We start from the raw sequence: 72,089 nt of genomic DNA, 5'->3' as shown, positions 1-72,089 counted from the left end.
TGCTTAAACCATCCAATAAATTCCAAATGAATCCTCAACTGTCGCAGAAGGGCAGGATTTATTGATGTAGAACAGGGGGTTTTAACAGGTGGTCCGTGGACCACTGGTGATCTATGAAGATATTGCATGATATGGTCCCTGACCATGCATTTAGTAATGTAAGAAAGTGAAGATTTATTTGTCATTTCCTTCCACAAAATGGTACACTAAATGACCTATGATGGCGCATCAATGTTGTCAGTTACTGGTAAGTCGGAGATGAAGAAATTCCACAGTTAGAAGGGGAAGTGTACAGCAGGGGTTTTCAAAGTGGGTGACGGGGCACCCTGGGGTGCTGTGACGGCAGTCCAGGGGTGCCGCGAGATAATTTGATAATATTTGGAATTTATTTGGACAGTTGAAAAAATATTTAATATAATTTTAAACTTGAAGTACAAAGTTATTTTCAGTCAGTTCTAACCAAAATGGCTATTATCTCAACGTTTTCCTCGCAACATCCCAACAGCAACATCACAACAGCCGATCTACAAGCACACAACAGCGTTGTTTGATGTAGATCGGCTGTTTTCACTAGTTTAGTACATTTTATAGATGATCAGGCATTGACACTAAGGCTTGCCCACCTGCCCCCGGCAGGTAAATAAAACGTCAGGGCAGGTGAAGTTGGCTTTCAGGTTGCCCGACAGGGCAAGTGCTCATTTGAGAGGGGACACAAATGTCTATAAACACAACACGAGATATCTGTCTAAACACCTGAACGTGGCGCTGGTCTGTGGAATGTAAAATAAGAGCACTATTTACCTATAATGTGCTGTTTTTACTGTTGCTACATTAAAAAAATATAAAATAACAAGTGTGAAGCCATAGACATATAATCATAGCTAAAGTATTTGGTATTTGGATTCGGAGGTATTGAGGTATGACATTTTATCGCACAGCCCCAGAAAGTAAAGAAATAAGTGTTAAATTGCGGTAATTATTATTATTATTTTGGACATACAAGGTTTCCACACGACAACGATCATATGCTATAAATATAAGGTGCTGGGAGTGAAAATTATAATGTAGGGGTGCCTTGGATTCAAAAAATATTTTTGGGGTGCCCTGAGACAAAAAAGTTTGGGAACCCCTGGTGTACAGAATTTCCTGGTTGTGTCATCATTATTATATGTGCCTATATAAATCTGTATATCAGCTAACATGAGTTTAATGGAAGGTTGGATAAAGTAAGAGAATGGAATAAGGGTGACTGTGGGATAGGAATTAGATCAGTGCATATTAAATTAAGCCTGGGCTTGATATCATTTGTTGCATGCATTATCATGTAACAAATTAAATCAAGCCCTTAACAGTCATTATTTAATCTGCTTTATCCGCTTAGTGCCTCTTGGCGCATACAGCTTAGAATAAACCATAACCATAAAAATGTTCGGGATAAAAAACACTAAACAATATGCTTTAATTTGTACACAAGTTACACAACTCCCCAGATCCTTGAAATACATTTAAAATTACAGCTCAGATCTCTTATTGTCTTCACAGTTTCTGCTCGGACATTTAAATGAATGAGTCTGCGTGAACGCAGTAGAAGTGATCATAGAACGATGTTGCGCCGCTCTCACAGCGCTGCGGTGCCAGTGACGAACGCCGCCAGCAGTGTGGTCCACAGCGTGGCGGTGGCGGTGAGCACTGCACCAGACTGAGGAGTGAAGTTCTTGTCATGCACGTGGTGGATGATGTGCAGGACTCCGGCGTACGCCTCCTCACACGCAGGCTTGATCTGGTCCTCTGGCAGCTTGAAGCCATACTGGCCCTTGTCCCGGAGCTCGAAACAGAATGAGAAAGGGATCCCCACTTGGCAAGCCCAGTCTTGTGAAGAACCAGAATTCGGGTCTGCAGGGAAAGATGAGGAACTTGTCATGCAGTGTTCTGCCGCGACGGCACCCCAAAATGGCTATTATCTCAACGTTTTCCTAGGAACATAATCACTAAAATATCGTCACTGTCGGGCAGAAAGCTTGCATCTCCAAGTTTCAAATAGGTACGTCTTTTGGTAAAGCAAAGCCCTGCTTCATCATACAAGACTGTCACACAAAACTAGTGAAAACAGCCGAGCACAAGAGCTATAGCCAGCAAGCCTTGTTCAACTTGCAACACACTTATAAAACTTTTTAATAATCATATAACCTTGTTAATATAACACCATTTAGATCAATGCTATAACATTATGTAGTGATATATATAAATAGCAGCCAGTCATTGACTATAAGTCAACTTCTGTGTGCGATTGTTGCGCGGCTACTGTGGCCTCATCAATAGCTCTTGAAACGGGCCTCCAGATTACTAAGGCCGCCCCTGAATGCCTCGGATTCAAAAAATATTTATGGGGTGCCCTGAGACAAAAAGGTTTGGGAACCCCTGTGCTAGAGGTCTGCTCCTATACTTACACAGTATGTCTGGAGACCTTCCCACAGTGTAGTTCATCCCATGAACCTCCTTTATGGCATCTGTTGCAGCCAGACCCACCTCCATCTGAGAAACCAAACAATAGTAATAACGTGTACAGGGATGCTGACAGAACCATCGCTAAAAGCCCCAGGACAAAAATCCACTCGTCCAAGACAGTTGGCCCTCCTGGCCCCCAAGATGTGGAATAAACTCCCTGTCGCACTGAAGACTCACCTTTTCAGACTCCACCTAAACCCATAGCACTACTGAGAAACACTCAATGACCATACAGGAAGCTAGTTAGCATTTATTTTTAGGTTTTTTAGAATCCTTTTTTTGATTGATATTCATATGCATTTGTTATATTGTTGTTGACGTTCTGACATGTTATCTTGTTTATTATAGTGATGTATTATCTGCTTATTGTAAGTCGCTTTGGATTAAAAGCGTTTGCTAAATGCCTAAACTGTAAACTGTGTACACACAGGCAAGTTTGAACAATGGAAGTGGTAATATATGTTGTCTTTATTTATGAACAGTATGGTTATCCTCTGTGTAGACTTTGGTACCAGCTCATTGTAGTTGGGGGCAGTGACATTGGGAAGCCCGTAGGGGACCAGAATCATCTGTCCATTGGTGTGGATGGTCAGGAAACACAGGACGTCGTCCATCATTCTCCCTACGAAGTCTGCGAATGCCCGAGCCTCGGGTTCAGACAGGGCCTTGGGGCCGCAGTAATTCCATGAACAGCAGTTATATGATGCGATGGCTGGGGAGTAGTGGTGCAACAGTCAATCAAACTAATGTAATATATAACAAAATAAATAATTAAATGTTGGGGGGAATATAAAAGCATTTGATGCAGTCTGTTTCTGGCAACATTTTAACTAATTTGGCGGCAGTAACATTAGGTCTTTTCTCGCCGTCAGTTAATACTTCATATCCATAGTCAAACTGCAGAGCTAATTTGTTTATTGTTGGAATACAGTTATTATTATAACTGTATTTGACGCAACTTTAAAGTCTGGGAATTCTGAATGTTGAAAAAAAAAAAAAAAGAATTAACCAGGTCCTATGCGTAAATTACGACTTATGACTTTGGTGTATTATAGTAGTATAAGTTATAGTAACACCAGTAAGACTCCCTAATCGGGAGTTAAGCAACCGTCAGGTCGCATACACAAACTTTAGAAGGCAATTGTAGCCAATCAGGAGGGAATATGGGAAATGAGACAGATCCATGTTGATGACATGACTTTAGAGATACTGTGTACTGCTTTGCGTGATTTTAGGCCACAATCTGTAGGAGCATGAGGTGATCTGTGGGGAAGAGCATAGTAGCAATACTGTATGGTAAATGATATGACTGTGATGTTGCCAAAGCAACGGTTTTAAAAAGGTCAAACCCAAGTTTATATTCACTTACCTCTAGCATTGGATGGTATTTGTAGTAGTCATATTCACTCTGTTAGACCCATAACTCAAATAAACACAGCACACTGAGCACAGTATGTCATACAGACACAAAGTGTTACAGTATTTACTACAGGTAGAAAGAAAACAGTGGTAAAAAGCAGTAATCAGGCCTTCTGAACAAACGAAGTCACTGAGTATGTTTGTTCATTAGGAAACTGGCATCTGTTTGTCATTTCCGGTCATGGTAATATATTTTTCTTTACATTTATTTTTAAATTTCCATTTCTTCTAAGCAGCAAGTTATATGCTTCGATTTTTTTCATTTATAATAAGAAACATTTGCTAAACAGTAAAGATGAAACAGAAATGGCGAGGAGGCTTCACATCTGCTTTATCATTTGTTAATCTTCATTTTTTAGATAGGTCCCTTTATGAAAGGCCAGATGTGACCTGGTAGGAGGTGGCTGGTGGACTAAGGAAGAAGCCTTTTCCTACTGATGATGTTAGAATAGTTGGAGGAGTTGGCAGCAGAAAGGGTTTACTTGTACCGTTATTAAACAATTATTAACATAAACTTAAAGGGGAAGACCACCCATTTTCAATATTGAACTATGTCATTAATATACCTTAGAGGTTCCCCCTCTTCTGTGTTGCCTAGAACTGGAGGATTGATTTGGGGGTTTGTATTGTAAAGTACAACAGTGTGATGTCATCACATTGTGATTTTGCATTTTTGTATTTCCACACAACTCCTCTAAGGTATATTAATGACATAGTTCAATATTGAAAATGTGTGGTCTTCCCCTTTAAGAGGCACCATGTCACTTTTCTTTTTAAGAATAAAATGTGATTTTGTGTAATCTAATGCAAAATAACTTATACAATTGGGATTGTTGTATTTTGTCTCCCTGCTCGTCTATTGAGACGTTTAGATTGGATCACAGGATCAGACATGAATATTGACCTGATGGTCGAGATGTAATTTATCCCCTGAGCAAGCAGCTCAATGGTAAAAATGCCAGCACTTGTGCAGGAAACCGGGTTCAAATCCAAGGTAGAAGAGGAAAGTTACATAGTTGCAGATTTAACAAACAGCTAATAAGTAGTTTACTAATAGTTTTATAATCTAAATTGTTACCCTCCATGTTATCTCCACTCCAGACTCACCGGTCCTCTGTTGTCACACCCTGAATGTGTGTCTGAATGGGTGAATGTAATGCACAATCTCTGTAAAACGTTTCGTGTTTTTACCTGTAACTCCACCGATCAGTGTAAAACTTTGTATGCCACTCTCTAGAGGTCAAGGAAAAACCTTTGCCCTGCATTTTTCACATTTGCCTTTTTTAGCGCCACCAGTAGGCCGACTTATGTAAAACAATCTTTTTGATATTACTCCTTCAGATTTTATCCAAAAAGCATGCAAACCCTTTTCACATTGGCCTGTTATAGCGCCACCAGCAGGTCGACTTTTGCAAAACAGAAGAAGACATGGCACCCTTTTCACATTGGCTTATTATAGCACCACCAGGAGGCCACAATAACATACTTGACCTGGCGGAGACCTTTGCTTGGAAGAGTTTATATCTAGTTTATGTATTTATTTAGACGGGACACTGCATATCAATGAACAATACATATAAGTATGTAGTTACATCTGTATTTAAAGTGTTCTATATGATGAGAGATTTACATAGCGAACAGGATAAGGAAAGCAACCATCAAACAGAATAGACTGGATTTAGCAAAGGTGCTAATTTAGTCCACACAAAAAACACACACCCCTAAGGGTGAAAAGTGACCTCGCCCTAAATTCGCACAGGACGGAATTCATTTGCAATTTCGAGTTGCGGTTGTTGTTTAAGTTGGACAGAATGTAGACAAAGTATTTTCCCAAATATGGATATGACTGACATCTGATATCATAGATGTCTTATGTTATAGAGAATATAGACCACATGAGACTAACACAATATGTCCATATATATGGGCATTTCAAGCGTGGAAGGAGAGGAATGCCCGCACACTGTTTATATGCTCCAAAAACGTGACCCATGCCGCCAGCAGTGTGGTCCACAGCGTGGCGGTGGCGGTGAGGACTGCACCAGACTGAGGAGTGAAGTTCTTGTCGTGCACGTACTGGATGATGTGCAGGACTCCCACATATGCCTCCTCACACGCAGGCTTGATCTGTTCCTCTGGCAGCTCGAAGCCATGCTGGCCCCAGAGCTGCTCCCGGAGCTCAAACCCAAAGGTGAAGGGGATCCCCACTTGGCGAGCCCAGTCCATTGAAGAGCCAGAGTTCGGGTCTGCAGAGAAAGATGAGGAACTTGTCATGTGTGTGTTATAAGAAGAAGAACACTGAACTTGCTAGCCTGATCCCCTCAGGTCATTTCAAAGCCAAGGTAACCCTAGCTGGTGGCAAAGGCTAAATCCAACTTTAGGTGATTTTTGTGTGGGTCTGCTGCTGCTAGTGGTCTGCTCCTACTTACATAACACGTCTTGAGAACTTCCCACAGTGTAGTTCATCCCATGGACCTCCTTTATGGCATCTGCTGCAGCCAGACCCACCTCCATCTGAGAAACCAAACAATAGTGGGTCATGTACTCACAGACAAGGTTGAAAATGGAAGTGTCTGTTTTCGTATAAGCTCAGTTTTCATGATAATATTTTTAATTTTGTCTTTATTTATGAACAGTATGGTTATCCTCTGTGTAGACTTTGGTACCAGCTCATTGTAGTTGGGGGCAGTGACATTGGGAAGCCCGTAGGGGACCAGAATCAGCTGTCCGAAGGCGTGCATGGTCAGGAAACACAGGACGTCGTCCTTCATTCTCCCAACAAAGTCGGTGACGGCCCGAGCCTCGGGTTCAGACATGGCCTTGGGGCCGCAGTAAAACCCTGAACAGCAGTTGTGTGACACCCCGACAGCTGTGGAGTAGGGGTGCAACAGTTCATCAAACTGTAAAAATCCATTTGATGATCTAGCCCAGCCGATTTGGACGTTATCATCCGATATCCTCTGCAATTATCACTTCTTATCAGCAGATTGAAATGCGCCAGTAGGGCCATGCTCTCCCGACTGAGTCGGTCAGAGTGTTAGTGCGCATGCGCCGACGCATGTTGACTCGAATAGTTATCTCCCTTGATAGGCGAACCCGGACCATAGTGATAGTGGCCACCTTGCTCTACTCACTGAGCTACCTAGCAGCTGTCCTTTGACAACGTGGATACTGGGGGACTAATATTTACTATACTGTCCATAACGGCACATAACTCGGTAACGGCGCTGAGTTGGCTCATGCGACATTCGCACCGCTCGACCCAGCGACTCGCTCGCTCGGCGGTGTCTCGCAGGGCTCATCATCGCCTGAGACGGCGCACCTCCGTCGTGGATCCTCTGGTGTGAGCAGTAGCGTCGGGTGGCTGGGAAACATAAGGAATTGGTTTCAAATCCTACCCGGGATTCCCTTTCTTTCTTTGACCACTTGAAGGTGCAATTGCATTACTTGTGACGCCCAGCGCTTCAGTCTGCAGATCATGTAGATACAATCGGCTGATGACAGCCTACTGACAGACTCAGTTGGCACAGCATGGCCCTACTGGCCGATTACAATAGGCTGATAATATGTGATAATCTGCCATTGTATGGCATAATAACATCCAAAACGTGTGGCTAGCCATGTGGTACAGTGTTGCCATGGGAGCACACATTTACAATTGTGTTGCATCTCAGACAGTAAAACAAGTTCTGTTTGAGTGTGGATAGTCTGAGTGTTTCGTGCACAAATCGTGCACTTTATGATAGAAGCATTTGGCACACAGTTAGAAAATGCCATATGGAACATGTTTGGCTATAGGGACATCGCAGATTTGTCTTGGGAAACTTGTGGGAGCCAATCAAAGTCGGGCTCTCATAGACTTTACTATACAGTAAAATAATACAAAAAATAAATAATTATGCTTTAAGTAGCATGTGAGGGGTCAAACTAGGGGTTTCCAATGCAAGCATTTGTTTTGCACGAAAAACATTCCTTTCCGAAAACATAAGTAGTATATCAATAATCTAGTCTAGAGACTGGGATCAGCGTTTCCTGATCCAGAGAAAAATCTACTAGTGTTAGCTGGTTTAATAGCTGTCTGAATAGTCAGTCCAAAGTCAGACAGTTTTATTATTCATGTTAACAGCAGCACATAAGTACTACAAAATAATGTAATTAAATGTATTTTGAACATGTTGCATACATTAATGTACAAAGTAACGGCATTAAGGTGTGTATGTATGTGTGTGTGTGTGTGTGTGTGCGTGCGTGCGTGCGTGCATGTACGCGTGTGTGGTACACCATACGGACGTGTAATCTGTTCTATAATACAGTAGCCTATATCGTCATGAACAAAGCAGGTGTCACAACGCAGGTCAACTCCCCAAAACACTGACTGAATTAATTCTCCCTCTCTCTCAGAGAGAGATTAGATTTGTTTGAACCAGACAAGATCCAGCACATCACAAATTTGGACCGCTGCATATTATGTCAGACCCACCGCTATATTCCATAGATTTCTAGAAGAACACTCACACCCCCAGTTGGCATCAAAGTTGCGGTTGAGGTCAGTGCCACCATCACCGAAACAGACACAGTCCTCAGGTCCCGGTGATCTGGTGTTCCTCCACATTCGAGTCTGCAGAAATCAAATGGTTTAATCAATTCGTCCCAGTCATTCCATCAGTCAATTAATTTATAAATTAAATCTGAGCAATTTCTGTCAAAATATGGTTTTCCCACGTATAAATTCTATTATAATTTAGGCTTATATTAAGGTGTCAATGTAATCCCACTGCTGGCCCAGAAAAGGCATTTCTTCAATTCATCAACTGATTTTATTGTGAGCAAATATGGAACAGTTTCTTAAATTTTCTAGGCTAAAAGTAAAACATAAACTAGAGATAAAACACTGGGAACAGTGATGGAATTCATAAAGGTAACGTCATTTTAAAGCATTAAGTAGTACATCTCTAAACCAGGGGTTTCAACAGGTGGTCTGTGTAACACTGGTGGTCCGTGAAGATATGGCATGTGGTGCCTGACCATGCATTTAGTAACGTAGGAAAGTGAAGATGTATTTAATGGCAAGCTTTTTCTCCCACACTACACCTAAAATGGATGGAATTGGATGGAATAATTATTTGAACATATTTTAATACATTTAGCAAAATATATAGATATAGACATGGGACGCATACTGAAGCAATCTCAACCCATATGCCCTCCCCCCAACACAACAATGGTCCCCAGGTTAATTCTTAGGGTGGTGGTCCCTGGTTCACAATCAGTTGAAACCCCCTGCTCTAAACCATTCACCAATGTCATACATGATCACTGAATGATTCATTCTGGGCAACAAGACTAAGGGCCGATGCATAGGCTTTCCACTTTTAGAGCCGAGTTTAATGCGGTTCGGAGTCACATCTCGGCGGTATCCGCCCCCGAACCTCTGAATGACGTCATATTGTAGTTTGGACAGAATGTTGCTTGGACTAAAAGTGAACTGAAAGTGGAGTAGGCCTATGCATCGGCCCCAACGTTTCCATAACATGAGACATTGGTACTCACTGTGTTATCCTTCCAGGAGTAGATGTATCCATCCACATTCAGCACAGGGGTCACGTAGAAGTCCACGTTCTTCATCATCTCACTCATCTTTGGGTCTGTTTTGTATGCCTGGAGGATCTGATGGTGGGCGAGTTGAACACACTCTTGAACACAAATTAAATGCACACATTCTGCCCCATTCACAGTTTATTCACACACACACACACACACACACACACACACACACACACACACACACACACACACACACACACACACACACACACACCGTACCTCTCTGACAAAGTACTGACAGAATGCTGGGGCGAGCCATTCTCTAGAGTGGATTCCACAGTCCATCCAGATAGCTTTCTTTCTTTCTTTTGTCTCTCCAGTTCTCTTGCCAACCTAGAGAACAGATTTGGGGATCTCATTGCTAAGCTACATGCACTCACATAACTGCATCATGCAAATTGGGAACTAAATGTTCTCTTATTTCATGTTGTTGTGTGCAATACATAATGTGGTATGTTAATTACCTTGAGAAGGCTAATTGTTCTGTTTTCATAAGTCTTGCCGTAAGCCACTATGGACACAAGTGAAGGGTATTCCATGACAGTCTGCTCCATCCAAGCGGTGATCTGTGGGGAAGAGCATAGTACTGTATGGTAAAAGCTTAGGCCAAACTCAATTGCTACACACATAAACTATAGGGAGTACAACATCTCCGTTAGTTGACTCTGTGACTACTTAATCGAAACTCTCCCACTTCAGTAAATGTTTTTATTGCACAATTAAGGACTGGCTCACATGTGTGAAATGCTGGGTTGTTTTGGCTGGGTTGAGGCTGTTGTGTCATTTAATTGGGTTGTTTTCATGCAAATGAGTATTCTGAGAATGTTGGGTATTGGGTTGTTAGCTGTTGGGTTGTAATTTCCATATCATTTGTCGGGTTATTTTGGACTACCCAACACGTTGGGTTAATAAGTTGGTCACCTGTGCTGCAAGGGACAGCATGCTGGGTAAAGCATTTCCAGGGGCATTTTAAGCTTTCGGGAGCTAAAAATGCTAAATGTGTCATATCCACGTGTCTGCCTAGGCAAGCTGACTGACATATGTCAGAATTTGATTTGTCAGTATTTGAGCTTCAACCGTAAGTTAGGGCGCTAGGTTAGGATTGAGCTCCCTCGCCATGGTTACGAAATAAAAGCAGAACCCTTGAGGACTCTCATACTTTTCAAAATATATATTTTATATAAATATTGTTCCATAATACGGTTCTCTACAGGTTTTAGCCTATACAACCACTCGGATATTTAAATTTCATGTTCTGTCTGTCTCTAATTCCAAGCCATTTCAGATGCAATACCAAAATGCCCTTTGTTGGCAATGGGGTGCTGTCTTTGGGCTAAAATTGGAACGACACAGAGAAGATACCATGGCACCATACTAATCTTCTCTATATTGTTCCAATTTAAGCATGACACCATGCTAACTTTATCTGTATCATTCCAATTTTTGCTTGGTACCATGATGAGAACCATATAGAGTCAATCCATTCCCTAACCCAATAAACAACCCAACGTTGGATTAATTGACCGGCGTTGGGTTGGGAAACGACCCAATTTGGGTTGTTCAATCTTAACCCATGTGCATCCCTGGTGCCTTCAGGTACACAGTGAGTTTGTAATCACTTACCTCTATCATTGGATGGTATTTGTAGTAGTCATATTTCACTCTGTTAGACAAACACATACACACAAACCAAATTAACACAGTACAGTATGTCATACAGACACAAAGTGCTACAGTATTTACTACCTAAACAAGTAGAAAGAAAACAAACAAAGGTAAATAGCAGTGCTCAGGCCTTCTGAACAAACAAACTCACTGTGTATGTTCATTAGTGAATGAGGAATACTTATTTGCAACTTTAGGAATTAGAGTAAGAGTTCCAATAGCGTCTATAAACTATTAAGGCCCTTTTCCACCGGCAGCGATAACGATGACGATAGCCATAAAATATCACAGCGATAATTATGCCTTCACATTGATGTCCGATAAAGTTATCGGACATCAATGTGAAGAGGCGCTAATTAACAGCCGCTCGCTCAGAGCGCACCTCGAGCTGTTTGTCAGAGACCCAGTTCCATATCGCTGTGATCTTAACCACATCGTTGTTGATCCTAACGATGTAGTTGTCGGCTATCGTTGTCTTTATCGGTGTTTGGTGGATGCTGCCGATCCACTTCAATTGAAAACCCACTTTTTTAAATTGTTATCGTCATCGTTATCGCTGCCGGTGGAAAAGAGCCTTTAGTCTTGCATATCCAGACAACTATTCCACAATCTCCTGATGCTATATTTAGCCTGGAACTACACCTCCCAAAAGTTTTTTGTCAAAAACTGGCACATCTTGTCCTCGTGTCTCTGTCTGTATGTAGGTCACGCCTGACACTGTGGTTCCCCTGACACATCACTGTGACATCACAGGTGACATCACCATTGTCAAAGTCCATGGGTATTCCCCAGAATCCCTATGAAGATCCCTGATGTCATCGATATACATCACTGGCCAGATGGCCAAGACATGGCCCATATCTGTCTGGTTCAGATAGGGATCTCCATGTATGGGCATAAAAGGGATTGTATGTTGTGATGTCTTGGGAACCACTCCAACAGAATCCCTTTTATGCCCATACAGTATATGAGATCCCTGATGTCATCAATATTACGCCCATATCTAACAGGACTTAATATGGGAATGCCCATATATGGAGGAAGACAGCCCATATCGGTGTGGCTGGTTCAGATAGGGATCTTTATGTATGGGCGTAAAAGGGATGTACCGTTAGCCTCATAGCTAAGTCATTTTTTGGCGAAATTGAGATTTCTGCCTACAGGTGCTCTCCTGGGGCTGCTGCATCGCCCTGGATTAGCGCCTATGTCCTCAGCCAATCACAAAGCTCACTATCTTCAAAAATGATGATCTGCCTAAGTCACTTGTGTGATTTGAGCATTTTTACGTTGCCGCCTAAGTCACTTTGTGTGACTTGAGCATTTTTACGTTGCCGCCTAAGTCACTTTGTGTGACTTGAGCATTTTTACGTTGCCGCCTAAGTCACTTTGTGTGACTTGAGCATTTTTACGTTGCCGCCTAAGTCACTTTGTGTGACTTGAGCATTTTTACGTTGCCGCCTAAGTCACTTTGTGTGACTTGAGCATTTTTACGTTGCCGCCTAAGTCACTTTGTGTGACTTGAGCATTTTTACGTTGCCGCCTAAGTCACTTTGTGTGACTTGAGCATTTTTACGTTGCCGCCTAAGTCACTTTGTGTGACTTGAGCATTTTTACGTTGCCGCCTAAGTCACTTTGTGTGACTTGAGCATTTTTACGTTGCCGCCTAAGTCACTTTGTGTGACTTGAGCATTTTTACATTGCATACACAGCAAAGCTCCCACAGTCAGTTCAACACAAGTGCACAGTTTTAGCTCTTTCCTTTGATTAATCTGGTAAGAAAATTTATATTGCTTTGATTTAGTGTAGGCCTAGCTTCAAAGAAAATGGCACAGAAATTGCTAGCTCACATTACTTATTGCATTACTTATTGCATTACTTATTGCATTACTTATTGCTAGCTAGCCATTTTAACTTAGGCAATTATAAACCTTATTTAGGCCAAATTATTTCTGCAGTAAGTGACTTAGGCAAAATGTTTTTGTCTGTGAGGGCCCCTAGTAGTCTGTGAGGGCCCACTAGAAGTCTCTGAGGGCCCCTAGTAGTCTGTGAGGGCCCACTAGAAGTATGTGAGGGCCCCTAGTAGTCTGTGAGGGCCCACTAGAAGTCTGTGAGGGCCCCTAGTAGTCTTTTAGGGCAACTAGTAGTCTATGAGGGCCCACTAGAAGTCTCTGAGGGCCCCTAGTAGTCTGTTAGGGCCCACTAGAAGTATGTGAGTGCCCCTAGTAGTCTGTGAGGGCCCACTAGAAGTCTATGAGGGCCCACTAGAAGTCTGTGAGGGCCCCTAGTAGTCTGTGAGGGCCCGATAGAAGTCTGTGAGGGCCCACTAGAAGTCTGTGAGGGCCCACTAGAAGTCTGTGAGGGCCCCTAGTAGTCTTTTAGGACAACTAGTAGTCTATGAGGGCACACTAGAAGTCTGTGAGGGCCCCTAGTAGTCTGTGAGGGCCCCTAGTAGTCTGTGAGGGCCCCTAGTAGTCTTTTAGGGCAACTAGTAGTCTATGAGGGCCCACTAGAAGTCTGTGAGGGCAACTAGTAGTCTGTGAGGGGCCACTAGAAGTCTGTGAGGGCCCCTAGTAGTCTGTGAGGGCCCCTAGTAGTCTGTGAGGGCCCACTAGAAGTCTGTGAGGGCCAACTATAAGTCTGTGAGGGCCCCTAGTAGTCTGTGATGGCAACTAGTAGTCTGTGAGGGGCCACTAGAAGTCTGTGAGGGCCCCTAGTAGTCTGTGAGGGCCCCTAGTAGTATGTGAGAGCCCACTAGAAGTCTGTGAGGGCCCCTAGTAGTCTGTGAGGGCAACTAGTAGTCTGTGAGGGCCCACTAGAAGTCTGTGAGGGCCCCTAGTAGTCTGTGAGGGCCCCTAGTAGTCTGTGAGGGCCTACTAGAAGTCTGTGAGGGCCCCTAGTAGTCTGTGAGGGCCAACTAGAAGTCTGTGAGGGCCCCTAGTAGTCTGTGAGGGCAACTAGTAGTCTGTGAGGGCCCACTAGAAGTCTGTGAGGGCAACTAGTAGTCTGTGAGGGGCCACTAGAAGTCTGTGAGGGCCCCTAGTAGTCTGTGAGGGCCCCTAGTAGTATGTGAGAGCCCACTAGAAGTCTGTGAGGGCCCCTAGTAGTCTGTGATGGCCCACTAGAAGTCTGTGAGGGCCCCTAGTAGTCTGTGAGGGCAACTAGTAGTCTGTGAGGGCCCACTAGAAGTCTGTGAGGGCCCCTAGTAGTCTGTGAGGGCCCCTAGTAGTCTGTGAGGGCCTACTAGAAGTCTGTGAGGGCCCCTAGTAGTCTGTGAGGGCCAACTAGAAGTCTGTGAGGGCCCCTAGTAGTCTGTGAGGGCAACTAGTAGTCTGTGAGGGCCCACTAGAAGTCTGTGGGTGCCCCTAGTAGTCTGTGAGGGCCAACTAGAAGTCTGTGAGGGCCCCTAGTAGTCTTTGAGGGCCACTAGTAGTCTGTGAGGGCCCACTAGAAGTCTGTGAGGGCCCCTAGTAGTCTGTGAGGGAACCTAGTAGTCTTTGAGGGCAACTAGTAGTCTGTGAGGGCCCACTAAAAGTCTGTGAGGGCCCCTAGTAGTCTGTGAGGGCCCCTAGTAGTCGGTGAGGGCCCAATAGAAGTCTGTGAGGGCCAACTAGATGTCTGTGAGGGCCCCTAGTAGTCTGTGAGAACAACTAGTAGTCTGTGAGGGCCCACTAGAAGTCTGTGAGGGCCCCTAGTAGTCTGTGAGGGCCTATTAGAAGTCTGTAAGGGCCCCTAGTAGTCTGTGAGGGCCAACTAGAAGTCTGTGAGGGCCCCTAGAAGTCTGTGAGGGCCAACTAGAAGTCTGTGAGGGCCCCTAGTAGTCTGTGAGAGCCCACTAGAAGTCTGTGAGGGCCCCTAGTAGTCTGTGAGGGCAACTATTAGTCTGTGAGGGCCCACTAGAAGTCTGTGAGGGCCCCTAGTAGTCTGTGAGGGCCCACTAGAAGTCGTTGAGGGCCCCTAGTAGTCTGTGAGGGCCCACTAGAAGTCTGTGAGGGCCCCCAGTAGTCTGTGAGGGCCCACTAGAAGTCTGTGAGGGCCCCTAGTAGTCTGTGAGGGCCCCTAGTAGTCTGTGAGGGCCCCTAGTAGTCTGTGAGGGCAACTATAGTAGTCTGTGAGGGCCCACTAGAAGTCTGTGAGGGTCCCTAGTAGTCTGTGAGGGCAACTATAGTAGTCAATGAGGGCCCACTAGAAGTCTCTGAGGGCCCCTTGTAGTCTGTGAGGGCCCACTAGAAGTCTGTTAGGGCCCTTTAGTAGTCTGTGAGAGCCCACTAGAAGTCTGTGAGGGAACCTAGTAGTCTTTGAGGGCCCCTAGTAGTCTTTGAGGGCCCCTAGTAGTCTGTGAGGGCCCCTAGTAGTCTGTGAGGGCAACTAGAAGTCTGTGAGGGCCCCTAAGATGTTCAGGATGTTATCTTGATGTTGTGTTCTTGTTTTCTCCACAACTTTTCTATTTTTGTCATGTTTAGGCAAACAAAACGATGCCTAGTGTTTGTAAGACATGTATTAAAAAATGCCTAAGTCACAACATTATTTTCTTGAAAATGGCCTAAGTCACTTTTTTTTGTTATGGAATCACTGTCATGTTTATCTTTTTGTAAAAACATTGTGTTTTAAAAATTAAAAATCTGCATTAAAAACTCTTACATACTTGCTAGAAAATGTGTTTTTTCTTATTATCCGAAAATCATAAAAAATGACTTATGCATTTATCCTATGAGTACATGGATCTCCATATGGGTACCAGGGGCAGGGGTGTCGCACCGAATTCTGGGCCCTGGGTACAAGGATTCACTCACATTTTCTGCTTTAACTATCGAAAAATAACAGATTTACAAGCTCACAGCGTGGCATCAAGTGGCGCGCTGTGAGCTTGTAGATCTGCTATTTTTTTTAAATCGTAACAATTTGTGCAAGTCTTTGAATATTTCAAATCCTTCTAAGGTTTTTTGAAAAACCTGTTTCTATGTCAGTGGTGCTCAAACCTTTTCATTTAAAGGACACCCAAAATGATATGTATTAGGCCATGGACCCCCAACTCAAAATATTTAGTTCCAGGGACCCCCAGAAGCAAAATTTGAGTCACAAATGTTGGCTTAAAAAATACATATATATTCAAAGATTTTGCACACATTTTCACCGAGTGCTCATAGCGCTGTAAAATTGTAGATCTGCTATTTTTCAATATCTAAAGTATAAAATAATTAAGGCCCCTCCACCTTGGGCTCTAGTAACTCAGTCCCACTTTCCCCCTTGTGACGCCCCTGACCAGGGGTCTCCATATATGGGTAACTGGTCCGATATATCACTGGGCAGATGGCCAAGAATTGGCGCGACCTGAGGTCGCATGTCGCCCTGAGGTGTCTTACTAGTTATTTATGAGTTATTTTAAAATATCTTGATCGTTTTCAGAGCTGTCGTGTTCCAGACAGTATGAAGCCTTTGAAAATTGTAGGCGGCAACAGACTGTCAACGCGAGACTATTAAACTATTCACATGATCTCAACAAATACATTTATTAATGTTTAAATAATCATTTGTTACACCCTTCTTAAACGTGTATTCATTGTGTTTAGATAGGTCCCTTTATGAAATGCCAGATGTGGCCAGCTATAGGTGCAGGGAGGGTGCTGGTGGGTGTAGGAGGTGGCTGGTAGTCTAAAGAAGAAGCCTTTTCCAATACTGATGATGTTGGAATAGTAGGCAGCAGAAAGGGTTTTCTTTTACTGTAAGTTATTAATCAACTACTAACATAAGCTTAGAGGCACTATGTCACTTTTCTGTTTAAGAATACATGTAATCTGTAGTTTGTTAAAGATGAAGTGCCATGATCCCCCCCCCCCCCCCCCCCCCCCCACACACACACTTCTTCTTCTTTCGTGTATCATCATCCTTGATGATTGGTTGACAACATTTTATTTCACAAGATTTCACACCCACCCAAAACATGATTATCAGGTATTATGATTACACTAGAAGGATTTATTTTTCTCCAAAAAAGTGTACAGAAAGAGTTAAAATTAGGTTTTTATGTGGCCACACCCACCAGTTCATTAAGTATGCCTGGTTGTCATGGTGGGTGGTGACCCCGCTGAAGTTAGCCACACCCACAGTGTTGGGTGAATGATAAAAGGGGAGGGGATGATTATATGATGTCATTTTATCTGTGTTTTTGGATCGGCACTTTTGACCCACAAGGTGGCAGCCTCCAGGAAGAAACCCCAAATAAAAAGGCAGTGATGTCATTACGTGCGCATCCCACATCAAAAACTCATTCAAGTCACCCAGGGACTCATTCATGTCATGGTCCTGGGGTCCCGGGGATGCGCCTCCATTGGAGTCCATGTTAAAATAATTTACCACTCAATATAAAGTTTACGCGCGCAAAATGGCGTCGGACGTCGGTGGAATCAAAACATTGACGTTTCTATCGCCTGTTTAAGACTTTCTACGTTGATTTTATTTGTGTTAACGTAGGGTAAAGTAGGATGCTTTCACCCATGAACAATGGTGGTGTCTGTGGATTTTTTCTTTTTTTTCTTTTACCGCGACGCGACCCATTTGAATGACCACCTGTGGGTCCCGGGACCCATTACATTGAAAACCTAGTAACATCACTGAAAAGGGAATACATAATTGCTCATAACAACCACACCAGGGGGTCTAATGAAATAACCTCCTAGACACATGAAAACCAGAAAAAGTACAAAACTATGGCACCACCTCTTTAATGCAATATGACTTATACAACTGGGATTGTTGTATTTTGTCTCCCTGCTTTTCTATTGATACATTTAGATTATGTCCAGGGGCGTCAATTGGGTATGGCAGGGGTATGCAGCTGCCATACACTGGGTCCAGAAAAAATATATATACAAGGATAAATCCATGTGCTACAAATCCACTACAAATGCAAAATCTAACAAAAATGGTCACTTTAACGTGGTATTATAATTAGCCTACTGTATATTCTCCCCATCTTGACAAAATGGTATATTCCCACCCAGGTTCCACAGGTCAGCTGCACAGGTGCAATGCATTATTGTTAATTGTGGCACGTTTACTAACATGCCAAGTTTAGCTGCACTTGAACAACCATTCCAGGCTGCCAAATGGGGGAAAAGAATAGAATGTACTTCTAAAAATAAATGTATCATGCCTGTTGCCAAGGTATGGCAACATACAAGACACCAGTCATGTTGCCATACCTTAGCTTTTTTCTGAACTGACGCCACTGATTGTGTCAAAGGTCATGTCACAGGATCAGACATGAATAATCTGCACTTGTGCAGGAAACCGGGTTCAAATCCAAGGTAGAAGAGGAAAGTTACGTAGTGCAGCTTTAACAAATAAGTAGTTTACAAATAGTTCATGAGTTAGTAACTATTCATTAGTAGTATATTCTAAAGTCTAAATTGTTACCCTCCTTGTTATCTCCACTCCAGACTCACCGGTCCTCTGTTGTCGTACCAGTCCAACATAGCAGCATCAGAAAAGAAAGTCCCACGTATGGCACCATGGCATCCAGTTGAGAAATCCCTGACTTCTCTTTTTTATATATATATTTGTAGTCTCTAAGCCCACCTCTCCTCCGTAGCAGTCTAGATTTGACCAATGGTATTACTATTGCAATACATTATAATCTGGTTCTGTCAGGAACAAGAGGTGTTGTTGTAGGACCCATGTGCAGGAACTCAGAACAGACACAGGAGATGAGAATCATAAACATGTTTACTTAGAAAGCAATGATATCACTTACAAACATTATAACCACAATAACTGAACTCACACAGAAACAGTCTTTATACTCTCAGCAGCTTGTCACAACTTATGACCCGGGTCATAAGTTGTACAGTATTCATTGCTGGCCAGCATTGAATACACACAGAAACACAGTCTTTATACTCTCAGCAGCTCGTCACCAAACCAGGCTCAGCTGGTCCTCATATGTGACGGCACCAGTGTTGGGAAAGTTCACTTTCAAAATGAACTTTAGTTCAAGTTCATTTTTTTTAAATGAACTAGTTCATTTATAGTTCATAATACCACATTTTGAACTAAAGTTCATGGTTCCCCAAAATGAACTAACAGTTCTTTTTAGTACTTTTTTTTAACCATATTTTTTAATACTTTTGGCTATTCAAATTTTAGACATTACTGCAAGCTATTATTTGTCAAATCTATTGACACAGTCCATATAGAACCTCACACAGCAATTATTTCCATTTTAACACCCTGAAACTATGTGTTAGATTCATCTTCGCAAAGCCCATTCAGTCCACACTAGCAGCTGCAGCTTTCATCTCTAGTACAGTATATTTACATAAACATGAGTAAAAACGTGCTGCTTGAATGGTCTTTAGACTCTTTATTATGAATAGAAAGTCCAGAACATGTGCCAGCATGACAATAATAACACAACACAATCTGAGGTAGGATTAGGAACCAGGCTGAGGTAGCAAATTTAACTGCAGTGTGCTGTGTTTGATTCCCACTTAAATGTCACCCCTCCTCTCTGCTGTCAGACTGCCCCATCATTCCTCCCTGTCTGTTATTTAGTACAATTGAAGGCACTAAATATGAGCTATGCATTTGGAAAACACATTGACGTACAGTAACAAAGTGTCAAAAAGTGCAACATCCAGTATCCACAAATGAATGAGGTAAAAGAAAAGGTTAACATAATACTAATAATACTAATAATAACTAAAAAAAAAAGAGTGAGTTCCAGTGTGAGTAAAAATACTGAGTTAATATCTGTCACCACTGGTTACACAAAAAAGAATATTAATTTGTAAAGTCCAAAAGAGTGCAGGGCCAAGCACAATGTTATACTTTCTGTCCAGCCTGAAAATGCCTTATCTAAATGAAGATCCTCTGTGGTCTCTCCCTGCTGGATCCTGGTGGAGCACTGGTTTCTAGCTTCCTGTAAAAACTAAAAAACAAGATATGCTGTTATTTTTATGCAGCTCAAATAACGTTATACTTGACGTTTAACCACTTGAGCCCCAGCATCCCTATTCTGGGGGGAAGGTTTCCCCAAAATAGCCGATCTACGAGCTCACAACGTCACGCGCTGTGAGCTTGTAGATCAGCTATTTTTGGTGAAGAGAGTTGGATAAGATGGAATCATGAAGTACAGTGCAAATCACGTCTGTTTTACTACGCGATGCGACACGTTGTGAGCTTGTAGATCGGCTATTTCCACTATTAATGTTCTTTTATAAGTATAAAGTTGTCAAATATGTCAGTAATTTCATATTTAGGTTATGTGTCACATCTGCTATGTGCAACTTCAAAGCCTAAAAGCCAAACAGAAATGTAATTGTCAATGAAATGAAACACAATTAAATCGTTAATCACAATTATTTCAGTGACAATTAATGGTCATGTAAAATGTAAATCGTGACAACCCTATTCTAAATTGTTACCCTCCTTGTTATCTCGACTCCAGACCAGGGGCGTCAATTGGGTATGGCAGGGGTATGCAACTGCCATACCCTGGATCCAGGGGGGGAAATAAAACTTTTTAAATATAAATCCATGAATGTCTCTTTGTCTATCTGTTCTGGTTATTATGTTGTTAAATTACAGTAAAATAACTACAAATGCAAAATTTAACAAAATGGTCACTTTAAGAAGGTATTATAATTATATTCTCCACACTTGTATTCTCCCCATCTTGACAAAATGGTATATTCCCTGGTTCCGCAGGTCAGCTGCCCAGGTGCAATGCATTATTGTTAATTGTGGCACGTTTACTAACATGCCAAGTTTAGCTGCACTTGAATAACCATTCCAGGCTGCCATATCCAGCCCAAGAAACCATATAAACGGGGGGAAAAATAGAATGTACTTCTTAAAATAAATGTATCATGCCTGTTGCTAAGGTATGGCAACATGACTGGTGTCTTGTACCAGTCATGTTGCCATACCTTAGCTTTTGCTGAACTGACGCCACTGCTCCAGACTCACCGGTCCTCTGTCCTATGTCGGTTTGTCGGTCAATCCAACATAGCAGCATCAGAAAAGAAACTCCCACGTATGGCACCATGGCATCCAGTTGAGAAATCCCTGACTTCTCATCTTTGTACATCTCTGAGCCCGCCTCTCCTCTGTAGCCGTCTAGATTTGACCAATGGTATTACTATTGCAATACATCAGAATCTGGTTCTACCAATTAAATCATACAGAGTACATTTCAGTACCTTAAACACATTATTATTTCAAAATACTCATCATTTCCCATAATTCCTGATGAAACCGATCCCATGATTTCCTGAGTTTGAGTACCTGCAGGAAGTGCACAGATTTCCTGCAAATCCATTCACAGTTTATTTACACACACGCGCGCACACACACGTACGCGGACGTGGACGTGGAAACACTTTCTGACTGACCTCTGGTGACTTTGAGCATCTGAGGTCAATTATTTAATTTAAATCAATATGTTTAATCAGTCTATACTTTAATACAGATTAGGCTTCAATGAATGTATTTCAAAATATACTTTTTAATGTTGTTTTTAATTAAATAATTACAATCAATGAAAAGCTGTCCTGTGAAAAAAAAAATTCACTTACGCCCTTTTTGCTCCAAGCCCTCGATCTGTTTGCACCAGCTAAACCATACAGAGTACATTTCAGTACCTTAAACAAATTATTGTTTAAAATACTTGCTGGTGAATCATTTCCCATTAAATGATCGCCTCAGAGTTTGAGTACTTGCAGGAAATATAGAGCCCAACTGGGCCAGAGAGTCATCCTGCCTCCTTACTTTTTCGGTTACTTTATTACTTCACTTCACTTGTTTATTTAGACGGGACACCGTAAATACACCGGATTTAGGAAAGGTTGAAATGTGATGATCTCCCCTTAACTTTGACTGTGTACAAATGGAACCAAATGGACCCGTCAGGGTCCATTTGGTTCCATTTGTACACGGTCAAAGTTACAGACTTGTAAGGGTCAATTTAGACCCCCTTTAAGGAACCTAGAGAATCTCTGAAATCCACTTTGAGAACCACTGATTTAGTCCACACAAAAACACATAAAAACAAAAACAGGCAGACAATAGAGTACATTACATTGCATTGCACAGGGAAAACAGAGCATAATACATAAATACAAGAACAGTTGTTTTGCCTAAAAGCATCATTACAGTAGCATTACAGCAGTTTAAGGAGGTGTTTCTATTCATGCATTCTTCTGGTGCCCATTCATCTGTGCCAGTGTGCATGCATCAACCATGGCCCAGCTCACCATTAAAAACAATCAAGTATGCGTTGTTCCCCCCCCTGACTTTGTCATTCAAGTAAAAGATCTCGGACGTAGCACCGCGACCGCGGTTTTCCCGGTGAACCTGAGCGCAATGGTGGGGGTGCGGGAGTGTGGTGAACACACCACTGACTATTGCCGATGATGGAGAGGTTATACTTTATGTATTGAGAGGAACTCTTGCCAATTTTGGAAGAGACTCGTCACCAATTGTAAGATATTTAAAAGTTATTTGGGGCCATGATGATTGGGGCCCCTTCTTCCCACTACTAGACTAATAAGGATTTAGATTGTCTGTTATTGTTTACAACCACAATTAGTCACGTGTGGCAAGATCGCGGTTCTACTAGTTTTATAGTAGTTTAGTGTAGGCTTAGATTAGAAGCATTTTCAGAAGTTAATTTAATGTTTTCCATTTAATGATTTCCTTTATCCTCATCTAATCTTGCGCTAATGCACGCAAAGTTTTCGGCATAAAGCCTAGTGGGCTTTTCAGAAGTTCATTTAATTTTTTCCATTTAATGATTTCGACCATCTCGCGACCCTCCTTGCCCATTGGCCCCCACTGTTGCGCTTAGGTTCACCGGGAAAAACGCGGTCGCCGTAGCACCACACCTTGCCAGGTTTCAAGCCCAAAGACCCGCCCATTCTCAGAGTGGACTGTTTCTCTGGTCTGGAGCTGAGTAAATGAATCGGCAGTTTAGCAGCCAAAAATTGCGGCTGCTCCAATGAGCGCGGGGGGTGGGGGTGGGTCTAACGAATAACCAATCCGTGCAGCAGTTGAAACGATTCAAACGAAGTTCACACACCAGGCAGGCTGTGGCAGGCACACACACACGCGCGCACGCACGCTGATTTCACCAAGCTGTTAATGTTGATTACATGTTTCTGGTTGCAGTTCACTGGCACAGACAGAGACACACACAAACACACACACACACACACACATGCCACGGCCGTGCGTCACGCGATCACCGGGCGTCGCTCGCACAAAAGTCCCTCCCCCAGAATTTAGAAATCTTTCAGAATAGGGCACAGTTTCAGACTAAATCGTGAGTCTGAAATCAGGCTACACCACACTTGCAATGTTTGTGGGTACAAGAGAGAGAGCTGTGCAAATTTGCAGAGCTTATCATTAGTGTTAATCTGGCATTAGCCAAATTCACTAACATAAGACACTTTCTTGGTCTACTTGATATCGAGTGCGAGGTTGTGTGCTCGAGTGCATTGCGTGAGTGATGAAGATGAGACAGAAATCGATTTAATTGAAAGTAAATGAAGTGTTCATAGAACGATGTTGCGCCGCTCTCACAGCGCTGCGGTGCCAGTGACCCATGCCGCCAGCAGTGTGGTCCACAGCGTGGCGGTGGCGGTGAGGACTGCACCAGACTGAGGAGTGAAGTTCTTGTCGTGCACGTGCTGGATGATGTGCAGGGCTCCGGCGTACGCCTCCTCACACGCAGGCTGGATCTGGTCCTCTGGCAGCTTGAAGCCATACTCGCCCTTGTCCCGGAGCTCAAATGTGAAGGAGAAGGGGATCCCCACTTGGCGAGCCCAGTCTCTTGAAGAGCCAGAGTTCGGGTCTGCAGAGAAAGATGAGGAACTCGTCATGCAGTGTTCTATAGCAGGGGTCTTCAACGTTTTCAGGCCAAGGACCCCTTAAGCTAGCCTTACACCTAACAACTTTGAAAAGATTTCTCAGTCGTAATAAAATCGAGACGAGTCGCGGCGCGCTCCCGTGATTCGGTCGTTACTCAATCGTTAAATGTGAGGTAGTGGTCCGACTCGATTTTTACCCCGACTTGAGACCCAGATTCTGTTACGAGAATATCAAACTGGTTTGATATTTTCACAAATCGGGGCTGAGTCTGACTAGAGTACAATGACGTAACAACCAAAACAGAACGCTATAGTGAGCCAAAAGCCATTCATTCCCCAAACGCTGAGCTGCCAGCCTGGTCGGTAACCGGTCACGTCGCCACTAGTAGCTGTTGGTGCGGCTGCGACAGCCCTTTATTATTATAGTTCATTATTCCAAACATTCGAAGTTGATAATAAGTTGATAGGATCATTAGGATCAATCTGCGTCGGCTAGAGGAGAGAACGAGATAGGACTGAGGGAGGAGGGCGGAGCTCGTTGTGTGTGCATGCAGTGATGGAAAACGTTCTCACATGTTTTATTTAAGTAAAAGTATCAATACTGTATACTGCGATCATGCGACGCGTTGTGAGCTTGTAGATCGGCTATTTTCATTAGCCAAATAGGGCTAAAGTGATTAATGTTTTATAATATTATAATTTATCTGTAAAGTAACTAGTATTCCTAACTAAAGTTCAATATTTTCCTCTGATGTACAGTAGAGGAGTAGGAGTAAAAGTACTGAAAAGTACAAATACAAATGTACTTATTACACCACCCTGTAGGGGGGAGCTAGTCAGAGGAATAGGAACACAATGGCTATAATAGGCCTATTTCAGACAGATTTCAGCAAATAAAAGGGAATCTTGAACCAGTCTTTACAAAATCTTTAGAGGCATCTGACATCTAACAACTGAAATCTTTTAAAAATCAATTAAGTCTTTGGGGAGTCTTTTTCAAATCTTTTAGTGTGAGAGGGTAGTCTTTTAGAAATCTTTCCAAAATCTTTTCAAAGTTGTTAGATGTAAGAGGGCCTTTAGTTGAGAGAGAGATGAACCATAGATTCCATATAGTTTCATCGTTTGACAGCACAGTCATCGGTGTATTTTGGATTCATGTCAATTTGTGTTTTCAGATATTTAACCACTTGAACCGTCAATACTTAATAAACTTGACCTTTCACTCTGTACTTAGTCTGCTCTTTTTCCCCTCTATACCAAAGCGCTTTGCTAAAAATAGCCGATCTACAAGCTCACAACGCCTCGCAGCGCAAGGCGTTGTGAGCTTGTAGATCTGCTATTTTTGGCTAAAGTTCTCAAAATATGTTAGTGTTCAAATGGTTAATATAAAGAAGGAGAAAAAAGGTTTCTATCACACAAAAATGTGTAGGACCCCCTGTAGTAACTCTGAGGACCCCCTTGGGGTCCCGGACCCCCTGTTGAAGACCCCTGTTCTATAGGTTAATTGTGTTTTTAACTAGTAAGACGCCTCAGGGATAAAGGGCCTTGCCCTAAAGGGCGAGGTCACTCCATGTCTTGGCCGTCTAGCCAGTGATGTACCTGGACCAGTTAACCATATATGGAGACCCCTGGTACCCATATATGGAGATCCTTGTACTGTATATGGAGAGATGCTGTGAGACCCAAACATGCTTACTCAGTTTTTCGTTGTGTGAAAATGCTATGATGTCTATCACATCTGACATCATACATACAATCCCTTTTATGCCCATACATGGAGATCCCTGTCTGAACCAGCCACACAGATATGGGCTGTCTTCCTGTTGGTCTTCCCCCATATACTGTATGGGCATTCACATATGAAGTCCTGTTAGATATGGGCTTAATATTGATGACATCAGGGATCTCCATATATGGGCATAAAAGGAATTATGTTAAGAGTGGTTCCCATGACATCACAGTGATGTCAAAGTGTGATGTCAGAGTGGCAAACCCATAGACCATAAAAAAGTGTACACGTCCAGACAAACAGACAGACAGACAGAGTCAGCATGCGTTGTTTCAGATACTAAGGTCGCAATAAGTGTTATAAAAGACTGAAAAACACTGAACTTGCTAGCCTGATCCTCTCAAGTAGTTTCAAAGCCTAGGGCCACAGTACTGGTGGCAAAGACCCAGTCGCCCTTTAGAACGTTGCTGTGTTCAGTGTTATTATAGGTGATTTGGGGGTAAATCTGCTGCTGCTGCGAGAGGTCTACTCCTATACTTACACAGTATGTCTGGAGACCTTCCCACAGTGTAGTTCATCCCATGAACCGCCTTTATGGCATCTGCTGCAGCCAGACCCACCTCCATCTGAGAAACCAAACCATAGTAATAACATTGTGGGCCATGTACACACGGGCATGGTTAAAATGGAAGTGTCTGTTTTCATGGTAATATTTTTAACTTTGTCTTTATTCATGAACACTATGGTTATCCTCTATGTGCAGCCGTTTCTGCTGTTTATCATCCCATTTCTTGGGCGATTATCACTTGTTATCAACTCATTGTAATGGGCCAGGATGGCCATACTCTGCCGACTGATGGCATTTTGACGCATTTTGGACCATATTAATAGCAGCCACATTACTCAACTCATGCACTGAGCTACCCAGCAGCTGACCAAACCCTTCTTTTTTTGTGTTTTTATCTTTGACGTGTGTCTTATGCCTAACCCTAACCCTAACCTCAGTAAAACTATGCCTAAACCTAACCCAAACCCTAACTTAAGTAAAACTATGCCTAAACCTAACCAAAAATCTAACCCTAACTTCTGTTGTGTATCCAGTAGTGTGAGCTGTTATGTTGGTTGGCTAGAAAACACAACCTTTTGTTTGAATCCTACTGATACCCTTCTTTTCTTTGACCACTAGATGGTGCAATTGCATTACTTATGAATGGGCTGACGACAGCCTTCTCTAATGGGCTGATAATGGGCCGGCAGAGCATGGCCCTTCTGGCCCATTACAATTGTCTGATAATACGTGATAATCGGCCATTATATGGCATGATAACATCCGAAACGGGTGCTATGTAGACTTTGGTACCAGCTCATTGTAGTTGGGGGCAGTGACATTGGGATGGCCGTAGGGGACCAGAATCAGCTGGCTGTAGGAGTGGATGGTCAGGAAACACAGGACGTTGTCCTTCATTCTCCCTACGAAGTCGGTGACGGCCCGAGCCTCGGGGTCAGACAGGGCGCTGGGGCCGCAGTATACCTCTGAACAGCAGTTACGTGACACCCCGATGGCTGTGGAGTATGGAAGCAACAGTTAATCAAACCTATCGATTTATCGATTACATTTTTTGGTGGTGTATATAAAAAATCGCTCCAAAATATTTTTGTTTAAAACATTTAAATATCTGACCTACAAGCTCACAATGTGTTGCAATGTGACACGTTTGTTTTTTGAGACAACGCACAACAAAGTATACAATTGGGCTTAATTTGCTGATGACTTCATTTTAGTTGATTATAAAATGTACTGTAATTCACTCATTATATACAGTACATATACATGTTGTCTTTTTACGTGCTTCTTGATTATTCAATTATTAATGGAAAAAGTAATCGATAGAATAATTGCTAAGTAAATAATTGATCTTTGCAGCCCTAAGAGTACAAGTATTACTCAGTTGAATCATTAGGATCACAAATGGATATTGCATATTGCTAAGTATTGAGTTCATTCAATGAATTTGCTCGCCATGTGGTGCAGTGTTGGTACACATTTACGATTGTTTTGCATCACAAACCAGCAGTAAAACAGGTTTAGCCGATTAGACCAGGGACTGAATTGGGGTCTGGGGCTCTTGTTTTATGCCAGTGGGTCTTCTATTAAAATAGATTTTTCAGATCTGAGTACTAATGTACTTAGTGCCATATATCGCCACTGTCGGGCAGAAACCTCGTATCTCCAAGTTTCAAATGTGTAACTTTTTCCCGCAAAGTAAAGCCCTGCTTCATCTCACAAGGCCCTTGCACAAAAGTAGTGAAAACAGCCGATCTACAAGCACACAACGCCTCGTGGTGCGAGGCGTTGTGTGCTTGTAGATCGGCTGTTTTCACTACAGTTTAAATCATAAAAAAATTAAAAAAAGATAAATACAAGACAAGATTTCCACCCGACAACGACGATATGCAGCTTGAGCTCCAAGGTAAACCATAGCTTATCATTATTGTACCTCACAGTACTAAGTCATAGCATCAGCATATCATTAATCAAGATGTTAAAATTAGATAGAATGTAAAGTTATGATGTCCAACACGTGATTAGCAAAAGGCAGTACAGCGCAAGGCGCAAGTCACTTTGTTGCACACTCGGGGGGGAGTTGGTTTGTGTAAGTGCATAGTAGGCAGTGGCCCAGTGGCCAGTAGAGCGGCCGGAGGGAGAACCGCAAGGTTCGATCCCTGCCCAGAGTTAGTTGAAGTGTCCTTGCAGGAAAGACTCTGAAGTCTGAACCCCTAATTGCTACTGATGTGCTGGTTGGTGCCTTGCATGGTTTCCTAGACCATCGGTGTATGAATGTGTGTGTGAATGGGTGAATGTAAAGCACAATCTATGTAAAGCGTTTTGGAATAAAACACTGTAAATGCACCATTTACCATTTAGGCATGCGTGCGTGTGTCTGAGTATGCTATAACCTGTTCTATAATTTAGACCAGTGGTTCTCAACCTGTGGGTCGCGTCCCCAAATTATTTTGGGGGGTCCCCAGATGATTAACGTGAAACATTGTTTTCTCACTCAACATTAAACAAACCAACATAAAGAGTAAGTATATAGAGGGTATCTGCACATTTCTAAAGTGACAATTTAAGGACTTTTTAATACCTTTAAAAATGACAAATTAAACATTAGCCAAATTGTCAAATATTAGAGGCAGACATTGTGAAAATAGCCGATCTACAATGCTCACAACGCCTCACAATGTGAGGCGTTGTGAGCATGTAGATCGGCTATTTTCACAATAGAACCGTGTTATACAAAATGTGTTGCCATAGCTCTTAGGGTGGGAGGGTCCCCAGTTAAAATATGATTATTATGGGGGTCGCGGCCTGAAAAGGTTGAGAACCACAGATTTAGACCACCAACAATGCAGTGGTTGATACAGTTTTACTCATACAAGTAATGGAGGTCAGGACAACTGCCCAAAACAGTGGGAAAAAAAATATCATTTTAATGAATGATCTCCCTCTGACCACTACCTATTTTGGCAGACGCACCACTACTATATCCCATATACAGTATTTGTTGAACACTCACTCCCCCAGTTGGAATCGAAGTTGCGGTTGAGGTCAGTGCCACCAAAACAGAGACAATCCTCAGGTCCGGGTAATCTGGACTTCCTCCACAGTCGAGTCTGCAGAAGTCAAAATGTATGAATAGTGTGTTTAATAAACATTATGCCCTATTAATTAGCGCTCATTTGTAATACACAGCCCACGCTGGTCCCTGAAAAGCTTTCTTCCCATCTCTAGTGGCCAGTTTAACAACTGAACAAGACCACTGAGCTTTGTGTGGCCAAGTAACTCATCAACTACATTTATTGGGAGCATTTTAATATGGTGTACAATTTCTTATCAATTTGAGGCTGCTTAGGGCGCCATAAAAGTAAAACATCAACCCAGAGTTAACTGCCAAAATTATGGAAACATTCGATGAAAGGTAAATCTTTTCCTCATCTACATTTTGCATGCACCCAGTCCCTAGAATAGTGGTTCCAAAACGATTTTGCTCATAAGTGTCAAGACCTTTGCCTGGGACCCAAACTAGTGAAAAAAGCAGATCTACAAGCGCACTTGTGAGCTTGTAGATGTGCTATTTTCATTACTTCATTTCATTTATAAAATACCTTTGCATTTCTTTTTTTTATCTTTTGAAATATTATATTATTTCAATATATTGTGGAAAAAGAAAATAAATGTGATATTTACTCATGACACATAAAAATTGGTCCGTGACCCAGACATGGGTCCCATCCCACAGTTTAGAAACGGTGGGAACAAATGATCTTTGAACGATTCATTCTTGGCACCGAGATGGTACTTCTATGAACACTAGTGTTACTGCAGGGGCATCAATTGGGTATGGCAGGGGTATGCATGCAGCTGCCATACCCTGGGTCCAGGGGGGAAAATAAAAGTAACTTTTAAATATAAATCCATGAATGTCTCTTTGTCTATCTGTGCTGGTTATTATGTTGTTAAATTACAGTAAAATAACTACAAATGCAAAATTTCACAAAATGGTCACTTAAACAAGGTATTATAATTATATTCTCCACACTTTTATTCTCCCCATCTTGACAAAATGGTATATTCCCAGGTTCCGCAGGTCAACTGCACAGGTGCAATGCATTATTGTTAATTGTGGCACGTTTACTAACATGCCAAGTTTTTCTGCACTTGAACAACCGTTCCAGGCTGCCATATCCAGCCCAAGAAACTGTAGAAACGAGGGGAAAAAATAAAATGTACTTAAAATAAATGTATCATGCCTGTTGCTAAGGTACTGTATGGCAACATGACTGGTGTCTTGCATGTGACGAAGGCGCGCATGCAAGACACCAGTCATGTTGGCATACCTTCGCTTTTTCTGAACTGACTATGTGTTACTGTTTCCATAACTGCGCCTCCTGTAAACATCAGACATTGGTACTCACTGTGTTATCCTTCCAGGAGTAGATGTATCCATCCACATTCAGCACAGGGGTCACGTAGAAGTCCACGTTCTTCATCATCTCACTCATCTTTGGGTCTGTTGTGTATGCCTGGAGGATCTGATGGTGGGCGAGTTGAACATGCATAATTGGTGAACATGAATGAGATGCACAAATTCGACCCGTTTCAGAGTTTATTTTTACACACACACCGTACCTCTCTGACAAAGTACTGACAGAACGCTGGGGCGATCCATTCCCTAGCGTGGATTCCACAGTCCATCCAGATAGCTTTCTTTGTTGTCTCTCCAGAGCTCTCGCCAATCTAAAGAACACATTTGGCAGGGACGTGCAGAGAATATTAGAGAGGCAGGGGCTGACATTTCTAAAAGGGCCTTTTGGTGAAAATATCGACTGCGACGTGTTGTGAGCTTGGAGGTCGGCTATTTTCGGTGCTTGATACCACACTGAACTACTAAGCCTAATCAATACTGGAGATGTGAAGTAACGGCATGGATTTCAGCATAAGATGCTGCATTCAAGTAAAGCAGAGTTTGGACAAGGGAGAATATTTTATGCAGGTGATTCAGTCCGAGTGTATCAAAGGGTGCGTTTGGAAATGTGCACCGGGTGTGGTTAGGGTTAGGGTTAGGTTTAGGAATAGTTTTACTGAGGTTAGGGTTAGGATTAGGGTTAGGTTTAGGCACTCACTACACTGAGCACACACCCGGTGCGCATTTCCGAACGCACCCTTTGATACACTCGAACTGAACGACCTGCAGAAAACATTCTCCCGTTTGGACAAGGCAATTCTCTTGAATGCTGCCTTCAGGTATGGCATGGAAAGAGGGCATTTGCATTTCTTTCACCATAGTGAAAACTGCATTCATGGTCTGGAGAGGGCACTTTTTACAGACAGATAAAACTAAGGGATAACCTTGTTTTCATACAGTATGTTGTGACATAGGTGGATTACCTTGAGAAGGCTAATGGGCCTGTTTTCATAAGTCTCGCCATAAATCTCTATGGAAACAAGTGAAGGGTATTCCTTTGCAATCTGGATCATCCAAGAGGAGATCTGTGGGGAAGAGCATAGCAATACACTGTGGTAAAATAAAAGCACACCATGTGACTGCGATGTTACAGGAACCCATTATTACAGCCTTGAAATACACACATAACAAGACTAGGGAATGTGCTGGATAACTAACTGGATAACTATAATTGCAACGTCCTCACTCCTTTTTTGATTGCAGTTCTATATTCTTCCCTCCATCTGCCCTTAACTAAATAAACCAATCACTACATTAAAATCTAATACAAATAAAATACGTTCTGTTTTGTAAAGTGAAAAAAATAAGAAGAGTAAAGACTAGCTGGAACATATTCTCTGTCTAAACAAAACTAAGTGATAGCTTGTCAGGTTCTATTGCGCAATTAAGGGTATGTGTGTGTGTGTGTGTGTGTGTGTGTGTGTGTGTGTGTGTGTGTGTGTGTGTGTGTGTGTGTGTGTGCGTGTGCGTGCGTGCGTGCGTGCGTGTGTGTGAGAGAGAGAGAGAGAGATTTAGTGCTTGCCAAAGCATACATGTGTATTCTCTTACCTCTATCATTGGGTGGTATTTGTAGTAGTCATATTCCATTCTGTTAGACACACACACATACACACCACACACACATCACACACACACCACGCACGCACGCACGCGCACACGCACGCACGCATGCACCGCACGCATGCACCGCACACACGCATGCACACGCACACACAGACCAAACACAGTATGTTATACAGACACAATGATTACGTGCAGTATTCTCAACCTCTCCTGTCATAGCTAGAGACAAAAACACTTAAGTTACAAATGTATCAGTTTTCATGAATATAGTAAGACAGCCTACTCTAGCCTAACAGAATCAATAGATGATTATTAGCAGGATTTAAAGCACCACACCACCGCCATTGCCGAATGGACCGTTTTTATCCACAACATAATATTGAATTAATTTTTCAATATTTGAATACATACCTTGATTCTTTTGATTCAGGTATATACTCAAATGGTAAATATGAAATATTAATACTTGTGAAACTTGAGTCTATATTTATAACATAATGAAATATTTAATCAGTAACTGAAGTGGTGCATATCAAACAACTGGCAAGATATACATTCATTTGTTCATTTACAGTAAAACATTGTTTTATGTACGGTGACTAACTAATCTTCAATGTAAACATCAGACCGATAAATAGACTATTGTAAAGCAATCTGTTATCTCTACCAAATTCATAACACTTTTACAGAATTCAGCACTAGATGTTTCATTATGTGCCCTTCACTTCATTCATTGAATTAAGTGCGGCCCTCTGGAAATAAATGCTGCCCATCCCTGGACTATAGCATACCGTATATAGATTGTGTCACTTGACCTATCTGAAAGTAATCGCGAATAAATGGACTAAATATATGTAGGCTAATCATTCCAAATATATCATCAGAAATCCATGGTCGATTGCATTATTAAATGTGAAGCTTTTCCTGCCCTGACAGGACTGGAAAGAATACATAATATTGTGAACCAGCATTTGACAGAAAAGTAAGAAAAGTATGCATAGTTTTACTGCAACACATTGTACTGCTATATCTGATCATAATAACAGACCAGTGTTTAACACAGGAGATCTCTGCCGTCCACTCCAGACAGGTGCTGTTTTTGACAGCAACTTTTGATTTAGTTTTAGTCATACTCTTTTGAATAATTTCGTTTTAGTCATAGTCATTTAGTCACCTGAAAAGTATTAGTTTTAGTCTAATTTTAGTCGACTAAATATCATAGGATTTTAGGCGACTAAATCTACAGTTGATTTAGTCAACTAAATGTATTTTGGCAGGCCTTGATGGCTGATTTTACACTTGGTTGTGTGCTGAAAATAGCAGATCTACAAGCTCACAATGTGTCGCGCTGCGACGCGTTGTGAGCTGTAATACCTACAATTCCAAGTGCTTGTCAGGGTGGGGGTCCCCAGTTCAAATATGTTTATTTTGGGGGTCACGGCCTAAAAAGGTTTGAGAAGCCCTGGTATAGAGCATTAACAAATTCATCCACCAGGGGCACTAACAACTCATTCTTATGACTTCCTATCTAGCCAAGCTTTATAAACTATATATTTTTTTAAAGAGAAAACAATAATAATAATAAAATAAAAAACGAATATTCGACTTCGGTGACGCACATCGGCACACAACACCTGAGAGCAACCAAACATAAAATAACTCTCTTCTCCACTCCATAATGTTTTAGTCTAGTTTTTATTTTGTTGACAAAATTGTTAATTATATTTAGTCTTCGTTTTAGTCATCACAGCTTAGTTTTTATTTAGTTTTTATTGGGTTTTCGTCAGTGATAAAAACGCAGTCGACAAACATTTTTCGTCATAGTTTTAGTCTACAAAATCAACGCTGCTCCAGACTCACCGTTCCTCCGTTGCTGCCCCAATCTGAGACAGCAGCATCAGGAAAGCTAATCCCACAGCGTGTAGCATTGTCACCTCTCTCCCTGTCCTTCCTTTTTAGAGAATAAATACACTCTGAGTGACCTCCTCATGGCATGATGGAGATCTTTTTATAGTTTCTTTGGATCTGATAAAGACAGACCTTTGTCTAACAGAGTGGTGGTGTTCAGGTTAGACGAGGCCCCTTTTCCTGTTGATTGGTCTGGTCTGGTTAATGTTTAATGGCCGCGTATTTCTCAAGTCATCCTTTCTTGTCCGGCAAAATAGCAGATCTCCTGTATAAGCTCACAAGAGCTTTGTAGATCTGCTGTATATCAATCTAAATCAGGGGTTCCCAAACTTTTTTGTCCCAGGGCACCCCATAAATATATATATTTTTTAAATCCGAGGCATTATAATTTTCTCTCCCAGCACCTTATATTTATAGCATATCGTCGTTGTCGGGTGGAAACCTTGTATGTCTAAAACCATTTTGTATTTATCATCTATAAAATGTACTAAACTAGTGAAAACAGCAGATTTACAAGCACATAATGCCTCGCATCGCTGTTTTCACTAGTTTTGTGCAACAGTCTTGCATGATGAAGCAGGGCTTTGCTTTACCAAAATACGTACACATTTGAAACTTGGAGATACAAGGTTTCTGCCCGACAGTGAAGATATTTGAGGGATTATGTTGCGAGGAATACGTTGAGATAATAGCCATTTTGGTAAATTCCAAATATTATCATATGATCTTGCGGCACCCCTGGACTGCTGTCACGTCACCCCAGGGTGCCCCGTCACCCACTTTGAAAACCCCTGGTCTAAATCACCCTTTAATACTTGCAAGTGCATCTCTTCACTATATTAACCATGAATTATAAGCCTGTGACTCGCTCAGAATCCTTAGTTTATTTCTCTACAGTAAATATTCATGTCCATAAACATGTCAGTGCCATTATGGGAAGTCCTTCTGTTTACAAACATGGTCAAAATGCTAAGCCGCGTTGTTAATAAACACTTTTTTCAGTATGGCTAAAGCATAGATGACTGATTGAAAATACACAAGGCTGAAATGGCATTCAACTGGATCGTAGCCTTAACCATAATTAAACTAAGAATTACAGCTTCTGGGAAATAATATTATTTATTACTGTATTTTAAACAATTTATATTATTATATTAATGTTATCTTTCTCTATGCTTGTCATAACCCATCCCTCCAAGACCTTTGGTTGGGGCTTGTAGAGCAGGGGTCTTCAACGTTTTCAGGCCAAGGACCCCTTAGTTGAGACAGAGATGAAGCAGGGATCCCCACAACCTGTTCATGGATTCTATATAAATTAGTTTCATTGTTTGACAGCACAATCATCAGTGTATTTTGGATTCTTGTCAATTTGTGTTTTAAGATATTGAACCACTTGAACCGTCAATACTTAAACTTGACCTTTCACTCTGTACTGCTCTTTTTCCCCTCTACACCAAAGCTCTTTGCCAAAAATAGCAGATCTACAAGCTCACAACGCCTCGCAGCGCAAGTTCTCAGAATATGAACGCTATAGGGTTCAAGTGGTTAATATAAAAAAGGAGAACATTTTTCTTCTATCACTCAAAGATTTGGGGGACCCCCTGTAGTAACTCTGGGGACCCCCTAGGGGTCCCGGACCCCCTGTTGAAGACCTGAGGCGTTGTGAGCTTGTAGATTGCCTATTTTTGGCTAAAGTTCTCAGAATATGGACGCTAGGGTTAATATAAAAAAGGAGAAAATGTTTCTTCTATCACTCAAAGATTTGGAGGAGCCCCTGTAGTAACTCTGGGGACGGACCCCCTGTTGTAGAGGATGTAGGGGTACAGCAAAGGGTTGGTACAGCAAAGGGTTGTGGATGTGTTGTGAACTTGTGCACAGATTATTACCCTTTCTGTCAAAGCGGAACTATCCAGCAAACCAAATGGTACTGTATTCCTGCTGAGATTTCCAAACCGGTAAAGCTGTTTTCACTGAGCGGTGAGCTGTATTTTACCACCCCCATGGAAAATAAAGGCTGGGTATGTTGTATGTTATAAACAAATTACCATGTACTGTATTTAAGCCATAATGGCCTATAAAGCATGATCTTGTAAATGCATGAGAGACATTTGAATTTGATTATCATGAAAAGATTAGACATTATCTCCTTTTTAGGATCCCCGTCGATACAAGAGTTACTGTATAGAAGGTCTAACTAATAAATTATTAATATTTATTATCTACATGCATGGAATTTGTCCCATAATCTTGTCCTCCATTAACCATTAGCTGAGGTCCACAATAAAACATATTAGAGTCTGCACACTGTTGTCACAGTTAGTGGTGTAAAGACACTAAGTACATTTACTTAAGTACTGTACTTATGTACAATTTTGAGGTATTTGTACTTTATTTGAGTATTTCCAATATCCAATACTTTTACTTTTATTCCACTACATCTCCTTTATAGTCAGTGCTTTTTACTACATGTAATGGGACATTCTTTATAGTGAGTACTTTTTACTTTTGGTACCTTAAGTACATTTTGATACCAGTAGGTCCTACTTTTGTACTTCTACTCAAGTACATTTTGAATTCCAGACTTTTATTTGTGACAGAGTATTGCAGCATTGATACTTTTACTTAAGTAAAACTTTTTTGTACTTTTTCCACCACTGAAAATATCTGCACACTTTTGTCACAGTAGCTCCCAATGTTTATTATTCAGTCACGCACTTTCAAGATTTTTCAAAAATAGCAGATGTACAAGCAGGGCCGTCTTAATGTCAAACTTGGCCCGAGGCACAGGACGATTTTCAGCTTGTTCCTATTGTAGCACTAAATCTGTTGAGATTACAGCCTTATAATACATTTCGGCTATTTGAAAATAGCCAATCTACACACAATGCATCTCGATGTGACACTTGTAGTTTGTCTTTCAGTTTATTTTTTTTTCATGGGTGCATTTTGGGCCACCCCCCATGACGGGCCCTACAGTGCCTGTGCAGAAAAACGGCCCTGCGTACAAGCTTGTACATCTGCTATTTTGGAATAGCCAACGCTAAAATCTAAAATGACACGGATGCATTCCAATGCTGTATTTTGGTTTTGAACTGCCCACAATTAAAATCTGATGTTTCGATAAGTAGGGTTTGAGAATGAGAGCTTTGTTTAACTCCAGTGTATCTGCTCTGACCTGCTCTCCACACACAAAAAACTGGATTTGTATTGTGGGCTATAATACTTTTGTGGAATACAAGAAAGGTCGACCTAAAACAAAGTCGACCCAAACTCGTTTCCCAACGGGTCTGTGGCCTTAAAGGACAACTCCGCCCTATAAATCACTTCTAGGCTCATTTTCCTACTTATATTGATCCAAAAAGACTGTCCATGGGGTCTATTAGGCAGAAATGCCCTTGTTGTCCAGTTTCCCCTTCAGAACGCAGCAGCTGTCATAGCATAGAGTGGAGCCTATAAGCCTATCGCTTTTACACTATTTGTTGTGTTCAAAAGTGATTTTCTTTTTCATGAATGTGGTACTAGTTGTCATTACAAACACATCCATGCCTTTGTTGTCCCACACAAGCCACCACAATCTCATAAATAATGTTTTGGGGTGATCATTCGGCAAGTGCCAATCAAAGTGACTGCACTGGCCAATCACAAGGCATCTTTTCCGGGACTTGGCAAAACACATAAAAGCCTAACATCTGTTTAGCAAAGTGTGATGGCTTGTGTGGGACAACGATGACATGGATGTGTTTGTAATGACAACTAGTACCACATTCATGAAAAATAAAAACACTTTTGACCACAACAAATAGTGTAAAAGTGATAGGCTTATAGGCTCCACTCTATGCCATGAGAGCTGCTGGGTTCTGCTGGGGAAACTGGACAACAGGGGCATTTCTGCCTAATAGACCCCATGGACAGTCTTTTTGGATCAATATAAGTAGGAAAATGAGCCTAGAAGTGATTTAGGGCGGAGTTGTCCTTTAAGCTAGATGCTGAATAGACCGAAATCTAATCTTTGCTTCTGGGGGTACCTGGAACAAAATATTTTGCGATAGGGGTCCATCCGTAGAACAAAATATTTTGAGATGGGGGTCCGTGGCCAAAAACACATTTTGGGGGTCCTTAACCACTGATCGGCACATTCTACAAATGTCTAACAGTTTTCCTGAAAAAACGTATGTTGCTATCAATTGTTTCTCAAACTTTGTCATGTCAAGGACCCCCAGAATGATATGTATTTGGCCACAGACCCCCATCGCAAAATATTTTGTTCCAGGGACCCCCAGAAGCAAAGATTAGATTTCGGTCTATTCTGCATCTAGCTGAAGGCCACAGACCCGTTGGGAAATGAGTTTGGGTCGACTTTGTTTTAGGTCGACCTTTCCTGCTACCTTTTTTTAACAGGGTTACAAAGTGCTTTGCAAAAAAAGATATAGAGTACAGCAAATAATAAAGAGTTAAAAAGGCATCGTAAAAATCCAAACATAGAACAAACATCAATTAATACAAATACCATCAAATAACATGATTATTTTTTTTAAACATGAAAAATGCATACAGGGAGATTATCATGGATAAAAGAGAGATTAAAATAAACACTATGAAAAGGCCTTGACATTTAAGTAGTTTTCAGAAGTGATTGAAAAGATGACTAGCCTGTGGGATCCTCAGATGGCGTCCCAAAGCCTTGGCTCCAAAAGCCTCATTGCTCCAGGTAATGAGGCCTGTTTTAGGAACAACCTAGTAATGGGCAAGAGCGCAGAGTGAGATGTAAAATCTTCTCTGTATAGAGCTGACTTACTGAAGAGCAGTGTTGGGGAAGTTAAAGTTACATGTAACTGAGTTACGTAACTAAGTTACATTTTGCTGTAACTTGCTGGTAACTGAGTTACATTCATATTTCTGTAACTTGTCAAGTAACTGAGATACTTTTTGGGTAATTTTTGGCTCAAGTTACAAGCAAAGTTATAATTTTACATTTAAGTTTAGTTAAAGCTATACTGTGTAAGTTGCTCAACTAGTGGTCAGAGCTGTATAGCAAACTGCGGTCGCGTCCGCGTCTTTCGGCCGTTTTTCGCCACCGCGTCCGCCTGCAGCTCGCCGAGATCTATCTTTAGAGGGGTCCCTGGTTCCTGTGCGTTCAGGCATTCCGGAGAAACTGAGTCCTTCACCCAAGTATGTTGTTGTTATGTTGAGGCAAGCTACTTCCTGAGAAGTCAGCAAGATGCGCCTGTGATTGGCCGGTAGTGTACCATGTGTTTATGATCAGCGATATGATTGGCCAACGTATACACATGATGCAGATTACGTAATTTTGCCGCGAAATTCTCCCCCCCTCACGGCTCATAGAAAACATATAAAGAGAAGGCTTTAGAAGCTGAAATTAACGGAGTGGGGGTTCTAAAACTTTAGCGATTTAACAGTTAGGACAATTTTAAGATTTGTTTTATAAAAAAAGTTACATGGTATAACTTTAAGATTGACGATCAAATGTCCTCAACAGATCATAATTTTCTTATTTTTAACTTTATTTTAGGAACACAGATGTTTACTAAAGAAAATGACAACCTTTTTGAAAAAAAACAAACAAACATACAACTCAGTTGAGAGGCATATTTCTGCTGGCATGTGACTTTTTTGTAGGATATTATATTTTGTTTCATGTACAGCAAATGTACATTCTCAATTTAACGCTGAAAAAAAGTAACTCAAGTTACCCAAATTACTTTTTCTATGTAACTTGAAACTTTATAAGTTACATTTCTCCAGGGGTATAACTTTAACTTGATAAAGTTACTGCCATGGTGAGTTACTTGTAACTGCACAAGTTACGCTTTCAAAGTAACTTCCCCAACACTGCTTGAGAGGAGAGTGGTAGGCTTATACAGTAGCTAAATTAACACATTGTTGTAATTCTGTTAGACCAAGGTCAATTTACAATTTAGGCATTTAGCAGACATCTTAATCCCAAGCGATTTACAATAAGCAAGGACAGCACAAGGAAATACATAAAATGCATAGCAATAGTAATCTAGGATTGTATGTACTACTGTATACCTACCTATAGCAGGGGTCTTCAACATTTTTCAGGCCTAGGACCCCTGAGTTGAGAGAGATATGAAGCAGGGACCCCCACTAGTCTAGTGGTATTTCTGAAAAATGTGATTGTTAGAGGCATTTTGGGGTAAAAGTTGGGAACCAGTCTATTTTACACAATTCAAGGGTGCTGAATCTGAAAAAAATGGTTACCAAGCAAAATGTTGAGTTTTTGACCTTCTAATTTGCATAACAAAATAGCTGCAGAATTGTCAATTTTAAACTATTTCTTCAAGGGATATTTCACTTTCAAAAAACCTTTAGTAATTTTATCGTCTAATCAAGCTTTTGGGAACACCCAGGACAGTTTTTGAGTTGTTTGATTCAGTTTAGATTTAGATATTTGATATTCATTTTATCAGACACGCCCCCTTCCTATACAAACCCATTGTAACTTCAAACTCCATTTTAACCATGATAGATTTAATGAGAACACCCGTCCTTTTTTCTGGTGACTCCTGATATGCTCCTAATACGTGAGCAGGTTATGTTTTGTCAATAACATTTTTCATTTATCTTTAATAAGTTCTTAATTGTATTTTATTTCTTTAATCTTCCCAAATAATTATAGAAAATAAACTAAAAAGGTTATCGAAAGAACACTACCTGTTCGAGTATTAGAAGGGCATCAGGAGTCACCAGAAAAAAGAATGGGTGTTTTCATTGAATCCATCATGGTTAAAATGTTTTATTTGTATTTAAAAGAGATATTTCACTTAAATACAAAAACATTTTAACCATGATGGATTCAATGAAAACACCCATTCTTTTTTTCTGGTGACTCCTGACGCCCTCTTAATACACGAACAGGCAGTGTTTTTCGATTTTAATAATTATTTGGGAAAATGAAAAATAAATAAATACAAAAAATACCTTATTAAAAAGAAATGAAAGGAGTTATCGAAAGAACACGACCTGCTCACGTATTAGGAGGATGTCAGGAGTCACCAGAAAAAAGGACGGGTGTTTTCATTAAATCTATCATGGTTAAAATGGAGTTTGAAGTTACAATGGGTTTGTATAGGAAGGGGGCGTGTCTGATACAATAAATATCAAATATCTAAATATAAACTGAATCAAGCAACTCAAAAACTGTCCTGGGTGTTCACAAAACCCTGATTATATGATAAAATAATGAAAAGTTGTTTGAAAGAGAAATATTGCTTGAATAAATAGTTCAAAATGTACAATTCGGTAGCCACTTTGTTATGCAAATTAGAAGGTCAAAAACTCAAAATTTTGATTGGTAACCAGGTTTTTCAGATTCTGCACCCCTGAATTATGTAAAATGGCCTGGTTACCAACTTTTACCCCCAAATGCCTCTAACCTGCGTATAGAAGGCCTTTTTCCAGAATTTCCGCCTGACTACACAACCTATTCATGGATTCATGTAGTTTCATTGTTTGATTCATTGTTTGATACTTGGATTCATGTCAATTTGTGTTTTCAGATATTTAAACACTTGATTCATCAATACTTGATTTGGAAAGATTTGGAGGACCCCCTGCAGTAACTCTGGGGACCCCCGGACCCCCTGTTGAATTTTGAGTTACAAAGTTTGAGTTACAAATGTTCGCTTAAAAAAATACATATATTCAAAGATTTGCACACATTTTCACGACTTTTCAAAAATAGCAGCGCGGCACCGAGTGCTGCGCTGCAAGCTTATATATCTGCTATTTTTCAATAGCTAAAGTATATAAAATAATTAAGGCCCCTCCACCTTGGGCCCTAGTAACTCAGTCCCACTTCCCCCCTTGAGACGCCCTTGCCCTCATTCCACCTCTAGGTTCACTTCACTGCATGTTCCCTGTCTGTTCCACAGCCTTGGATCCTAATGTGGCGTCATGATGAGTTTGCTGTCCGATGCTGTGGAACAAACTGCCTCTCTCTATTAGGTCTGCTTAACATTGACGCTTAAATTAAACTTAAACAGCCATTTATATTCCCTCACCTTTGAGACTACTGGAAGAGGTCCATGTGTCCTCATCACTGTGCCCTGTACTGTCTTATTGATTAATGTTGTATAAGACTGTGTGCCATAAAGCAGGGGTCTTCAACGTTTTCAGGCCAAGGACCCCTTAGCTGAGAGAGAGATGAAGCAGGGACCCCAGCTTCCATATAGTTTCATCGTTTGACAATCATCAGTGTATTTTGGATTTGTGTCAATTTGTGTTATAAGATATGTAACCACTTGAACCGTCAATACTTAATAAACTTGACCTTTCACTCTGTACTTAGTCTGCTCTTTTTTCCCCTCTACACCAAACCTCTTTGTCGAAAATAGCCGATCTACAAGCTCACAACGCCTCGCAGCGCAAGGCGTTGTGAGCTTGTAGATCTGCTATTTTTGTCTAAAGTTCTCAGAATATGGACATTAGGGTTCAAGTGGTTAATATAAAAAAGGAAAAAAAAAAGTTTCTATTGCACAAAGATTTGAAGGACCCCTGTAGTAACTCTGAGGACCCCATAGGGGTCCTGGACCCCCTGTTGAAGACCCCTGCTATAAAGATATTGGACTTGTCATAAAGTCATAAACTGTTCTTGATGCTTTCCCATAATTAGTTTATCTTCTGTAACTGTTACATTTATAGGGCTGTCATACTATTACAAATTGCAATCAGATTGATTACAGAATAATAATGAATTCCTCATGATTAATCACCTTTTGTAAAGTATGCCCACAATATGACCTTTTCTTGTGGGAACCGAAGATGCATTAAGTGACCCTCTCTCTAGCTCTCGCTCTATCCATGCCTCTGTATCTCACAGTCTCACCCCGTCGTGCTACGGTATATGTGATTTGAGCTGCTGCCTAAAGTAAGTTGTGAAGCCTTTTATGGCAATAACTGACTTGTGTTTTTGGAGCGGTGAAAGCGCTCCCAATGAACAGGTATGTCTGTGGGTATGTCTCTGGGTGGCTGGGTGGGTGGCTGGCTGGCCGTGTCCGTAGTCTGGCAATACCTTGAGTGGCCACACACAAAACACTAGTTAAAGGAGGGGCGCTGTTTTGTGCAGGCCAGGCACACTCACCACTCACTCACAGGCACAGTTTACACTCACTCACTCACTCACTCACATAGGGTACAGCTGCTCAAATTCACCGCTCCACTTCGAACGGAGGTTTGATTTTTTAGGGCTAGATAGGGCTTCTCTTTCCATCTCGTTTGGATCTATCAGCCATCAGATACCAGAGCGATGACTAGTGCAGAGTGTGTATGTACAGCAAGTGGTAATGTTTAATCTAATTAATTGTGTTAATTTAAGTTAATTAACTCAGTCAAGTAAGTTATTTTGACAGCCCCATAGTTTGTATATTCCTATAATTTGTCTTAAAGGGATATTTCACAAAAATAAAAAAAAATAAAAAAGCAATCATATAATCAGGCTTTTGGGAGCACCCGTGGGACAGTTTTTAAGTTGCTTGATTCAGTATTTAGATATTTGATATTCATTTTATCAGACACACACCCATGTACCGGTAACTTCAAACTCCATTTTAACCATGATAGATTCATTGAAAACACCCGTCCTTGGTTCTGGTGACTCATACTGTCCTCCGATGTGAACTGGCCTTGCCTTTTCAATTGCTTTTTTCATTTATTTGTAATAATTATATGGAGGAATAAAAGAAGAATATCAAATATCTAAATAAATCAAGCAACGGTGTTCCCAAAAGCCTGATTAGACAATCAAATGACAACGTTTGTTTTTAAGTGCAATATCCCTTTAACAAATATAATATTCAACAAGAATTAGCATAATCTGACTCAGACATTTTCATATATTGCGCTACTTGTCCTGCTGAGTCGACCAACATCACTCTCTCTTTCCAAAATGTCCTGGTCTTCGGAGCTGCCAATCATCTGACTGGTCGTTGATGGGACAGTCTGGTAGAGATCACCGTCTGGATGCTGGAGAGCAGTGTATGTATCCTGATCCCCTTGGTCCTATGAAAGTTCAGCACATTTCAGAAGAGAGTAAAATAAAATGTAATACAATGCAAGTAGATAATTATGTATGTATTATTTATCTTATCCATCCATCCTGGAAGAGGGCTGGGGCGGTATGGAGTTTTTGTTGTCGTGGGAATAAGTCACTGTTTACCTGTTTACCACTGTTTTTTGGAGCTGTGTGCAGCTCCCTATACATGGCTGTGTGGGTCTGTGTGTGTGTGTGTGTGTGTGTGTGTGTCTGTCTGTCTGTCTGTGTGTCTGTGTGTATGTAGCCTGACTTCGGCGCGTAACTAGTGCCGCACCATTTACGCCACTCGCGCAATATATACATCAAAATGTGCGGCTCGGCCGGGAATGGTGTTCTATTACCTTTCGTTCCGATCCGCCTTACCATGCCGACGTAATCGGCAAAAAACGACGCTTAATTGTCCCCATTGACTTATAATGGGACAATGCAAGAAATCACTTTCAAGTATTTTTCTCTCGTAAACCATAGGAGCTACAGTTTCAAACCTCGGAGGGGAGATTCATAATGATTTTAAGAATGAATCGAAAAATAATTACATCACTCGGCCTCATGGTGGCGCTATAACGGCCCACTTTACGTTTTGCCCCGTAACTCTTGAACCGTAGATCGGAAAATTAAAATTCTTTTTTCCCTGGATTCCTTGGGTCAAGACGCATCTCCCCATATAGGCCACGCCCATTTGCGCCAGGATAGATTTTCCGCCATCTTGAATTTTCTCCAAAACACACTTTTTGCTCCTTTTCCTACATATTTTCTTCAAATGTCACAAAAATCGGTACACATGATCTACACACACACACACACACACACACACACACACACACACACACACACACACACACACACACACACACACACACACACACACACACACACAGCTCCACTTCACACGGGTGTGATTTTTGATGGTATGATGGTATGGTGGTATCTCCCCCCAAAAGTTGTTTTGAATGATAAAACGCTGTATGCATTACACAACGGCTGTATTGCAGTTATTGCACCCAGCACTAGATTGGACCAATGAAACTTCTTGCAAGTAGTCACAACTCCTTGCAACAAAACAGTTTTAAGGTGATGTCACACCAATGCAACTCCTTGCATTTTTGTTTTGTTGCAAGGAGTTGTGAATAGTTGCATTGTTGTGGACTGGCCTTAAGGGAATTTCACACCAAGCACTATAACGATAACTGTCCTCATAGTTCTGGTGTGAATGTTTTTTTTTTTTTTTTTTTTCAAATAATATCTTTAGTTATAAAAATAATCACGGTATAATCACGGTTATGAACTCGACACCACGGTATGCACTACACAACCGCGGTAGGATATTGCTGTTATTGCACCCAGCCCTAAAAATGAATGGATGAAATAAAATGTGAAAGAGCTTAACTTAAGTTGAAAAGTATAGAAAAATGCATACGTTGTTCACTGGAGAATGAAGATTTAGTGCTGTGATGGGTGAGACAGTGATGCCTGGGTTTGTTCTTCTGTTCCATAGACAAAGTATAGCAGAGCTATGGGATTAGATTCATGCCAAATGTCCAAACCTTGAAAGTAGTATTTCAAGACTGTAAAATGGTTTTGAATCTCTGAAAAAAAAAATTGAATCTCTGAAAAAAAAAATTGAATCTCTGAAAAAAAATTTTGAATCTCTGAAAAATTATTTCGAAACTCTGTACAATGTCTTGGCAGAATTTCTTCAGATACAAATCACTTTTTAGAGTTTCGCCAACACATTTTCAGAGTGTCAACTTCATCATAAACACAGTTTCAGAATATACATTTTGGCACTTTTCTCCCTGCATAAAACCTTGTAAACTCCTGACTCATAATAAAGATTTCAAAACCTTGAGAGTTATTTTCAATCTCTGAAAATATTTTTTGTAAGACTGAAAAATGATTTCAAAACGCAGAAAAGTGATTTGAATCTGTGACAAAACGTGTTGTATCTCTGAAGAAATTCTGCCAAGACATTGTACAGTGTTTCGCCCACACATTTTCAGAGTTTCAACTTCATCAGAAACACAGTTTCAGAATATACATTTTGGCACTTTTCTCCCTCCATATTATTTTGTTCTCCGTGTAAATAGTGATTGTTTTCGTAGCTTGCAACTCTATTGTTGAAAGACTCAAAGTCATCTTCAAGGGTTAAACTTTCACACACCACAGCACGATGCATGCGCATCTGACGCTATGCAATCAAGGTCTGTGCCTGAAGCTAGTTGCAGTTTTGTGGTCTGAAGCTAGTTGTTTTGTATGTGAAGGATTTTGTTTCGAACCTGAAGGATTTGGTTTTGAAGGGAGGCGGGGGGAGCGGGGGGGAGCGGAGGCGGGACCGGGGGTGTCCAGTCCAATCACAGAAGCTCACGGTGATTGACAGACTACCCAGCCAATGACAGTCACAACATGACGTCATGACGTCATGACGCCGACACAGGAAGGCGCACGCATTTTATTACATGGTGGTCCTCCTCCTAGAAGGATCAACTCTGTGCGTCGTATTAAATGGATTTTATTCCAGGATAAAGTCCCCACATAACAACATGTCTGCAATACAGGTGAGCAAAGTTCCTAATACTCATTGCGTGTATACTCGGTCGCGTTTCTGCGACGGTAGGTCACAGAATTCATAAGTCAAGTCAACAGTTTTGGTGTAACAGTCTCACTCGGCGATAACATAACATTAGGTTTTCAGAGCGTTTGTATTTGTCACGGTGGTGTGTAATCACATTTGATTTCGTTGTGAAATCACTACGGCAGTGTTTTTCAAACACAAAAATCAGCTTTGACAGTATACAAATGGAACCAAATGGACCCCAACGGGTTCATTTGGTACCATTTGTATACTAGCTGTCAGTTACTGGTATGGGTCAATAGACCAGTGGTTCTCAACCTTTTCAGGCCGCGACCCCCAAAATAATCATTTTAACTGGGGACCCCCCACCCTGACGAGAGTTGAGACATTACATTTTGTATAACACAGTTCTATTGTTGCGAGGCGTTGTTGTGAGCATGTAGATCTGCAATTTTCACAATTTCTGCATTTTATATTTGACAATATGGACAATATTGGCTACATTCATTTTATTTCATAGGTATTAAATCCTTAAATGGTCACGTTAGAAATGTATAGATACCCTCTATATACACTTAAACTTTATGTTGGTTTGTTTACTGCTGAGAGATAAAACAATGTTGCACATTAACTTAATCATCTGGGGACCCCCACAATAATTTGGGGAACCCCCTGGCGGTCCCGACCCACCGGTTGAGAACCACTGATGTAGACTAAAGTGTCCATTTGGTTTCATTTGTATACTGTCATTGCTGGTATTGGTCAATGTGTAGACTAAAGGGTCCATTTGGTTCCATTTGGTTCTGTTTGCATAGTGCAGTACATGTTCCGGACTACCAAAAACAAGTACCTGAATAAGTCAAGCAAACTTGTTTAAGTCAGGGTCCACAGGATACTCAAATCATCATCATACATAAATATACTAGGCAACAATATACAAGTGGAGGTCTCCACTTCATAGGATATGCATTCCACATAGAAGGAGAATGACTTAAGTCCCTTGTTAGATCAAAATCTGGGTTTAACGTGGTCTGTGGAGCATGGCACATACTCCATCACAAATCATGATGCACAGTGATGTATGTTGTTGTTATTGCATGTTGTGGCAATCTATTGTACTGTATGTCTATATGGGACAAAATGACTCAAATTCTGAGTAGTTCTAGTCATTGTGTTTGTGTTGTGTATTTATTAATGGATTGGCCTTAAAAATTATAAATCTTCGAATCCAGAAGCTCCTCAACAAAACATTTTTCTTTGCAGGATGATGTAGACGATATTGCTGAAATGTCCCAATATCTCCTTAGCTATGTTTCAGCAAGACGACATGGAGGGAGGGGACGACTATCCCAGCAGCACCTTCAGATGCTGGATGGGGCCCCAGCAGTGCAGACAGTAGGCACATGCAGAGGTAATAGCTGCCACACATAATACATTTTCGCTGGATACTTGGTAAACTTGAATGTTGCTCTGTACTTGATCTGATATTTTGTTCCCTTGCTATCTTGTGATGTTTAAATGATATGAAATAATAAATTAATCCAAATTCATGTCCTTTCAGGAAATGTTTCCATGTCCACTGTGTGGTGTAACATTTCCAAGAGGGGACATAGATGAGCATGCCAGCTTCTGTGGAGATGGGTACGAATACATTTGACTTAATCATGCCTTTACGTTTCAAACCACAAAACGTCATGTTGTAGTACTCAAAGGACTACAATTTGGTCGCAACTATCCACCGGAAACAGTTTTAACCCAAAATAATTCCCCTGCGCTCAAGGACATACTTTTAGGACCTACCTAATAAACTCTGTGATGCGGAGTAGTTTGGCCTTGTTTGGCCTTGTTTGGTATATGCATCTTTTAGTCCAACTGTTAGCGACTGGCAAGACTACACAAGGCTACTCGAGCATTTTAATAGGGATTGGGGAAACAAACGGAGGGAACCAAATCAAAGCGACGCCGCTTCTTCTAGTGGTTTCCGCGCTTTAGGTGGAAACCAAACGGCCTGTTATGAACGAAACACCAGGCTTTCTCTCAGAAAGCCTGGTGGGCGAGGTTACAATTGGCCCATGTTCGGGGGTGGGTGATAATAGTCACTGCATGTATTTTTACGGGCTGGGGTGGCACCTGTCATCAGGTACCCCTGGCCGGGAGGAGTAGGACAAAGGCTCTATATCCTTCTGGTGGGGGTTTCTGCCTGGTGCAGCAGTGACTGACAACAAAGAAATGTGTGTGAGGAGTAATCAAATGAAAAATGGGGTCTTCAAAATAATTGGCTGCTTTAAATAACATTAAAGACAGAGAGAACAAGATATGCAATATACTACCATCTAAAATGACAAATGATATTTCTCAGGTTTGAATGGGTTAATTTGGCCATAATGCTACACGGTAAACTCTCTAAGCCATTACAGTTGTTTCCAATACAGACAATCTCTGCTATCGGTCACTTATGCAGATGTTCTTGGTTAGACTTAACCATATTTTCTGTTACAGGATTCGTGGAGACCAAGGAGTTGAAAATATGGACACCGCCTTTATGTTCCAGAGACGTGGAACAGGCAGAGCTAGTTATATCTCTGGAAAAAGTGTACACAATTAAAGGTAATGTCTTGAGAAAGTTTATAGCATCCCAACAAGTCAATGTTCCTTGGTGTGAAACTGATAAACTGCAGTTAAACATCATATCACATTTTGCCAGTCCCTATTCCTTATAGGAGTGTAAGTCACCTTCAGGCGGGTGCCCCCCCCCGCCTGAAGGCCCCCCCCCCTCCCATTTCTTTTCTCCTCTTTTTCTGCGATTGTAATTGATGTTATCCTATGTAAAGTACTATGTTTTATCCATCTTTCAATGGTATATGAGATACATAAAGTGGTTCCTGGTGCAAACTGCTAAAAAACTCTTCAATCAATCAATACACATTTGTACTTTTGCAATATTGAACGGCTGTGACGAGATGTGTGGATGGCCGCCACCTAGATATTTTATGATGTGCTCCTCACACTGGAGGAAGACCTTGAACGTGACATCTCCAAGTGCATCTTTTTTTGTGTGCATTATGTTTTCCTACCTCGCCTTTGAGCAGCGCTACATGTCTTTACAGTCGAGTGATCCCTACGCTCTATGGCAGAACTACCATTCCAGCATGTCATCTTACAGAGTGTTAACATACCCTTTTCAGGACAGAGGGAAACCACACTCCAGAACAACTGTGGCATATGGGACAGCTCAACACCCCAGTGGAAGAAGGAAATATTGAGGTAACTTTATTAACCCCTATTGCTGTGTTTTATATTGTCTACTTCTCAGCTGCCATGAATGAAGCTAACATATTACTGTTATTTATGAAATTGTTATTAGGGGTCTAAGCTTAATGTGTGTGTGTGTGTGTGTGTGTGTGTGTGTGTGTGTGTGTGTGTGTGTGTGTGTGTGTGTGTGTGTGTGTGTGTGTGTGTGTGTGTGTGTGTGTGACAAAATCTCATGTGTAGGACCTGCAAAATGCAGAAATGGACTGGGAGACCACCGAGACATCTTGAGTTCAGGTCCCAGAATTTCCGGTGCCCATCTCAAGATCTGTCAGCACTTCAGTCTGCAATTGACCCTCTAGCAGATGACGATTCAAATGGCTATAACGTTTATATTGAGGTGCTAGCCTTTGTCACCGAAACACTCAAATATCACATTGACATGGATTAAAGTTATCAGGCGCCAAAACTGATTTCTTGTTTCACAGAGAAAATGTCTACCAAATTCATGCAGTCTTAACATAATTCAGCACGATGTGTTTCAAGTTTCAATTCAGTTGTCCAATGTGTGGCCCTTCATTCACTTTATTGAAGTCAGTATGGCCCTCTGGAAATAAATGATGCCCACCCTTGCATTAGAGTATGGTCTCAGTTATTTCATATAAAATCAAAGGTTAAAGTCAATCAATCAAAGGCTATATTTACATCTTGTGTTTAGGAATGAGCGCTGATTGTGTGGGGGGCTACTTTCACACTCGTATACAAATCACACATTAGGACTTGGGTAAACATTTGCAGTCCTTATGGGTTGTTCCCTTGACACATCACTGTGACATCACAGGTGACATGTATGGGCATAAAAGATATTAAGGTCAATTTAAACACCCTAATTTATACCTCCTAATGGAACCCACAGAGTCCCTGGAATACACTTTGAGAACGTCCCAGAATATAACATAGTATTAGGTCAGATTTGGTTGTGGAGGGCTCTTTAGCCTTTGTAAAGTGTCTTGAGATAACTTGTTATGATTTGACACTTTAATAAAATTGAATTGAATTGATGGCTTCTGGCAACTAAGGACTGACCAAATCATGCTGTGCCAACCTTGGGAGCGTCACTCTGGTTGACTGCTCCTCGTCCTCTATAGCATACCATAGAATGGATGAGGAGATAATCAGGACAGCCAGCTAAAATATGTGATGGTGCCAGTACATATTGTATGACTTTTTCATTCCATTTAGGTTGCTCTCAGATGAAACCTCAGTTTGCTGTCTTCAGTCATCTAGGTTCTCCATGCATCCTTCATCAGAATGTCTACATTATTGATATGTGGAATCCCACAGTACCAATACCTTAGCTGGGAGATCAATTAGCAAATATTTATTATCACAGCTACCTCCCGATAGATAATCTAGCGTAACTTGTCTTTACTTGAGTACATTTTAAAGTTGGTTGTTGCAAATATTCAGACCATGTTCTTTAGCACGTCTCTTTCATTGTAAGATAAGTAATAGCATGGTCATAGGAATGATAGCTGTGCTTGTACCTCCAATCATCCATTCGAAAAAAGTACCCGATTCTAGACAACAGCAGGTGGGAATTTGTTAGGCATTAATTACCCTAAGACCACCTTAAAATGCATTAGTTAACCCCACTAGGTCCTGTTGGACTTTTAATGGCCAATACATGTTTATTACTTGAATAGGTATTATACACTACGCTATAAACACAAATCACTCAATGCTGACAGCTGGTCAGCAGTTGGTTTAATAATGTACACATACTTAGGCCTACACAACATTTTGGACAAGTAAGATACAGACTTGTCATAATACATTGTTGCAGCAGACACGGTACAGTACACAACTATAAACACTGTAGCTTTTGTTGTCATTTGGAGTAAACGGTGTACATATAAATGAATTATATTCATATCACTTTTTTTTTTTTTCAGTGGTAGAACGTGTTTATTCTCTACTGTTCATTTTAATTTACAGCAGTATATTTTAAAACCAAAAATACATTAATAACCACTACAGCCATACTTCTATTTGAAGTCCATCTATGACTTAAGAAAACAAAAATAAAGCACTCAGAGCAGAACACATTGACTGAACTTTGTCATTTTTATTTTTTACAAAATACACAACTGTAGAAAAATTCGAAGTACGGTGCTTCAAGTGGCAATTATGGTAATAGTTTGTCTTCTGCATGTTTAGGTAATCTCACATTTCTCAATACTACAATAGTTGAAAAACAAGGTGCTTTGTTGTAATAAAAGCCAACCGGTTTCGACCTTCATGCGGTCTTCATCAGGGCAGGTACAAGTGTCAACATCTGACACTAACCTACCCTGATGAAGACCGTTTGAAGGTCAAACATGTTGGCTTTTATTGCATAAATAAAGCACCTTGTTTTTATTACCTCTCCTCATGACTTTCTGAGTGCTCGGATCACTCCTGGTTGCTCTTAATGCCATCCTTTTGACCAGACCTACTTTTTTTTTACATTTCGGCGTGTATTTTGTAGTCCAGTTCCCCTTGTCTCAAACCTTTCAGAAGACATCACTGTTTGTAAAGGACTATACCAAAGCACAATGTGTTTGCCTGGCTTTAAAATATAGTTTCTCTCGTTCTCTGATCTGTTAAATTTCCCTTTTGGAAGTCTAATTCTTTGAACTTGAAGAGACAGGAAGCATGTTACTGTTTGTTTGTTTATAATCAGTTAAACCCATGTTAATGCACTTTAAGATAATGTTCTTAAAGGAGTAGTTCACCCACAAAATGACTTTTTTTCTATTGATTAGTCACGCCATGGAGACTAGAGTTCAATAATATTTTTCGTTTTTTGTTGCATTCCTAAGACAAAAATGTGATAACAATAAATGTACCCCCATTCGTTCCGGATGGGGACCCGTTTCGACGGGTCCCCATCCGGAATCAGGGGGGGTAAATTTACTCTAAAAATATTATTGAACTCTGCTCTCCATGGCATGAGTAATCAATAGAAAAAAAGTCATTTTGTGGGTGAACTACTCCTTTAATGTTCTGTATCCGTCTCTGCCCTGCTATGCCATTAGAACATTTGCTGCACTATACATGAGATGTTTATAAGAAAATAGGCATTTTTGAAGGCCATTGAATTTCAAAATTAACACAGACTGAGCCTCGGCGCTCATGCCCTCGTAGAAGCCTCTGTCGTCCAGCCACTGGGACATGTGGCTGCAGCTGGCTGGGTAGTGGGCCTGGGGGGGGAGGGAGGGAGGGAGGGGGGCAATTTTTAGATTTTCTGTTACTTTTTACACACCATTATAATCAGGGTTCCCACACATGTTTACCAATTAATTTCCAAAACCTTTCCAGAATATTTAACCCAATTTCCAGGACTATATAACAATAATTCAGCTCAATAACAGGTCGCTTACTCCTATGCGCAATGCCCAAAGACAGGTAGTGTATGCCAGTGGTTCTCAATCTTTTCAGGCTGTGACCCCCGAAATAATCATGTTTTAACTGGGGACCCGGCACCCTGACGAGCACTAAGAGTTGAGGAATTTTGTATAACACGGTTCTATTGTGAAAATAGCCGATCTACATGCTTACAACGCCTCGAGGCGTTGTGAGCATGTAGATCGGCTATTTTCACAATTTCTGCCTCTAATATTTGACAATTTGTCCAATGTTTAATTTGTCATTTCAGAGGTATTAACAAAATCAATAACCAAAGACAATGCATAGCTATTTTTCCAGGACCTTCTGGGACCCTTGATAAATTCCAAAACGTTTCCAGTACTGGAAAAATATTTTTCTAATTTCAAAATATTTCCAGGAATTTCATGACCGTGGGAACCCTGTATAAGGAATAGGGACTGGCAAAATGTGATATGATGTTTAACTGCAGTTTATCAGTTTCACACCAAGGAACATTGACTTGTTGGGATGCTATAAACTTTCTCAAGACATTACCTTTAATTGTGTACACTTTTTCCAGAGATATAACTAGCTCTGCCTGTTCCACGTCTCTGGAACATAAAGGCGGTGTCCATATTTTCAACTCCTTGGTCTCCACGAATCCTGTAACAGAAAATATGGTTAAGTCTAACCAAGAACATCTGCATAAGTGACCGATAGCAGAGATTGTCTGTATTGGAAACAACTGTAATGGCTTAGAGAGTTTACCGTGTAGCATTATGGCCAAATTAACCCATTCAAACCTGAGAAATATCATTTGTCATTTTAGATGGTAGTATATTGCATATCTTGTTCTCTCTGTCTTTAATGTTATTTAAAGCAGCCAATTATTTTGAAGACCCCATTTTTCATTTGATTACTCCTCACACACATTTCTTTGTTGTCAGTCACTGCTGCACCAGGCAGAAACCCCCACCAGAAGGATATAGAGCCTTTGTCCTACTCCTCCCGGCCAGGGGTACCTGATGACAGGTGCCACCCCAGCCCGTAAAAATACATGCAGTGACTATTATCACCCACCCCCGAACATGGGCCAATTGTAACCTCGCCCACCAGGCTTTCTGAGAGAAAGCCTGGTGTTTCGTTCATAACAGGCCGTTTGGTTTCCACCTAAAGCGCGGAAACCACTAGAAGAAGCGGCGTCGCTTTGATTTGGTTCCCTCCGTTTGTTTCCCCAATCCCTATTAAAATGCTCGAGTAGCCTTGTGTAGTCTTGCCAGTCGCTAACAGTTGGACTAAAAGATGCATATACCAAACAAGGCCAAACAAGGCCAAACTACTCCGCATCACAGAGTTTATTAGGTAGGTCCTAAAAGTATGTCCTTGAGCGCAGGGGAATTATTTTGGGTTAAAACTGTTTCCGGTGGATAGTTGCGACCAAATTGTAGTCCTTTGAGTACTACAACATGACGTTTTGTGGTTTGAAACGTAAAGGCATGATTAAGTCAAATGTATTCGTACCCATCTCCACAGAAGCTGGCATGCTCATCTATGTCCCCTCTTGGAAATGTTACACCACACAGTGGACATGGAAACATTTCCTGAAAGGACATGAATTTGGATTAATTTATTATTTCATATCATTTAAACATCACAAGATAGCAAGGGAACAAAATATCAGATCAAGTACAGAGCAACATTCAAGTTTACCAAGTATCCAGCGAAAATGTATTATGTGTGGCAGCTATTACCTCTGCATGTGCCTACTGTCTGCACTGCTGGGGCCCCATCCAGCATCTGAAGGTGCTGCTGGGATAGTCGTCTCCTCCCTCCATGTCGTCTTGCTGAAACATAGCTAAGGAGATATTGGGACATTTAAGCAATATCGTCTACATCATCCTGCAAAGAAAAATGTTTTGTTGAGGAGCTTCTGGATTCGAAGATTTATAATTTTTAAGGCCAATCCATTAACACCTTCTAAGCCTGGCCGTACTCCCTCGGACTTCCTACTGGGTCCCATCAGCCACGCCGTCTATTCCCGGACTTTTGATATAAATTATAATAAAAAAAAAAAAAACATCGGAAATTCTTCTCTGTGTCTTTTTGGAGCGATCTGAAAGGGTTAATATGCTCTGACAGTCATTTTCTGGTGCTGGGTGTGATACTCCTAATATCCAGCAGGCCACGCCGTTGACTCACATTCTGGATGGATGGCTGGCCAGGAGGAGCCTCATCCTCTCCCCAGTGTTGAAACTCAGCAAGAAGCTCAAACAAGATGGCTGGTCTTTGTCTCTGTTCGTGGATCGCGGTTTCAATCACGTTCGGGCGCCGCTTCTCTATCGCTCCTTTCCCTGCTTCGCCGCACGTAAACGAATGGAATTGATCTCCCCTCCGCCTCGCCAAAGTAAGATCGCCGACCTCTGCAGGATGAATATGTACGCTGTGTCGAGCACTCCAGTACGTGTTGTTATCATGTGGGCTTTGTTTTTTTAAAACATGTTTGTAAATAAATGGCTTATTTCTTCGGCGCTACCTCTGTTCAGAGGGTTCTGCCGCGGCTTGCAACGTGTTAATAAATACACAACACAAACACAATGACTAGAACTACTCAGAATTTGAGTCATTTTGTCCCATATAGACATACAGTACAATAGATTGCCACAACATGCAATAACAACAACATACATCACTGTGCATCATGATTTGTGATGGAGTATGTGCCATGCTCCACAGACCACGTTAAACCCAGATTTTGATCTAACAAGGGACTTAAGTCATTCTCCTTCTATGTGGAATGCATATCCTATGAAGTGGAGACCTCCACTTGTATATTGTTGCCTAGTATATTTATGTATGATGATGATTTGAGTATCCTGTGGACCCTGACTTAAACAAGTTTGCTTGACTTATTCAGGTACTTGTTTTTGGTAGTCCGGAACATGTACTGCACTATGCAAACAGAACCAAATGGAACCAAATGGACCCTTTAGTCTACACATTGACCAATACCAGCAATGACAGTATACAAATGAAACCAAATGGACACTTTAGTCTACATCAGTGGTTCTCAACCGGTGGGTCGGGACCGCCAGGGGGTTCCCCAAATTATTGTGGGGGTCCCCAGATGATTAAGTTAATGTGCAACATTGTTTTATCTCTCAGCAGTAAACAAACCAACATAAAGTTTAAGTGTATATAGAGGGTATCTATACATTTCTAACGTGACCATTTAAGGATTTAATACCTATGAAATAAAATGAATGTAGCCAATATTGTCCATATTGTCAAATATAAAATGCAGAAATTGTGAAAATTGCAGATCTACATGCTCACAACAACGCCTCGCAACAATAGAACTGTGTTATACAAAATGTAATGTCTCAACTCTCGTCAGGGTGGGGGGTCCCCAGTTAAAATGATTATTTTGGGGGTCGCGGCCTGAAAAGGTTGAGAACCACTGGTCTATTGACCCATACCAGTAACTGACAGCTAGTATACAAATGGTACCAAATGAACCCGTTGGGGTCCATTTGGTTCCATTTGTATACTGTCAAAGCTGATTTTTGTGTTTGAAAAACACTGCCGTAGTGATTTCACAACGAAATCAAATGTGATTACACACCACCGTGACAAATACAAACGCTCTGAAAACCTAATGTTATGTTATCGCCGAGTGAGACTGTTACACCAAAACTGTTGACTTGACTTATGAATTCTGTGACCTACCGTCGCAGAAACGCGACCGAGTATACACGCAATGAGTATTAGGAACTTTGCTCACCTGTATTGCAGACATGTTGTTATGTGGGGACTTTATCCTGGAATAAAATCCATTTAATACGACGCACAGAGTTGATCCTTCTAGGAGGAGGACCACCATGTAATAAAATGCGTGCGCCTTCCTGTGTCGGCGTCATGACGTCATGACGTCATGTTGTGACTGTCATTGGCTGGGTAGTCTGTCAATCACCGTGAGCTTCTGTGATTGGACTGGACACCCCCGGTCCCGCCTCCGCTCCCCCCCGCTCCCCCCGCCTCCCTTCAAAACCAAATCCTTCAGGTTCGAAACAAAATCCTTCACATACAAAACAACTAGCTTCAGACCACAAAACTGCAACTAGCTTCAGGCACAGACCTTGATTGCATAGCGTCAGATGCGCATGCATCGTGCTGTGGTGTGTGAAAGTTTAACCCTTGAAGATGACTTTGAGTCTTTCAACAATAGAGTTGCAAGCTACGAAAACAATCACTATTTACACGGAGAACAAAATAATATGGAGGGAGAAAAGTGCCAAAATGTATATTCTGAAACTGTGTTTCTGATGAAGTTGAAACTCTGAAAATGTGTGGGCGAAACACTGTACAATGTCTTGGCAGAATTTCTTCAGAGATACAACACGTTTTGTCACAGATTCAAATCACTTTTCTGCGTTTTGAAATCATTTTTCAGTCTTACAAAAAATATTTTCAGAGATTGAAAATAACTCTCAAGGTTTTGAAATCTTTATTATGAGTCAGGAGTTTACAAGGTTTTATGCAGGGAGAAAAGTGCCAAAATGTATATTCTGAAACTGTGTTTATGATGAAGTTGACACTCTGAAAATGTGTTGGCGAAACTCTAAAAAGTGATTTGTATCTGAAGAAATTCTGCCAAGACATTGTACAGAGTTTCGAAATAATTTTTCAGAGATTCAAATTTTTTTTTCAGAGATTCAATTTTTTTTTTCAGAGATTCAATTTTTTTTTTTCAGAGATTCAAAACCATTTTACAGTCTTGAAATACTACTTTCAAGGTTTGGACATTTGGCATGAATCTAATCCCATACAGAGCCATTTAAGAAAGCATTAAAGAGAGCATTAGAATGGACCCTTTTGATGGGTTAATGCAGATGAAAGTAGTATTACTTGTTTACATTTGATAGATGTTACTTCCACATGGTCTGTGAAAATGTTCCAGAGCAAATATACAATTGGTGAATTACTAAAGTATACACTGTCTGTATACTTTATTTTGAGTCTCAGTTTGTGGCATGCTGGTATTACAAATTATAGGAGAGGCTATGTTTAAAAAAATACCGTTGATATATTTTCCACAGGATAATCCAGATTAGGATGACAACAGATATGGACACAACTAGAGACACCACAATAGGAGCCAGGCGGTATCCCTTCTCAGCTTGTACCATGTGGTCTGGAAAAGAGGTGGTACACAATGCAGAAAATTAGAAGTTCAGTTCCAAAATGTTAAAAAGGGACTGTGCCACAGTCCCTTTTTAACATTTTCCCTAACTTAACAATTGTGGCAAATGTGTTGATATACAAATGGTAATCAGTCATACAATGTACTGTAATGTACTGTGCGTCGACTAATCAAATGCCAACCATGTGTAGACTGAAACCAATAGTGTTTGGCAATACATTAACCAGATGCCTAAACCAGTGATTTTCAACCAGTGGTCCTTGAGGTGGTTCCACGTGGTCCCCAGCTAAATGATGGAGTTGGTAACCAAATGGACCCTTATAGATCTTTAACTCTTGAAGGTGTAAACTGAGACCAAAAGGAGCCTCACAGGTTTCATTTTACGCTCTCAATAGTTAGATTATTGTTGAACATCTGCATTACTTACAAGATGTCTACACAATTAGAGAATGTAGAAGAATTGTTATTTTGATCAATGTTTGCCTGTTATCTCTCCTACAGTATGGTACCACATCAATACAGCATGGAATTGTGGGAAGTGGGGTTCTTATCCAACTATAACAGAACGTTTTGGGTCTGAGAGGCTAAATCTCATCAAATTGTGGTAATAATAATAATAATGGACCTTGGTATGAAAAAGGTTGAAAACCATTGGCCTAAACCAGGGGTGCCCACACTTTTTTGACGTGAGATCTACTTTTAAAATGACTAGCTCAACATGATCTACCCATCCAAAATGTTTTAGCTGAGGGCCTGAGGGAGGCTTTGGATAAGTTTGGAATAGCAGCACTGGCGTTACATTTTAGAGAAACACACTTATACAGTACTCTAAGGGGGAAATAAATGGGAAATACTGGGGGAAATGTCTTCATCCCATTCTGTATGGAAGTGTTAGGTTTTGGGGTTCTTTGTAATGCTACTGACTCTTGAACAAACTATTGCATTGGAGGTTTACCTACGTTAGAAGCCATGAAGGGAGCTGACAGGCTCCTCTTGATGTCATATTGACATATTCTTTTTATATATTAATTATATATTTTTAGAGGCATGTCATGTGGTCTACCTGCACACCCTTGGTGATCTACTGGTAGATCACAATCTACCTTGTGGTCACCCCTGGCCTAAACCAAACACCTTAAGCTTAAATAAGCACTGCAATCAAGGGGATGTAGAACTGTGATAGGAGGACTATGAGAACCTTCTGTTGTATGTGATGCGTTGTTCCGCCATGTAACTGTGGTCACCCCAACACTTTCTGGAATACATGAAAGATTGATACTTTGTTAGTTACAGAAGCTTATGTATTTAGGAATTAACAATCTGATGGAAATGCAAGAAAATAATGGACATTTGATGTCACAGGGGCTTTCCACCCTGATGAATGAAACCAAAAAGCTTTGATTATTTATCTATTTTATTCAATAGTGATATAGAGTAGAATTTCCTTTGACAGACTAGTACAATTTAGATGTAAATAAGTGTCTGATGTGTCGAAATGGATATACTTACCAGAGACTGAAACTTTGATGAAATGACTTCTTAAGAAAATTCCACCTTGACACTGATATAGCCCGGAGTTGCTCATGATTATGTTGTCAAAATACAGATAAAAGCCTCCTCTTGAATTTGTCTCTTGCTCCCACTTCATGTGAATGTGAGTACTGTTATTAATGATGGTGCATATTGCATTTTCAACTCTGTGCCAGGACATCACTGGTGGTGCATTGTTGCAGAACTCCACAGGACAGTTAATCGTCAGTGAATCCCCTGATGAAACACTATGGATAGTGTTGCGACGTACTTTAATGACCGGCACACAATCAATATCTTGACCTGTATTGGGAAAACATCAACACACATATAAAGTATTAATAAGTAAATTAGTATATCTCTGTATGTGACACTTTTTACAGGTAGCATTTTATATGGAAAAGCTGGATCACAGTCATGATCTTGACCTGCATGGAAAATGATTGCAATGACATCCATGACTGTATACACACCCTTACTTATACTGCTACTGTTAATGTTACCTCCCACATTACCTCAATAATTCACATTTATTGACTCCATATTTATAAACTTTTAGAGTGTATTATATTATTTTCTGTTATCTATATATTTTTGAGAACTTACATAAATATTCTAATAGTTATTCACTGTTATGTGCCAACTTATAACCAGCATGAGCAAGCATACGTGCAAGCAAAATAAAATAATTATGTGTGCAATGCATGCAATGTGGTGACATGTGACCACCCGCTTCCTGGAGAGTCAGAACTTGATTTATCCTACATGACAGGAAATGTGCTGCACCAAAATAACCTTTGCTTCAGTCTAGAACGTTAACATGACCTTAATAACAATAGAGAGCAGTAATAATATTTCTATCAATAATCAGCGCATTGGTCAGAAATCACATTATAAAATCATTATGCATATTGAGAAGGCAGTTTGTAAACAAACACATTAGTATTTTTTCACAAGTTGCTAATTATCTTTGTTTGTTTGTTTTTAAATTGTTCTCTATTTTTTCTCTCACTTGTTCTATATTTTGCAAGGAGACATCATTGATTGAAAATCTGACTGATAGGCCAACATCTTGATCATTATGACTTTAGAGTGTGTATACAATCCGTAGCACTTTCCCTAGCCTTGCCGACCTTGCAGGCTTATAAAAGACCAAAATGTAATTTAGACATGTGACTTGTGATTTGTATACCTGGCATCCTATAGTATGTAAAGTTTCAATGTACTGATTTAGACTGATGATGGGTTCTTGGTTTATCTATGACCCTAGATTACTGTTTATATGCATTTGTTGTATTGTTGTATGTATCGTGTTTCCTTGCTTGCTTTCTCAGGATTAAGCACGCTGACTAAATGCCTAGATTATAAATTGTATACAGATGTGTGTGAGTTTTGGACAAAACTTGTCAGAGTAATAAAAAAAAATGTCAGTTTTAGTCTTTGCCATTCATGTGTGGATGGATAAGAGTAAATAATAACTTAAATAAATATGGATTTGGATAAATCCAGAACCAAAATAAGAGAGACGAGCAAAAGGACAATCAATACATTTCTGTATTGAAGAGTGTCAGACAAAGAGACAAAACAGTGAGCATACCATCCTAGTGGCAGCTGGCTAATTCTCTCTTCCCAAGATGGAAGTTAACATAAAGAATACAGACTATGACAGTTAGATTGTGGGACTCATTGATTCGTTCCCATGTCATAACAAGAAGACAGAGACACGTAGAGTGTTGGTAATTTTCCACTAGTCAGAACTTACAGTACAACCAAAACATGGTCTCCTATACTGTAAGTTCAGACAGTAGTTCACATAATATAACCTAATAAATGAATCATATAATTATGTATCATAATTCTTATCTAACAATCAATATGAATTGATAAAAAAATGAGGTAATTACCAGTTAATTACTAGCTAATTACCAGGTAACTTTTTAATTACTGTACTGTAAAGTAAAGCGTTACCAATCAGGATATTAACCACAACAAATTACCCATCAGTGTGGATATGAAATCTATCTTCCATTGTATCTATCCTCTAACCCAGGGGGGCCCAAAAGGTAGATCGTGATCTACCAGTAGATCACGAAGGCTGTGCAGGTAGACCGTATACCGGTAACATGCCCCTAATATAAAGGGAAATAATTATAAACAAAAAACACAAAACCCCTCATTTTGGAATCTGTCACTTGAATTAAGGTGACTTGACTCGCCTGTCAGCTCCCTTCACTGCTTCTAAAATAGGCAAAACCCCCACAATGCAATGCTTTGGTCTCAAGTCAGTAGCATTACAGAAAGAACCCAAAACCTATATCACTTCCATTTCCCATTTCAAGCGTGTATGTATCACTTCCATTTCCCATTTCAAGTGCGTTTGTATCACTTCCATTTCCCATTTCAACTTTGTCTTAACGCCAGTGCTGCTACTATTCCATATGAAAAATATGCCACTGGTGCTTGGGGGGGGGGGGGGGGGGGGGGGCAATGAAAAAACTATATGCCAACTATATGCCTACTTTCATGCTTGTACTTCAACTCATTTTACCAATTATGGACTATGGAGACGTTGTATATCATACTGCTCCAAAAACTATTCTTATCTCGCTCAATACAGTTTATAACAAATTATGCAAATTTGTTCTTGGATGCCCATTCACAACTCATCATTGTGTAATGTATGAAAACTTGAATCTGCCCTCTCCCGCTGTAAGAAGACAGCTCCACTGGTTTCAATTCATCTTCAAATGTATTCATTTTAATTATCCACAATATCTAAAACAATACTTGTCTCCATCCATTATATAATTTTAGAGAGAGGTCAGTCAGTCAGTCACTCAGTCACAAAATGCATTATCTATTCACTCGCTTCAGCGACTGATCTCAAATTCAACATGGCATTGGTCATTAGCATTATACACACGATGACGGAGCCCGAATTTCATTTTTCCCAAATTCTAGCGATTTCTTAGCGTTTCTTCACTCTACAGCTCTACAGCCTTTTGTCAGGGTTACGGTCCGTTCCTCCAGGCCATGGGATCTGTAGCCCCGGGCCCACACACACCTCTCTCACAGTTAGGAATGTTGCAGTCTCTCTCTCTCTCTCTCTCTCTCTCTCTCTCTCTCTCTCTCTCTCCATGGGTCACGCATGCAACGGGTGATGTGTGTCTCATCTTCCAACGGGTATAGAAAACTTATGTGGAGCAAATACATCCTCATACTTCTATTCACCTAATTTTGCTGTTAAATTATTTGTATCCATCATAAATATACACTCCTCCATGGGCTGCTCCTTACATTATGATGCTCCCACATATTCTCACGCACGCACCATGCAGTTACAGTTACTTTCCCCAAAACCCACACTCTGCACATATTTTGCAGCACATATATTCGAACGGGTAAGGTCTAGTTTACATCTAATTATCATCTGAGGCACACCACCCAACATTATTTCATTGTTCCTTCATCAATTAAAAAAGCAACAGCCAAGAAAGCCTTTCTGTTCAAAGGTCCTTCTGATTGGAATAACTTACCTGCAGATATTCGTTCCATTTCCTCATTTAATATGTTTAAAAATAAGCTGTCTTCTTATTATGAGAGAACATGTACATGTTTTTAACTTATAATAATGAATAACTTTTGCTTAACTTTAGAAGTTACAACTTTATATCTTATCCTTTATTAAGTATGACTTTATTACATACTATCACAGCAGTTATGGCATCCATTATTCTGCTTTTTAATGATCCAGTCTTTGTTTGACGGTTCTGTTTTCCTTGTCTGTTTTTCCGTTGTCCTGTTTGTTTACTTGTATTGTCTATTATTCTTTCTGGGTTGATTTGGTTGTTTTTGTTTTGTCTTATGTTTGAGTTATGTTCTACTGTTTTCCTTGTTGTCTGTTTTCCATTGTCTTGTCAGTTGAGGGTTGATTTGGTTGTTGTATTTTCTGATTGATTTTGTTTTGCTTTGTTTCTGTTTGTTGTTGTTTTTTTTCTCTCTTGTCTTTTCTCTCTGCACTTTTTTTCTTGCTCTGTTGTACATTTTTGTTTGTGCTTAGGAGGATCCTCTCGAAAACGAGATGCTACATCTCAACGGGGTTATTCCTAATAAAAGAATTTCAACACATGGCATCTCACACCTGCTAAGGCCTGTTGGCAGCCAAAATGCCTTTACTCCTTTTTTTAGGACTTCAAACAAATTACAACAAATAAGGCATCTAGAGTTACACCTAAACATGGAACACAATTTATTGAATTCATGAAATATTTTGATTTGTGAATAGAATGTGACAAAATAAAGTTGTAAATTAAAGAATGATTTTGTTCCATGGTTAGGTGTTTTACAAGAACCCAAATCACATTTATATTATCACACTGTGGATAGAAATATATGAGCATAGGCTACTGTAAATCACATCAGTAACATTATTATTTTATTATTTAAAAAAAGATCAGCAAATTAACAGTCCCTCCAGACGTGTAGTTCAGCAATTAGTTCATGTTCAGCACAATGAAGCTAATAATAATAATAATAATAATAAGACAGACGTCGACTCCTACCTTCAGTGGTGTGACTTAAATCATCAAGCAAGATGAGGACAAAAAGAAGCAACTTAATTTTAAAACCCTTTCCCCTCATGATGACCAGCAACTCAAACCTTTAACAGTACTTCACCAGGTTGTTCTTTCCACTAAATAAAATGGCACTAGGAAGTGGTGGTCTTTTATTGAACTGGAACTTGTTGCAGTCTACCACAACACCAGAGCAGCATCTGCAGTGGCGTCAGTTCAGAAAAAGCTAAGGTATGGCATGACTGTCGACACCAGTCATGCTAAGGTATGGCACCAGTCATGCCATACCTTAGCTTTTGAACCTTATGAACAGGCATGATACATTTGTTTTAAGAAGTACATTCTATTTTTCCCACGTTTCTACGGTTTCTTGGGCTGGATATGGCAGCCTGGAACGTTTGTTCAAGTGCAGCTAAACTTGTCATGTTAGTAAAAGTGCCACAATTAAGCAATATTACACGAGAGGGTGTGCATGTATCGTAATTATTGTACCGACTGCCGAGTGCCCGTAGGCATCATATATCATCTATATGATACACCGTATATATTATTATTATCATCATCATCATTAGAATGATCCCCCCCCATATGATTAATCATGAGATTCAAAACAATGCTCACTCAAATATTTCTGTCATAAAGGTCTACAAAGTTTAAATGGGACTCAAACAGGATACCATTTGTCCATGACAGCATCTCTGTTGTTTTACAAAGGTATATCTAGTGCAAGTCCATACTGTATGATGTATAGCAATGATTATATACTGTCCCACATTTTGCACACAGTGCACCACTGAAAGCTGATCAAAATATAATATCCTACCAAAAAAGTCACATGCCAGCAGAAATATGCCTCTCAACTGAGTTTTATACTTGTGTTCCTAAAATAAAATTCCACAAAAAAGAGGATCTGATGAGGATACTGTATTTGATCACATCTCTTGTAAAACTCTAACTTAACTGTAAAAAAAAAATAGAAAAAGACTGGTGCCTTGTATAGTGATAGCTACACCTTTGCTATACATATTAATTAAACTGTTAAATGACATTTTAGCGCCAATCTTAACAAAATATAAAATTATAACTTCGCTTGTAACTTGAGCCAAAAATGACCCAAAAAGTATCTCAGTTACTTGACGAGTTACAGAAATATGAATTTAACTCAGTTACCAGCAAGTTACAGCAAAATGTAACTTAGTTACATAACTCAGTTACAAGTAACTTTAACTTCCCCAACACTGCTTTTCAATTACTTTTTTCGTTTATTTGTAATAATTATATGGAGGAATAAAAGAAGAATATCAAATATCTAAATGAATCAAGCAACTTAAAAACTGTCCCGGGTGTTCCCAAAAGCCTGATTAGACGATAAAATGACAACGTTCGTTTTTAAAGTGAAATACCCCTTTAACAAATATAATATTCAACAATTAGCATAATCTGACTCACGCTCATTTACATATATTGTGCTACTTATCCTGCTGAGTTGACCAACATCGCTCTCTCTTTCCAACATTTCCTGGTCTTCGGAGCTGTCAATCATCATGGTTCTATTGGCAGGGAGAACCGCAGGGTTCTGACGGGTTGTTGATGGGACAGCCTGGTAGATTTCAGCATTACGGTTCCGGAGAGCAGTGTATGTGTCTTGGTCCTATGAAAATTCAGCACATTTCAGAAGAGAATAAAATAAAATGTAAATAAAATGCAATTAAACAATTATGTATTTATTATTTATCTTATCCATCCATTTGGACAGTATGGATGAAATAAAACAGTGTTTCTCAAACTTTTAAATGTCAAGGTCTTCCCTTAACTCTGATAGTTGTACAACTACAAATGGAACAAATGAACCTGTTAGGGTTCATTTGGTTCCATTTGTACACTGTCAGAGTTACAGACTTATTTGGACCCCCCAAAGGAAGCTAAACTTAAGTTGTTGAAAAATATAGAAAAAATGCATACGTTGTTCACTGGAGAATGAAATGTTACTGCTGTGATGGGTGAGACAGTGATGCCTGGGTTTGTTCTTCTGTTCCATAGACAAAGTATAGCGGAGACAGTTAAGAAAGCATTAAAGAGAGCATTAGAATGGACCCTTTCACATCAGTTACTGCCAGCATGGCCAAAATGGCTGCTGTGAAAATGTTCTATAGATCAAATATACAAAGAAATGTGTTTACTTCACATTAGTGAATTACTAAAGTGTACACTGTCTGTGTACTTTATTTAAGAGTCTTAGTTTAAATGTGTTATGCAGTTATTACAAATTATAGGAGAAGGTCTGTTGTGCAGAAAAGAGGTGGTACACAAAAACAAATACAATTCTGTTCCAATTAAAATGCCATATCCACCTGGTTAAAAAGGGTCTGTGACCCTTTCTCTATACGATTGTGTCAAATTTGTTGATATACAAAAGTCATAATGCATTCGTTCTCAAAATGGGGTCTGGGGACCCCCAGGGGTCCTTGAGGGAGTTACAGGGGGTCCCCAGCTAAATTATAGTTAGGAACAAAATGGACCCTTATGGGTATGTAACTCAGAGAGTGTACAAATGGGACCAAATGGACCCAAACAGGTCCAATGGTTCCATTTGTATACTCTCTGAGTTAAATCGACATTGATTTTACATTAGAAATTGGGGTCTCAGAGATAGAAACGCCATTAAATGGGGTCCGTAACCTAATACATGTGGAACTGGGGGTCCTTGAAATTAAAATAGTTGGGAATCACTGCTAGAGCCGTAAAGATCGTCTCTTATGGGGGTCCCTGGCATATCTTTTCAAATGGGGGTCCGCAGCTTAATAAGTGTCAATTTGGCGGAAATTGACATGAAAAAGTTTGAGAAGCACTGATATAATGTACTATAGGCCTACTAATCAAATGCCAACCATTTGTGGACTGAAACCAGTGTTTTGGCAATAAATTAACCATTATATTATTATGCCTAAACCAAACACCTTAACCTTAATTTAAAGGAGCTATAGTCAACTTTTTCTTGAAAACAGATGCTAAAATTAAAATAATGTTTTGAAAATATTTTATAAAAATAATTAAGCTTCACGTGTGTTTCTTTTCAAAAATGACCACAAAAAGTGTAAAATAATGATAAAATAATCATTTTGGCCATTGTCAGGCTGACTTTGTTTACATCCCTCTTCTATTCTTTTATATGGATTCCATATAAAATAATAGAAGAGGGATGTAAACAAAGTCAGCATGACAACGGCCAAAATGAAAAAGTTGACTATAGCTCCTTTAAGCACTGCAACAAGAGATGATGGGAGGACTGTGAGAAAACGTGAGAAAAATAAGAAGCTAAGAGAAGGGACAGGGACTTTCCAGCCTGACGAATGAATGAAGTTATGTGATTAGTTACATATCTATTCTATTCAATAGTGATGTGGAGTGGATTTTCCTTTGGCAGACCAGTACAGTTTTGACATACGTAAATAATAGTCTGATGTGTTGAAATTGAGATAGGCCTACATACCATACACAGAAACATTGATAAAATGACCGACAGCCCCTCCACCTTGACAGGAATACAGTCCATAGTCGCTTATGATTATGTTGTCAAAATACAGTTGAAAATACCCGCTTGAATTTGTCTCTTGTATCCACTTTGTGTGAATGCGAGTACTGTCATTAATGATGGTTGATGATGCTCTGTTTCCTTTACTGTACCTCCAGGACATCGATGGTGGTACATTGTTGCAGAACTCCACATGACAGTTAATCCACAGTGGGATCCCTGGTGAAACTCTATAGACTATGTTGCGACGTACTTTAATGACCGTCCCACAGTAGGTATTTTGACCTGTATTGGGTTGTTACTAAGTAACTGAGTATTTTATTTATGCACAGTCTCTGTATGTCACACAAGTAGTATTTCATATTGAAAAGCTGGATCAGTCATGATCTTTACCTGCATGAAGAAATGATAACAATGACTGTAAACATGCCCTTACTAATACTGCTACTGTTAATGTTACCTCCCACATTACCTCAATAATTCATATTTATTTACTCCATATTCATACACTTTATTTTCTGTTATCTACTGTTTATAATTTTGAGAACTTACTGTGTAAATATTATCTTATTTACTGTAATGTGCCAACTTATAACCAGTATGTGCAAACATAACATAAAATAATTCTTGAAATGAATGAAAACGAAGCTGGCAGACTTCTTATGTCAGCTTATTTGTGAGTGACAGATAAGAGGTGTGAAATAATAAGTATGAAACCACCATAGAGTTATTAAATATTACCATATGTTTAGATAACAGGTCACTTTCCCATAACTGTCAGTGAAAGTGAAAGTTAGTGACTAACTAAAAACGTACAGGGGATTACACACAGCTAAATGTGCATGGTGAAATGTGACTTCCTGGAGAGTCAGAACTTGATTTAGATGAAAGAGCCATGAGGTTATACAGGAGCTTATTGCTGAGCTAGAGCCAGCAATAAACACAAACAAACAAGGATAATTAACTTGTGAAAAATGCTAATGTGTTTACAGACTGCCTTCTCAATATGCATCTAATGATTTCATAATGTGATTTCGGACCAATGCGCTGATTATTGTTCAAAATATTATTACTGCTCTCTATTGTTGTTAAGGTCATGTTAACGTTTGAGCAAAGGTTATTGGGTCTTTGCAGCACATTTCCTGTCATGTAGGCCAGGGGTCTTCAACAGGGGGTCCGGATCCCCTAGGGGGTCCTCAGAGTTACTACAGGAGAACTTTAGCCAAAAATAGCAGATCTACAAGTTAATGTTTACAGGCTGCATTCTCGCTATGCATACATCTAATGATTTTATGATGTGAGTTCTAGAAGCCCAGTGCACCAATTTCTTTTTTTTTTTTTGTAAATAATTCAATTGAGTGTTGTTAAGGTAATGTTAAAGTTCTAGATTGAAGCAAATGTTCTTTGTGTGGGTCTTTGCAGCGCATTTCCTGTCTAAACCTCTAGCTCCTGTATAACCTCATGGCTCTTTCACCTAAATCAAGTTCTGACTCTCCAGGAAGTCACAGGGGTGACTAGGGGATTACAATCCCCTGTACGTTTTTAGTTAGTCACTAACTTTCACTTTCACTGACAGTTATGGGAAAGTGACCTGTTATCTAAACATAATATGGTAATATTTAATAACTCTATGGTGGTTTCATACTTATTATTTCACACCTCTTATCTGTCACTCACAAATAAGCTGACATAAGAAGTCTGCCAGCTTCGTTTTCATTCATTTCAAGAATTATTTTATGTTATGTTTGCACATACTGGTTATAAGTTGGCACATTACAGTAAATAAGATCATATTTACACAGTAAGTTCTCAAAATGATAAACAGTAGATAACAGAAAATAAAGTGTATGAATATGGAGTAAATAAATATGAATTATTGAGGTAATGTGGGAGGTAACATTAACAGTAGCAGTATTAGTAAGGGCATGTTTACAGTCAGTCATTGTTATCATTTCTCCATGCAGGTAAAGATCATGACTGATCCAGCTTTTCAATATGAAATACTACTTGTGTGACATACAGAGACTGTGCATAAATAAAATACTCATGTCTTATAGTTAATTGTTCTCAAATTTTTCTCTCACTTGTTCTATCATTTTGCAAGGAGACATCATTGTCTTGGTACGTGTGTGCGTGTGCGTGTGCGTGTGCGTGTGTGTGCGCGTGTGTGCGCGCGTGTGTGTGTGTGTGTGTGTGTGTGTGTGTGTGTGTGTGTGTGTGTGTGTGTGTGTGTGTGTGTGGCCGTGTGTGTGTAGCAGTTCATTTCAGGGTTGTGTGTGTGTGACGCAACAGCGCCACCTAGACACCAGCGGTATTGCAGCTCATGCAACTGACTAACATAGCCACGGACAAAGTCACTCTTAGGAGACAGTGTGACCACTGCTCAAAAAAACAAAACAAAAATAAGAATGTTTTTCATGCAAAACAAATGCTTGCAATGGATTCAGAAGCATTAAAAACCCCTAGACCCCTCACATGCTACTTAAAGCAGATTTTTGGGGGTATTTCTTTCCTTTATAATATAATGGGCCCCAAACTTTTACCCCCTATAAAAAATTGCTCAATGCTGACAGGCGGTCAGCAGGTGGTTTCATGAATGTATAAATATAGACAATATTTTAGGCTAATAAAAAAAGGCCTGTTGGCACCAAAATGCTCTCTTTTTTTAGGACTTCAAACAAATTACAACAAATAAGGCATTTAGAGTTACACCTGTCACTCACTCATTCACTAAACATGGAACACAATTTATTGAATTCATGAAATATTTTGATTTGTGAATAGAATGGTGACGAAAAAAAATTAAATTAAAGAGTGATTTTGTTCCATGGTTAGGTGTTTTACAAGCACCCAAATCACATTCACAGTATATTATCACAGTGGATAGAAATATATGAGCATACTGTAAATCACATCAGTAACATTCAAAGTTCAACAAAATAACAGTCCCTCCAGACATTTGTAGCTCAGCAACAAGTTAATGTTCAGCACAATGAAGCTAATAATAATAATAAGACAGATGTCGACTCCTACCTTCAGTGGCTTGACTTATATTATCAAGCAAGATGAGGAAAACCAGAAGCAGATTGATTTTAAAACAGTTTCCCCTCATGATGACCAGCAGCTCAAACCTTTAACAGTACTTCACCAGGCAGGGCCGGATTTATGAACGGGCTGAAGGTGCTGCAGCACCGGGCACCACCACAAGGGGGCACCATCCTAGGGCACCCTTTTTTTTTTTTTTTTTTTTACAATGGTTTTTTTTTTTTTTGTTGCTCGGTCAGCGAGGATCTACTATCGAAGTGTGTGTATGTGTGTGTGTGTGTGAGAGAGAGTGTGTGTGTGTGTGTGTGTGTGCCCTGTGTGTGCCCTGTGTGTGTGTGCCCTTCGATAAATCCGGCCCTGATCATGTGACACTCCCAGCAGTCCGTTGGCTTGGCACGTTCGGGGCACGTTCCTTCGCGCGAAATCACTCAAACTTCCTTGTTTACCCCACTTCACTTGTGTGTACAGACTCAGAGAATGATTCCCCAGCATTTAGAAAACAGGCAAGTGAGAGCCAAAAAAGAAAAGATTACGAAAAGAAACGTAAGAGACAAGCTGGACTCCTAAGCAAGAGTGTTTTTGTGTCAGTTCGAGCTCCACTGACTGCCTCCACGA

At 40.4% G+C, this 72,089-nt stretch overlaps 2 protein-coding genes and 2 long non-coding RNA genes across 4 annotated transcripts; 2 read left to right on the top strand and 2 right to left on the bottom strand.

Moving 5' to 3' along the window:
• Positions 1-1,618: 1,618 nt before the first annotated feature.
• On the bottom strand, positions 1,619-18,703 carry LOC308280348 (carboxypeptidase O-like; the record flags this gene model as incomplete). The annotated part of the gene is made up of 13 exons (XM_080720610.1): positions 1,619-1,893; positions 2,448-2,532; positions 3,018-3,170; positions 3,875-3,913; positions 5,914-6,170; positions 6,354-6,438; positions 6,591-6,793; positions 8,440-8,542; positions 9,475-9,591; positions 9,748-9,861; positions 9,993-10,094; positions 11,152-11,191; positions 18,636-18,703. 13 exons carry the CDS (start codon positions 18,701-18,703, stop codon positions 1,619-1,621), a joined length of 1,641 nt encoding a protein of 546 aa, XP_080576736.1.
• A 5,065-nt stretch (positions 18,704-23,768) lies between these two features.
• On the bottom strand, positions 23,769-34,306 carry LOC308280347 (carboxypeptidase O-like; the record flags this gene model as incomplete). Its single annotated transcript, XM_080720609.1, has 9 exons — positions 23,769-24,043; positions 26,330-26,414; positions 27,149-27,351; positions 29,367-29,463; positions 30,766-30,882; positions 30,980-31,087; positions 31,739-31,840; positions 32,364-32,403; positions 34,239-34,306. 9 exons carry the CDS (start codon positions 34,304-34,306, stop codon positions 23,769-23,771), a joined length of 1,095 nt encoding a protein of 364 aa, XP_080576735.1.
• Positions 34,307-46,723: 12,417 nt separating this feature from the next.
• LOC308280430 lies at positions 46,724-48,601 on the top strand. The gene is made up of 3 exons (XR_013961730.1): positions 46,724-46,916; positions 48,241-48,344; positions 48,495-48,601. It is a non-coding gene; the product is annotated as an uncharacterized lncRNA (long non-coding RNA).
• A 250-nt stretch (positions 48,602-48,851) lies between these two features.
• On the top strand, positions 48,852-52,030 carry LOC308280473. Its single transcript, XR_013961738.1, has 3 exons — positions 48,852-49,540; positions 50,119-50,197; positions 50,426-52,030. It is a non-coding gene; the product is annotated as an uncharacterized lncRNA (long non-coding RNA).
• Positions 52,031-72,089: the final 20,059 nt, after the last annotated feature.

Source organism: Nannobrachium achirus (genome assembly GCF_963921795.1).
Source record: "Nannobrachium achirus genome assembly, chromosome: 24".
Taxonomy (NCBI): Eukaryota; Metazoa; Chordata; class Actinopteri; order Myctophiformes; family Myctophidae; genus Nannobrachium; species Nannobrachium achirus.
This window is presented reverse-complemented; position numbering and strand designations above follow the sequence as displayed.